The sequence below is a fragment of the Mesocricetus auratus genome, unplaced genomic scaffold (assembly GCF_017639785.1).
Source record: "Mesocricetus auratus isolate SY011 unplaced genomic scaffold, BCM_Maur_2.0 Super-Scaffold_100020, whole genome shotgun sequence".
Taxonomy (NCBI): Eukaryota; Metazoa; Chordata; class Mammalia; order Rodentia; family Cricetidae; genus Mesocricetus; species Mesocricetus auratus.
In genome coordinates, this window is record NW_024429201.1 from 34,048,680 (window position 1) to 34,120,768 (window position 72,089).

General features: G+C 42.0%; 2 long non-coding RNA genes across 4 annotated transcripts; one reads left to right on the plus strand and one right to left on the minus strand.

Moving 5' to 3' along the window:
• Positions 1–25,689: 25,689 nt before the first annotated feature.
• LOC106022534 lies at positions 25,690–45,201 on the minus strand. Of its 3 annotated transcripts, none has more exons than XR_005869862.1 (4): positions 45,058–45,201; positions 33,950–34,077; positions 32,068–32,117; positions 25,690–28,751 (listed from the first exon to the last, which is right to left on the minus strand). It is a non-coding gene; the product is annotated as an uncharacterized LOC106022534 (long non-coding RNA). The 3 variants fall into 3 exon arrangements; XR_005869863.1 differs by lacking the exon at positions 45,058–45,201 and adding an exon at positions 39,415–42,271; XR_005869864.1 differs by lacking the exon at positions 45,058–45,201 and adding an exon at positions 39,199–39,297.
• On the plus strand, positions 28,725–32,694 carry LOC121133125. Its single transcript, XR_005869865.1, has 3 exons — positions 28,725–28,850; positions 31,183–31,263; positions 32,400–32,694. It is a non-coding gene; the product is annotated as an uncharacterized LOC121133125 (long non-coding RNA).
• Positions 45,202–72,089: the final 26,888 nt, after the last annotated feature.

The following is a 72,089-nucleotide window of genomic DNA, read 5'->3' on the forward strand; positions in this document are numbered from 1 at the left end:
AGTGAGTGATACAGTAGATACTACTTGTAATGCTACTTCATGATGTGGATTACTCCCTTCTCATATTTTGTTGGCACAGAGTTCAGCATTTTATTTAAGTTCCAGAACAAGCCTATGTCAACACCTAAATCTCATCTTTGTCAATATATCAGTGACCATTCTGTTCTACCTAGATTTTATTTGATATGTATCCAAATTATTTTATGCCCAACTGTGTAGGGAAGGATAAACTGATATTAAATCACAAAAATAATTTTGAAACATCATAAACTCTTCTGTCAATCACTTGAAAGGTGACTTCTTTGCATTGTAATAAATCTATCAAAGTGATTAGGTGTTTATTGCTCTAGTTGGCAGCATGAACCTGGGAGAGCAGAGCCTAAAAATGAGGCAGACTAAAGTCTCATGCACTAGCCAACTTTATTCAGAGCATCAGACAATTTGTACTGCAAGGGTTAAGAAGAACCACACAGCAGCATGTGTTTCCCATAGAGGCATATAAATAACAATGGCTGAAGCAAACTCATTCCTATCACTACATCTGGGAGGAGCATGGAACCGAACAACTCTGTGTTTTGAAGAAACTGAGGTCACAATGCTATTGTCTTCTTTTCTTAGAGTCTCTTCACAGGCACTCAGAATCCTCACAAGACTCCATTCCTGGAATGTGTTCCAATTTGGAACTGTCCTATAGGCAATAACCAAGAGTTGAGTGATATCTCTCAAGGAATTTCTAGGTAGCAAAGCTACAGATTTGCTTAATTTGAATTTTAGATGTGTTAAAGATAACTTTGTGAGCCGGGCAGCGGTGGCGCACACCTTTAATCCCAGCACTCAGGAGGCAGAAGCAGGCGGATCTCTGTGAGTTCGAGGCCAGGCTGGACCGATAGCCTCCAAAACAATACAGAGAAACCCTGTCTCATAAAAACCAAAAAAAAGATAACTTTGTGATTTATTTTCCAAACTTCTTTAGGAAAAGAGACCATTATTTCAAGCTTGCTTTTGTATAAATTATTTTAAATGCTCTAAATTTATAGCAAGCATACACTGAGGGATGTGGTGTCCTTGTGTGCTCGTTCAGAGTCCAGAGTCAACACTAGACATCTTGCATCACTCTCCACTGTGTTTTTTGAGACAAGATCTTTAAGTAAGCCTCAAGCTTACCATCATAGTTGACTAACTAGTCCATGAGCCTCTGGGATCTCTTGTCTCCATTATTTATTTCCCAGCACCGGGGTAAAAGATGCTCTGTGACCAGCTTTTACATAAGTTCTGGGGATCTCAACTCCAGTCCTTATTCTTGTACAGCAAGCATTTTTATCTCTGAGCCATCTCCTTGGCCGCTAATTTGGAGCTACATTAGAAGAAGTAAATGGGCCTATAAGCTTTTTCTAACTACCAACTTACAATAAGAGGTTTTTAAGTTTTGTTTTTCTTATCCATGATGTTTCATAGTAAGTGGGGCTAAAGGAGAGAAGTAAATAGAATTTGACTTTTGTCAAATAGTAAGCTGGTAAGCATCAGCGTAGTAAAATAGAGTGCCAAAACTAGACCTAGAAATGGCAAAGTGAGGTAGCAGGACAGATGGAGGTATTTCTGAGTCTAAACCATGTTCAGGGGAGAAGCTGAAGTCAGCTTTGTAGAATATGTTCTGGAATCTATACCTGTTCTAGGTTCAGATGGCTATCAGACATTAATGTCGTAACACAAACAAATTAATAAAATGTTTCCTTGAATATGATTAAGTTGTTTAAGTTAATAAAGACAGGTTGAGTTGCACAATATTTTAAGTCTGACTTATTTTAATTATTACTAGAGTAAAAAGCAATGGCTAACCTTTAATTTAGAAATTCACTTTCATTGTATAAAGTTATGTGCTTTAACAAGTTTAGTGTAATACATTTTATGAAGCATTTTAATTTTAAGTATGTTGAATCAAACACAGATTTACTACAACATCCAAGTTTAAACTTTATGACACTTTAAACTTTTAATGTCTACGGGCAGAAAACCCATTTAGAAAACAGAATTGTGTGGTAGAAATAGTAGTATGAACATTTTCTAGTTAACGGTTGGATTAGTCAGCTGTTGGTTGAACATCTTATACACAGATGTTTTACATATGAGTTTGGTTTTCTTTACTTCACTTTGTTTTTTATTGCCTAGGCCCCATCTAAATCAGAAACTGTAGGGCATGAACTCAAATGCTGATTTGTAATATGAAAAATAAATGACTGACATTGGGGTTCAAGCTTCAAGCTGAAGGTCAGTAAAACAAAGCAGCCAAGCCAGTAGATCTCACCTCTACCAAGCTGAAATTGCAATCCTGTCTCCACAAATCCTCAGAGGCAAAAGCTCTGAATTCTTGTCTCCTCCTCCTTATATTCCTTTCTCTACCCAGCCATATTACTCCACCTCCCTAGTGCTGGAATTAAAGGTCTGTGATCTCCACCCCCCTCCAAAAAAAGTAAAACAAGGTGTTGGTGGCATACACAGGACTCAGGAGGCAGAGGCAGGAGGATCTCTGTGAGTTCTAGGCCAGTATGGTCTACAGAGCAAGTTCCAGGACAGGCTCCAAAGCAATACAGAGAAACCCTCTCTCGAAAAACAAACAACAAACAACAACAACAAAACACAAAACCAAAAGGCCGTGATCCCAAGTGCTGCGTTCAAATTCATGAGCTCTGTTACTCCTCACTCTTGTGTAAGCCAGGGTGGCCGTGAACTCACAGAGATCCATCTGCTTGTCTCCTGAGTCCTGGGATTAAAAGGGTTTGCACCACTGCCTGGCTAGCTGGTATGAGTGCTGTGATTGAAAGTGTGTATCACCGCTGCCTGGCTTCTATAGCTTGTGTCTGATTTTGCTTTCTGAATCCTCAGTCGAACTTTAATAAATCATAAATAATATATTGCCACACTGATTATTTTTAGAAGTTTCTTAACTGATTCTAATGCAGATCCAGTGCTGAGAATTACTCTTTTAGGCCTATCTCTACTGCTAGGATTTAAAAAAAAGAGTGAAACCATTTGCTGAGGCTTCTTTGAGAAATCAGCTGACAGTTTGAGTTCTTGCATAATAAGAAGCTTCAGAGTTGCCATATTTCTTGTCAGTCAATATGTCCTGTGAGATTTGGGAAATGTAAACAATTGTTGCAATTTACATTCAAATTTGACACTTTCTAATTAAAATTAGTCTACTCTTGTTACCACCTTCCCCTCCTTGTTGCTTTCACTACTTGCATTTTTTCTTAGTAATTCTCTTACATGCTGTAAGAAAATTTGATTGAAATTTTATGAAATTATGTACTATGTAAATTATAGCCCTCCAATTCTTCTATATATTTACAAGTGTTTTTAGAGATTCTGAAAACTTTATGACTCAGAAGTCATAAAGATAATGTATTTCACATCTAAGTATTACCACATATTCAAAAATTAAATATAAAATAAAAAACAATTCATGATATCCTTGAAATATATTCTCACTGCTTCATAGCACCATTAAAAAGAATGAACACAGTTTGTTTTTATTCTTAGAGAAAAAGCACTTCTCTAAAAAGCATTGTTTACAATGGAAAGGATCACCCATTAAAGGAGACTTTAAAAATGGCGTCACACTGTGTACTTTCAAAAATAAGAAAACATATTTAAAAGTTAGATATAAAACTTTTGTCATTTCTAATAACAGGAATAATAATATTTCAACTACAGGAGTAATATTTCAACTACAAAAACTCAAGAATTTCACATTTCTTCACACTTAGATGTAAGCATTTCTACTTGAATATGTCAGCTAAACTCCTGTTGTGAGGGTCTAACTGAATCATGCTATCAACTGTCCTGAAATTCCACAATTGTAAGCCTACCTCATAGGTTACTGAGGATTAAACTGGTTAGTGTCTATAGAGGCTACATAAAAATGAGTCAATATTTGTTAAATGAAGCAATTCTATTCTTTGAAGCTACATTGTATTTTAAGAAATAAGATACTGCTATGGTTACAATGAGCAGGCCTCTAAAATTCAGGATGGAATTTAATCCCCAGTGCAACAGTGTAAGGCTCACTGAGGGGAACTAGTAAATTGTAAGAGCTCTGCCAACATGAGTGAGAACAATGCCCTTACAGAAGAGGATTCCTAGAGCTGCACTCCACAAGGACTCCAGAGACATCCCACACCTGGAATAGGCCCTCATCACACAGTGGATCTGATGCCCTTTAAACTCGGACTTTTCCCCTTCCGTAACTTTGGGTGGGGGAATTGTTACTCATAACATCCGATGTAAAGTATTTGGTAACAGCAATGGGAATAAACCACAACAGACACTGAACCATCATAGAACCAGTTTCACCTTGGGAATTAGTTGCCTTCAATTCTGTCCCCGGAACCAGGATCAACAGAGCCAAACAGTAGAGGACAAGAAGAAATTGCTCAAGAAGGAAGGAATGTGGAAAGAAAAGCAGCTGTGAAGGTGGAAAGCTCAGGAGGGCGGAGGATTTATTACCTAAGTACAAGATAGAAGCATCCCTTCATTCACACTCTTCCCAGAGTCAATCTGCCTTCTGTGCAATTAGGCAATGTCAAGCTGCAGCAACACAGCCTCCTCAGTTATTCTGCAGAGCATGCAGAACCAATAATTTATTTTTGTGTTTAAATTCAGAGGCTTAAAGGGGGAAAATGGTAATGTATATTTGATTGAAGTAATGCTTGCATACCAAACATGGGTTATGTTAATTTTAACTTTCTTTTTATCATCAAAGACACTTCTCCACACACACACTTAAACATAAGGTAAAGAAAATTGTCACTTATTTACGCTAGAATTAATATGTTTAGATAGCCATAATATCCGACAGTAAACATTATTTCAATGCATTTTTCCTTTCCATGCAGTTAGAGATAAAATGTGACATATAAAAATGATTCTTTTTGTTAAGATATTCAAGTGAGTCTTGAAATAGTTATAAATGTAGATTTCTAAATATGTAAATTTGAAATATCAAATGTGTGCTTATAAATTATACCTAAATATACCACAGCATGTGATCCTAAAAGGAAATGCTCTGTTTATTTTATAGACATTAATTTCTCTTCATACCTTCCCATTCAATGATATCCTGTTTTCTCCTTAAATGATCTGCTAACTTGATAATGTGTGATTTAAAAGGCTGGGGTTTTACTGGCTTGAAGGTTTTCTTAGATAACCAAATAAGCCATAATATTCTTGTTTGTTGACTTGGACATAAGCTTGCTCTAAACCGGATTCTATGTCTAAGCGTTTCTCTGTCGTCCTTTCTTTTGTTGGCTTCACTATGCCTGTGTTGCCTCTCCTTGCCTCTGTTTCCACCTCTGAGAAATGAGGCCAAGATAAAACACAAAACTTTCACTGGGATTGAGTGAAACTCCTTGTCAGCTCTAGAACAGCCCCAGGAGTTAGCATTTTTGAGGAAGGAATGTCTGGCTATCACGTGTGTGATCAAATTTCTCTCTCTCTCTCTCTCTCCCTCCCTCTCTCTCTCTCTCTCTCTCTCTCTCTCTCTCTCTCTCTCTCTCTCTCTCTCTCTCTCTCTCTCTCTCTCATTCTCTATTTCTCCCTCATTCTCTCTCTCACACATGCACCTCCTTGTGGATCAGATGTAAACTCTTAGCTATTGCCCTCCCCCCAACCCCACCCCCAGACACACACACTGCCTTGTGAATCAGATGTGGATCATCTCTATCTATTGTCCCAGGGCCAGACCTTCTTGCCTTCTGACATGCTCAGCATTGATGAACGCTCTGTTTGATGTTCAGAGTTTTAAAAATAATGTTTTTATGAAAACCCAAGACATTTAACCACTTACCTAACTTCACAGTGCCCCACCTACATTCTACCATGCTAAGCTTCGTAAGATGTATCATGCAGGATCTCTCTGTACAGTCCTGGCTGTCCTGGAACTCACTATCCAGCCCAGGCTGACCTGGAACTCACAGAATCTCTGCGTCCAGAGTGCTGGGATTAAAGGCATGCACCACACCCTACTATTCTGAACTTCTTACTGATCATAGTGTTTACAAGTTTGGTTTGGTTGTTTTGTTTTGCTTTTAAGGTTGTTGACTATAGGAGAAGCTAAGATTTGGATGTCACCTAATTTAGGGTGGTAAACAGCTAATTACCTTGACATTTTAAAAGTTGGTGAAGTACATAAGGTTTTCAGAGGGAAAAAAGCTTTTGAGCTAACCCATAATTATGAGTTCTCCATGAGAAAAACCACTCAAAACTTTCCTTTAAGTCTCCTACTATGACTTTCGCACAAACTAACAATATTAACTTGTGCCTAGTTTTCATCAAAGGTAGATCCCGAGATTCTGAAGTATCATGGCTTATGTTTGAATCTGTTCTTGGTGTGCCTTTGACATCATAGGTGCGTAAAGATTTGAAACAGCTGAAAAATGTTTCAAAGCCCAATACAGCTATAAATTGAGAACCTTTCATATAAGCAAAGCGATTTCAACTTCAACATTAGAACTGTTTCCAAAGCTCAGGAAAATGTAGTTGTTCCTGAAGAGGGGAATTGTGAGAGCTGGTAAAAAAAAAAAATGCAGTTCTGCCTCCTGGTGATTTGAATGAAAACAGCCCCCATAGGGTCATACATTTGCATGTTTAGTAACTGGTTTGTGGACTGCTTGAGAAAGGATTAGGAGGTGTGGCCTTACTTGAGGAAGTGTATCACTGAGGGTGTGTTTTAAGGTTTCAAAAGCCCAAGCCAGTAAGCAAGCCCCCAATTAAATACTTTTTTATAAGTTGCCTTGGTCATGGTGTCTCTTCACGGAATCGACAGTAACTAAGACATCCCTGGAAAGAGAAGCTAAAGGAACTGGCAAGTTTATTTTTTGTTATATTATCTCTGCCCAACTTTGAGCTTCAAGCGGCATTTTTTGTGTGTCCTTCTTAACTGATGAATTCAATTTGTTAAACAATAGTTTTAAGCCTGAATGTCAATCTTAAAAACTACAATGAGAACATGTGATCATGAAAAAAGTAGTATTTCTGGAAACTATGACAATTAAGAAAAGTCTAGAAAAGCAAAATGTACTTGATAGAATAAGATTTTCATAACCATCAACATACAAATATCAACATTAAGTAGTTATAGAAAAGAACAATCTCTGTCAATTTTTATAACTAGATATAAACTGTTGTCACCAAAAATATCCCTAATCTTTTGGTTTCTGATTTATTACTTTCAAAATAGTGAACCTAATTTTTTTATTTTTGATACCAATTATTGCTTGCCAATAACTCTACTGCCTATCAATATCAAACTAAGTTTTTGAGGTTGACAAAATGGCTCAAAGGAGAAGTACTTTCTCCACAACCCTAACAGTGTGAGTTTAATCTGCAGAGCCCACTCAAGGGTGAAAGGAGAGAACAGTCTCCAAAGAGTTGTCTTCTGACCTCCGCAGTTACACTACGGCACGAACACAGCCGCCCATACGTACTATTACCACACAACAATTTGCAATTTTTTAAAATAGGTTAATATATCTCTCTGAATAACTACCTAACATTAATGGTAGTTTTGTTTTCTTAACTATTTTATCATAGTACAACACAAAAGCATTTTACCAAGCTATCATCCTACTTTTAAAATCCTTTGAAAAAACTGGATGCTAAGATGAGAGATAGGCTCCTGTATTTTTTTCTGTGAACTTGAATGCAAAGCTATAGAAGTGAAGCACAAGGATAAAGAGTTGAATTTCTGTCATGGTTCCCTCTGCATCCTTCTGTCTTGCATGGACCTTCCTAGGGAATCAAAAGTGACAGAAACTTTTGCTTCTATTAAACCCAAAGGGTTCAGTACACTCACGTAAGTATATGCACCTCCTATAACTTTCAAACATATAAGTAATCGCTGGGCAAAGCCGTACGTGTTAGTAATTCTGGGACTCGGGGCTGAGGCCAGCATGAGCTACATGATGAAACAAACCAAAGCAATTCTTTTGAGTTCATGTGCTGAGGTACCACTGGGAAACCTAGCTACCCAAGTAAGTCCTGTCTGGTTATTCTCTAGTGTCATAATTCCTATGTGTGTTTTATTTGTCCTAACAAACTATCTTAATGCTTTCTTTTATCCATTTGTCTAATGACAATTTTTCCTCTTTTTAATATAATAAATCCCTAATCAGGACTAAAAGTTATAGACCCAAACAAGTGCCAAATGTGTGTGTTCTGGAGAAATTCCCTGAATATTCATAGGGTGCAAATATTAGCTTCTTTTGTTTTTTTCCTGAGAGAAATTTATATGCATTTGAGCATGTTTGGATTACTTGATAATCATTTTAAGTGTTATGCATGGAGCATTGTTTTGCTTCTAATTGTTTTTGGAATTATATGAACTCGTGCCTAATCTTTTCTCACTTTCTATTTTGGGGACATAAGCTCACCATGTGGTCCAGGATGTTCTCAAACTTGCAGTCTTCCTGTCTTGGCTTTGAGAGCTCCATTTATTGACTTCGTACATGGTGCTCTGCTCATTACAAAGTCTAAGTGTGGGAAACTATAGCCATTTTATTTTTCTAGGACGTTACTTGTTTCAGTAAGTGAAAGAAAGCTGCCAAAATGAAAGTCGCCTTCAAGAGGGAGTTACTGAGAATGACTTGGCATCCACGTGTAAGTTAGTTCAAGGGTGACACCGCTATTCCTTCCATAAATTCCTTTCTCAGATGTTTGTAGCAGTTCGCTATCTTCTATGCTTCCTTGGCGAAACCCCCACACTTTATTACATGCATCCAATCACTAGTCCCTATGTATAGCCACCCAAACAGCCACTTTCCTGTCAGCGTTTTGCCTTCAAGTGTTGGTGTTTTGTGTGGTTTATGCGTGTAGTATGTGTGCACATATTGACAGGTGTGCACATGTTTACACAAATGTGCATACATGTGTACACGTGTGTATAGATCCTGGAGGTTAGCCTGGGTGTCTTCCATAGTTGCTTCTCTGCTTCATTTGTATGTGGGGGAGTGTATGTGCATGGTACACGCATGTGAGTATGGACTGCCTGTGTGAGCGTGCAGAGGCCAGAGAAGGGTATCGGGTACCTTCTTCTATGGCTCCCTATCTTGTTGCCCCAAGACAAAGTCTCACACTAAACCCGGAAACAATAGATTTAGTGAGACCATCTGGCCACTAAATACTGGGGATCCTCCTGTCTCTGCCTCCTCAGTGCTGTAGTTATAAGCACGTATGTTCTGGGGATCTGAATTCAGGTCCTCAGCCTTGCACAGCAAGCACTTGACTGGCAGAACTATCTCTCCATATCTCTCTTATTAAATACTGAAAGGTCAAAACTTCTGAAATGAGCCAGTTTTCCTCTCTAGTCTACTTACTTCTGGTAGCCACTAAAGTAACGAAGTGCTGTGATTCAGATTTGACATGTTCTCCCAAGGCCCGTGTGTTATAGGTATTTATAGCCCTCGTGGCGCTATTGTAAGGCAGTGGAAACCTTACAATGTGGAAATCTTAGGAAATGTGGCATATTGAGAGGCCTTAGGCTATGGGGGAGTGTCCTTAAGGGGGTCGTGAGTCGTGAGTTTCCTCTCACTCTGTAACATCTGCATCACCAAGTAGATTGCTCTACTGCCCAGTGCTGCCTTGCCACAGACGCAGAAGGAATACGTCCTCCTGAGCAGACGGAACCCTCCAAAACCATCAGCTACCCAATCTTTCCTGTTTCTGCATTTGTGAATCTCAAGTGTCTGCTGCAGTGCTGACACGCTAACACACAGGCGAAACACTCTCAGTAGCTCTTTAAATTACTGTATAAAATAATAGGATTCAGTGTGGCACGTTTTTTGTTGGTCCTCTCGCCCCTTCCTCTCTTTTGCTCCCCTGTTCCCTCCTGCTACTCTTACCCTTTGGGATGCAGCGCTTCCTTTCGTGTCCCTGCTATATGTATTCTATTTGCCTACTTTTTCCTTCCCCAACCTTCTCTTTAAGCTTCTTTTTCTCTTATCATGGACTCCATTCTAGTTTCATTATGTGTGTGTGTGCGTGTGTGTATGTGTGTGTGTACATATATATACATATATATGTACATATATATGTGTGTGTACATACACACATTGAAATCTAAAAGACCTTCATATGATACAAAAATCTGCATTTTCAATAAAACATTTGGTCAAAACAGTCTGTGCTGTCCTCTTTAAATGTATTTAACACATATGTTTTCTTCTACTCCGTTTCAGATTCCATCTTCTGTTCAGTATGTTGTATCTCCAACTGGGGGCTCACTTTGATCCGCCGACAAAAGGAGCCTTCTTTTAAAAAAATGCCAGCTTTCTCATTTTGTGTAGTGTGTTGTATTTCGCTTCATTAAACTCTCTCAGACATGTCTGCCTTTCTTCATTCTCACACAAACTTCTCTAGCTCAGACCATAGTTCCCTCTTAATTGTGCCACAGCTTCCTGAGTTTCTACCTCACCTCCTTCATAAGATAGAAATCCTTGGAAATGTAAATCCAAATATACCTGTCTTAATTTTAACTTCAAACCATTCAGTGCTTGTTGGGGAAGTCCTGTGTATATGTCAATAAAGCACTGTTGGCCAATAGGGAAGCAAGATAGGTGGGACTAGGAGTCGAAGAGGATTCTGGGTAGGAGAAACACAGGAAGTCAAGATGTAACTGCCATAGGGATAAGAAGCCCAGAAACTTCTCCGGAAAGAGAAATACTTAGATTAACAATTATGGGATAAATACTTAAGTCAGAGCTAGCCAGTAAGAAACAAGCAAGGCCAACAGCTTCATAATTAATACAGCATCTTGTGTGTTTATTTGGGACCGATGTGGCTCTGGAACCAGGCTGATGGGAAGGCTTCTCTTTACAAGCGCTATCTACCACACATCTGTCAAAGGCAAAAATTACCAACAACATCTGTCTTTAACACCAAAGCTTTCATATGGTGTCTTACTGTGATTCCTGTATGTTTCTTTAACCTAGTCACCCTAACCTTGGATTCTCTCAAACATGTACGAATCCTCATGCTTGGGGACCTTGACATGTGTTGTTTACCTTTCTGTCAATTATGTATGACCTCCTCTTTTTCACTAAGTCATCTTCTACACCTCCTTCAATGTAACATGTCAATCATTATTTCTAAAGGGAAGCTTTCTGATCACACCTCTCATCCCAGACTTGGCTCTGTACTTCTCCATTGTAGAACTGACCTAAACAGTTAAGTCAGTTGAACAATTACTTAAGGCTAACTTCCCCACTGTAATACATACTTCATAATGTTAGCCAGGAATTAATTTGGTCTGATTGTATTTCCAGTGCTAGCTAAGTATTTTACATATACTATGTCCTCAATAAATATTTGTCAAATATATCAAACAGGCAGACAACCCACTGGGAACAGGTGTGGAGAGGGATGGTAGAATAGCCGAGGCCACGGATTCAGTCTCCAACACCGAATAAGAGAAAAAATAATTTGAAATAGAAAAACATAATTTCTATCATGTCTATCTCCAATGAGACGTTTCAAGAATCTAAATAATTTTGCTTATCCCACCTGTCTACAAATATTAATCACCATTACTGAATATAAAGCCATTCTCCCTTTTCACTCTTAAAAACATGCCTTGCTTATTCATGCATCTAGGTCATCATCAATCATTTTTCCTGGCCCATAGTGCTCCTATTTCTATCTCTCTTAATTCTATAACTCTTTCACAACTCCAACCCAAAGCTGTTGGCATCACATTTCTATATTGATTTATATTTACTATGAACTTCTACAATACTAGTAATAAGTGTTTAGTAATTTTAAGCATGCTTATTATTTTTCTTGTTTATTAATCTACTTTCTTCAACCAGAACTGAAATTATTATAGCTCATTTATTCTATTCACTTCTTGGACTTTTCCTGTGGTCCCCCACATTCAAGGCTTTCTGTCTTCCAGTCCTATATTCACAACCACATAAACACTCTGCAGCATTCTATATGCTTAAAAATTACTCCATAAATACTTGCCAGTTAATACATTTAGCTTTACCTTTAGCATAGGAAGGAGCTATATGGCCACCTGTACACTGGAGATTTTTTGTCATTAAAAGTCAAAAACATCGACCAGGTGTTGGTGGTGCACACTTTTAATCCCAGCTCTCGGGAGGCAGAGACAAGAATATCTCTGTGAGTTTGAAGCCAGCCTGGTCTACAGAGTGAGTCCAGGACAGGCTCCAAAGCTATACAGAGAAACCCTGTCTCGGGGAAAAAAAAAGTCAAAAACATCAAGAGGCAGTGGGTGGCAGCAGATCTCTATAAGTTGGAGACCAGCCTGGTTTACATAGTGAATTTCAGGCTAGCAAGGACTATATGATGAGACCATGTCTATAAATAAATAAAAAGTACAATTTAAATATAAACCCAAATCATGAAGCAGTACAGACTGAACACCTCGTTTGAATTTTCTTCTCTGCTGTATGATAAAGTCTAATGACAATATTAGTTCAAATTTTACCAGAGTTCAAAGTTAGTCCTGATGGTCAAAACAGATAAATTAGAAATCCCATTATGTCCTCCAGCTATCATCTGCTTTCCTTTAGCACAAAAGCAGAAATGATTGCATTCGAAAAAATGTCATTAATGGGCTAAAATAGTATGGTAAAGCATTGAAAATATTAGCAGTTAAATTTAACCCAAGTCAAAAACATTCATTCTTTGTGGTATACAAATGAGAATGGGCTGTACTTTCTGAGTCTTGTGAACATACAAGGGTGTTGCTTCTTTTTAAAACCATTTTTAGATTATTTTCTTATTTTATTGGTGTTTTGCTTATATGTATATCTGTGTGAGAGTCTCGGATTTCCTGAAACTAGAGTTAGAGACAGCTGTGAGCTGCCACTGGAGAGCTGGGACTTGAGCCCAGTCCTCTGGAAGAGCAGCCAGTGCTCTTCAATACTGAGCCATATCTCCAGCCCCCTAGGTGTTGCTTCTTAACACAACAAAACAAGGCTTGTTTTCTAAGAGCCCTAGAATCTTGTTGGTGGAGCATAAGCCTGACTAACATTTCACATGTGTCTGGTTCCTTCGAGGACCAGAAGAAGCCTCCTGGAATTTCTGGAAGATCCCCTGGAAATGGGTTTACAAATGGGTTTTAACCACCACATGTTCATTCGGACTTGAATCCTGGTCGTCTGGAAGACCAGTCAGAACTCTAAACTGCGGAGCCATCTCTCCAGCTTGTCTCTGGTTATTTTGAAGCCCTGTCCTGTAAAAATGTGAAAAGTCAGCCTTTGCTGTCTCTATAAAAAATATTTCTGCATGAGAACATGATCAGTGGCTTAAACTCTCCATGTAACTCTTTCACTGCAGGTGAGGTACTCGGGAAGACCAATGGTGACATCACAGGAGTATTTGCTAGTGAGTCTTTGATCACAAACCCTAAGTCCAAGATAACCAATGAGCCTTTCAAAACTGGTCCTAGGGAATTGGGGCACAGCTCAGTGGACACAGCATTTGTCACACAACTGCGGGACAGGAGTTCACATCAGACCTTCAGAGGCTGAGTGAAGCTGGGTGGCCATGCAGACCCACCTGTAATCTCAAAGCTTGAGAAAGAGACTTACCAAGCAATCTGCTTAGCTCCACCAGCTGAATTTGTGAGACTGGTGTTGAAAGGCCTCACCTCAGTTATGAGGTGAAGAGTGTCAGAGGAAGTGTCAGATTCAGGCCTCCACATGCACCACGGCACATGAACCCATACCTGAGAACACACACACACACACACACACACACACACACACACACACACACACACACACACACTCAGTCCTAGAGCCTGGAAGACTAACTCATTGGTAAGGCAACTTGGCCAGTATGTGAAAAGGTCCTGAATTTGATTCTAGCACTACTAAAACAAAATACTAATTTAGTCAAGGAAGTTAGATCTTGAGAGAGACTGACCTTCGTTTATAAGCATTAAAGTCATTTTCATGAGAGGTGCACTTCGATGAATTAGATATCTTAATCAAAGTGAAATAAATCAAAATTACCTCCAAAGTATTTTGTTTGAAATGTGTTCATATAATTGTTTTAGTTTTTTGTTTTTTGTTTCCTGAGACACGGTTTCTCTGCGTATCCCTGGCTATCCTCAAACTGACTCTGTAGACCAGGCTGGCCTCCTACTCAGATCCTCCTGACTCTGCCTCCAGGGAGCTGGCTTGAAGGGTGTGTGTATCCTCACCTGGCTTGTTTGGGGATTTTTAGGATTCAGTCCCAAGGTGTCCAGTTAACTAGGCTGTCCTCTGAGCCTCATCTGCAACAAGGGATCTCAAAACATGTTGTACAAAAAGATTTGAAAGTTGACTTGGGAGTTATTTCCAAAGAACCATCTTCAGTCTAGGAAATACAATCTCAGTACCTGGGCAGCTTCCTGAGAACCCTTCCTGTTAGAGGAACCATTCTCTCCAAACCAACCCTTAACCAATGTGGCAAGAGCTATTTCAGCAAGAGTAGTTTCTTATTAAAATTAAATTCATTAATAAAAACAGGCACTATTGCCAGGCGTTGGTGGCGCACACCTTTAATCCCAGCACTTGGGAGGCAGAGGCAGGCGGATCTCTGTGAGTTCGAAGCCAGCCTGGTCTACAGAGTGAGTCCAGGACAGCCTCCAAAGCCACAGAGAAACCCTGTCTCGAAAAACCCAAAAAAAAAAAACCAAACAAACAAACAAACAAAAAAAAACAGGCACTATTTGTCGTTGCTGTTCCAGGTATAAATATTTGGCACTGTGCACGTCAAGTAGGTTCCACACCCTTACAAGTTTACGTTTACTCTGAGCACTTGTATTTTGGGAGGGACTGCAGGGAGAATAAGCAGGAAGTAAAAGACAAGGCTGCTTTAAGCTGGGCGTGGTGGTACTCTTGAGAGACTCAGCTAGGACAACTGAAAGCTTAATGTAACTCTGGGGTACATAGTAAATCCCAAGCTAGCCTGGGAGGCCTTGTCTCAGAAAAGGTGGGTGCTGGTTTTGAGGAGGATACAATACATAATTGAAGTGAAATAAAACTTAACAGCATGCTAGATAAATTTATATTCGTGTATTTAACATAATCAATCTTTCTAAGTTCATACATCCCATGGTATTCATTGGCCCGAGAGCAAGCATAAGAAATAGTGTCACATCTGCAAAAGAACAAATTACCCATAAAAGTAAAATTTTGCATGCATAATAAATAAGTGATTTTTAAATTGTAAATGTGCTTACAATTTAATTATGAAAGACAATTAACAAACAAGATCAGTGAAACACACTTTTAAAGTTCACTTAAGAATGTATGCATAAGACCTGGTATATTGTCATAAGCCCTCATCTCCAGCACTCAGAAGGGAGAGGCAAGTGGATGTCTGTAAGTTCAAGGTCACCCTGGTATACATAGTGAAGTTCCAGCAAGGCTACATAGTGAGATACTATCTTTAAAAAAAAAAAACTATGTGTACACCACTCATTAATCATCTCTGAATTGAATTGTACCTATACAAATTCAACTGAATTTTTCATACAAAATAATATATATATAAACCTAAGTAGTCCAATGACTATAACTATAAATGCTTACAATAAAACAAAATTTACATAAATGTGCATTCTTATTTTATACATGGTTTATTTAGAATTGTTTCCTTTTTCTGGCTGATTGTCTGTGTCTGAAAAAAATTGTGGTAAATAATGCAAAAATCTAAAGCAAATAATTTATTATGGTAATATTAAATATAAATTTGCATTCAAAAGAGAGTGCCATCTTCCAAAACGACTGAAGAAAGCTCGTCTTGTTATTAATGCATCCTTGCACATTTGTATATGGGCCTTCATAAATACCCCACTGTATTAGAAAAACATGCTCTCTTAAAGGCATCTAAGTTGGCAGAAACGATTTTAAAGAAGCATCCAATTAGTTTGTGATAATGACAGGTACACGAAGATTCTGGAATTAATGAAAAGCATCTTAAACACACAGGCTGTTAGTGTTATCGGTTTGATTTTGCAGGAAATGTGTGTCATTTATTTTCAAATGGAATAATAAAAAAATACTTTCCAGAGTTTATCACCAATATTTAAAATAAGATACTCATAACTCTCAAATACTGCTTTTACTAGTCATTATTTGTCATTAAACATAACAGTATATTTGAGAGCATTCCAATAACAGCCTTTAATTAAACCAAGGACTGACTCTTAGAGGCTTTCTGTTGCCCTTTGAAGTTCTTAATTATTACTTGTATCCAGCCTTTTATGGTACACTTAAGGTTAAGTAATTTAAATATATCTTGAAAAGAAATATGAAGACTTTTGCCTTTTTTAATTAAATATCTGAATTTCAGGATTTGAAAATAATCACGTATGTTTTGATTTTTTTTCATGGCCGAATGGTAAAATGCTCGCAATATTAAACAACAACAAAAAAATGGTGGCTTTTTATGGGACTAATCGCTAAGCAGATGCATGTAAATGAGCTATTTTCTATGCATGGCTTCCAAAAGTGCTAATTAAATAGTTGGTATTCAAGGCTATGCTCGCTCATTGTTTAGTGACACACAAATCCAGCGATGTGTGCCAGCAGACATTTTAAGTTGAATGTTTTCTCCTCTACGGCCTTTGTCATGAAATGGTGGCACCATGATGAGAACACTAGTGTAAGCAAAACATTGAAATATGCTTTAATAATGTTTTAACCATGTAGTGACACTAGTCTAGTTTTCTAATGAATTTTTAATTTCTTTTTTCTTATAAGGGTGGTATGAGTTATCGCTGATGCATATTAAATCATATACATGAGTCATTTTCTCTAAATTTGCATAAAATGGCTAAATGCTAATGCACCAAATGGAGCTTACTATATGTGCTACAGCAAATATTCCCTTGAAGATTTTCTGCAATCAATCTCCTGTATTTCATTAGCAACCGGATAAGGTGTGGTCTGCAGAATAAAAAGGAAAAGTGTGTAGCTCATGAACTTAAGGCTTCAGATGATTTCTACATGGTGATTAGAGTAGACTCTGCAATTAGGATTTATGTAGGTAACACACACACACACACACACACACACACACATACACACATGCTTCCTTTAAAGACACAGTGCACCCGGAGCTCTGAAAACAGCCTAGCAATGTTGAACAATGAAAAGACACCGTTCAATTACTGTGATTTTCTGTATCCAAAATTAAATGAAAGAAAGTCATACTTGAAATTTAGTACCTTTTGATTGATAGAATACTTACTTAAATTTTACAATTTCCTCATAATGATTATAAGAGAACATTCAGGAATAATCATGGGTAAAAAATACTTTATTTCCTAACTTCACCCCTTTTTTGTCATATAATGATGAGAAATTTTTTGGTACTCCCATTTAAAAATGTTTTTCTTCTTATCACCGAAAATACCTTTATTAAAATGACATTAGAGTCACATGCTATAAAAATAGCATCAAGATAAGAGTATTATTGGGCAAGCCAAGCATATCTCCTTGAAGAATGAAGTTATCTACTCATCAACCTTTTTCTCATCCCCCATGTTCTCACCATCTGGTATACCTTTTAATCTGAAAAACTTGGGGAAAGGGATGGCTATTTAAAAATAAATGTATGCTTTGCCCTACAGTTATTTTGAATTAGTCTTGATAAATAATTAAGGAATGCATAATATATTATTTAGAATCCATGGTCTTAAGAATTTGAGTGGTATTTCAAGTACAATTATAGTCATTTATTTATCAGTAGAAAATTTACATAATCACACTTCAAAATCCAGTGGACTGGAGAGATATCAGAAAGACACCCATGAATGTGGTAATGACTCTGAGCATTACATTAAGTTAATAAAGTAGTGGCACACACGGGATAGTCTAATATCTAGCACTGCAGCATTTGATCACTTGTAACAATAAAAGCATAAATATTTTCCCGTTTCAAGTTGCATTTTCTGCAGAAGAGCTTTTTATTATATAAAATGCAATTTGAAAAATCAAAATTGAATTAGACAATCTGTAATGAAATAGAGCTAGTTGAGTATTAACTTTTAATAAACAAAGTCAAATTTCTATTTCCAGTGGTAAGAAAATAATTTAGTCGCTAGTAATTGGTTAATACAAGTATTTTTCACTTCACATATTCTAACAGGATAATATAGATCATGAGACTAAAGTCTTGAAGGACAGAAATTCAAGTCTTCCTTCTTTCTTACCCATGCACAGCATGCTAATGGAGACAGGGTTACCTATTGGAGAGGAAGCACACTTTCAGTTAACTGAGCCCTGATACGGAGGCTTCCTTAGCAGTCAGCTCATCTGAGACAAACTGGTAGAAGTAGACACGGTATTTGTACCCTGAGGTTTGAGTCACTCAAATCCCACGTCATATCTACAAGCTGAGACTTCAGGCTACAATTGAGTATAAGTCTTCGGTAGGAAAACTTCAGCTACACAGCAGTTTCTAATATGATTCTGGAATAAACTGAGCTATTTATTTCTTGTATTAACTTAAATGTGCACAAATAGTGCAGAGTCATTTTATAAAGCAATACAAATGTTAATTTGTTGACTCCTATTTCCTTGCTGTTTAGATATTTTCACTATTAAAGTCATTCAAGAGGCATCAACCACAAACACTGAGGATAAAGACTTGTCTTTTGTCTGCTTTTATTTGGGAACGGTGGCTGACACACATAATTCCATCACTTCAGGCTGAGACAGGAAGATTTCTGTTTGAGGCCAAGATAGGTTCCATATTGAATTGCAGGCCATCATGAGCTACAAAGTGAGATAGTGATTCAAAAAGATATTTTTTCTTACTCTTTTCAAACCAACTTTCCATCATTTAGTCATGGCTATAGCTTCATATTTAAAGCTCTTGAACAGTTTTCAAGCTATCCCACATACTACTCTACACTGTCAACTTCAGATGACTAGTGCCAGTCAGTGATAATTTAACATTGCATGTACAGCATGCATTTAAGGATAATATAATAAGCTAAAGTATTTTAAACAACTAGTGTCTATAAAATACTTGCTTTTGAAAATATAAGGCCTAAGACCTATCATGCGGCTTCTCCTCAGTACAGTTATAATTATGCAACTGTTTCATGTTCCTTCATAATACTCACTGAATTAAAAATAAGAACTAAGTACATCTTTATTATTACTATACAAGAAATTTAGCCTTCACAAGAAGCTAGTTGGTTGAATCTGAATTTCAATGATATTAAATCTGTTATTGTCTCCATGGAGGCATTAATTCCAAATAGATTATAGACTTTTTCCCATTAGAATGGGCTTGATAAACATATAAACTGTTTGAGATATTTATTTAGTGAAAATATTTCTTATCATGTATGTCATTAATTCATATATTCTAATAAATTTTATTCACATACATTTGGTGGAATTTTTTCTCTAAAAGACAAAGATTTAAGAAGCATATGATTCATATTCTGCATTTTGTTTCTTGTAACCTAATTAGTAGAAAGTATTGTTAGTTTGCTGTTTTGATCCCTTTTCCACACAACCCTCATTCATCTCGAGTGAGTTCTTAGCCATCAATTTGCAGGTTTTCACCAGTTTTTACAGTGATCAGTAAGTAAAGTTATTTTCGATCTCACACTAGCTGTTAATGATAAAAGACATAAACATTTAACCTTGTCATATATGGGTTTAAATACAAAAAAAAGTTCAGAACTAAGCTACAGTTAACATTATCCTGATAACTTGTTTTCCCAAGGCAGATGACTATTAAAAGAAACCCATAAACACAAGAAATCTGCCAGACAGCTACTTAATAACAGAACCAGATCGGTATCATTAGGTGTTTTAATAACGCAGCATTTGTGAAACATTTTCCCAGGGTTATTTCTAATTGGCCCTGTCACAAAGTAGTCACAAACTCCTTTAAAACAGCAATCAGTTTGAAGCTTATGACAAGAGGTTGTTAGTAATGCTCTGAGAAATTTACCTGTGAAATACTGAGCTGAACTACTTTTTCAAAGTAGACCAGAAAGCAATTGGCCTTGGCAATACAAATAGACCAGTAACTAGAAAGTCACCAACTTTGGAAACTAGAAAACTCGCCTGACCAACCAACAGCCTTACACACCTGTGGTTAATAAAGTAAAAAAATAGTCTACATGTTGGCCAATACCCTTCAGAGAGTGTCATTATTATCGCATGTATGCGCAACCCCGGGATAGCAAGGACGTTCTCCTGGTGATCATGTCCATTCCAGCAGCAAGACCCAGCATAGCCTCCCTGAGTAATTGACTGTCACCTGAAGTAAGAACTAAAGATGCTACTAAGGTTTCTGCCCAGTTCTCTCATCGGAGGGCTCCCTCTTTTCTAGGCTCATTGAAGGGCCTAAGACCCGGACATGAGCCAGAGGTGGTGGATTTAGGCCAGTTAGAGTTAAGATGGTATCATTAGCTGCGCACAGCGTGACTTCCCCTTAATCCCGTCTGCAACTTACAACAAGTTTAAATGTCCATGCATGATGTTATTAACTGGCTTTAGTAAGTGCTTAAGACCCAGATCTTTTTTTTAAAGTAATCTCTGAGCAAGTTCTACTGTATCCACCCAACAAGAAGATTAATAATTCCAGCAAATCTGTTGGAGTGAAGATGCCCCGAGCTGCCGGTGGACCATAGGAGGATAGGTGGGTCCGATTCCTAGAGACCAAGTGAATGTCCCCTTGGACTCAAGTTCAAGAACACCCCGCACCAGGAGTTTTCATGTGGGGGGATGGGGAAATCCTTTTCTGTTAGCAGCAACTCATTGGCTTAAAAAGAAAAAAACAAACAGTATAAAGAGGAGGGAGAGGGAACATCATCATTAAACCTGAACTATTTCCGAAAGAAAGAAGAAGGAAGGAAGGAAGAAAAGAAAGAAAGAAAGAAAGAAAGAAAGAAAGAAAGAAAGAAAGAAAGAAAGAAAGAAAGAAAGAAAGAAAGAAAGAAAGAAACCAATAAAACCTGGGCGGAGCTAGAAAAGCTCAGAAGAGAACCCCTAAACCACTGATAACGGTAAAGACCAGTTAAGGAAGGGTCTCTGAGACAGTGAGGTAGAAAACACCTGGCTGACAGAGACCAAACCAGACTAACCCTCAACGCCACCCCATCCGCAAACTCAGGATTCCTAAGCAAATGCCGACTGGAGAGGCACCGGCAGGCCAGGACGCTGGTACCCAGCCAAGGGACAGGCAAATCACATTCCACAGCCCTCCGGGATGCACTCAGCGCGCGCCAGGCAGAGGAGGGGCGGCCTGGGCGACACAGCCCCGCAGAGTCCTCAGCCTCCCACCCCGCCGCCCGCGCCGCGGCGCGCGCCCAGCCTCCCGGGCGCGCGCCAGTCGGGAGCGCGCGCGCCGGCGCACCAGCTCTCCCAGCTCGGGCAGCCGGTCTCCCGGGAAACACCAATCAGACGCCCGCTTTCTGTCGCCCGCCGCGAGCCGCGGCAGCTGAGCCAGGACTCCGGCTGTTGGCCTGCGCTGAGGGCCTTGTGATGCCCAGCGGCAGACCCGCAGCCTCAGCCACTGCCACCGCCTGGCCCAGCCACTTGGGCAGCCAGTCACAGCCTGCCGTCTGCTCTGCAGACCGCCCACACCGAGCACCTTGCGGAAAGAAGCCTGGCTATTTTTAGATCTCTAGACTGCGTTGTGCAGACGTCTCGCTAGGACCAAGTCAAACCACCAAGCACAGGGATGTGCTTCCCTTTGAACAGATATGGCTCAGAAGTCCCTATTTCTATGTATAAAGTCGATTATCTGCACTTTTTAAACTCTACCCCCCGTGGTCTGGCACTTGGCTGCAAAGCAGAAAGCCACATGTTTCTACCTCAAAAGATGGCTATCACCTTTCTAAAGAAGCACACTAACTCCCGCCTGAGGCCCGATTGAGAGCAGGCAGATATATTCCTTAGCAGAAATGACAACTATATACTTGCATTTCCATTCACCATTTTAGGATTAATCCCACAGGAAAGTCGAACAATCCCCAGAAGAGGTGAAATGGGTTCTCTAGGCAAAAGGGAGTGAATTTCTGCAGTAGCTTGTTTAACTTGGCAGGGGTGGGGGTGCAGAGTAACAGGATAACAAAGCCATCCATTAATCCAGAGACACTGAAGAACTGTCTTACATGCTCCAATGCTGTAAGGTCTATTTAAGAGTCTCAAGCTACTGTGCTGGTAAGACAATTGGCTCAGTATTACAAACATCTTTCACTCAACAACTCTGCTCCCGGTTCTTAATCGAAAGGAAGACTTGCTCTTTGTTGCAGGTCTCAGCATCACCGCCCAGAGTCCACCTACCCGGAAGCAACACAACACTGTGTGTTTACTTTAGCAAATTTAAGTAAATGTAGGTCACAGAGATATACGTAATGAACTCCATGGATGGTAGTGCATGCCTTTGATGCCAGAAGTCAGGAGGCAGAAGCAGGGGGATCTCTAAATTGCAGGTCAACCTACTCTGCTGAATAAGTTACAGGGCAACCAGAACTACACAGAGAACCTCTCTCTCTCTCTCTCTCTCTCTCTCTCTATATATATATATATATATATATATATATATATATATATAGTGTGTGTGTGTGTGTGTATCAATATATTCTTAAGTCACAATGGCATTTTCCACAGACATGTTACCCATAGGAAAATCCCTAGATGTCTTTCATTCATTGTCCATTGTCTAGTCACTTCATTTACTTTTATTTTATGTTATGTGTATGACTGTTTTGCTTGTGTGCTTGTTTGCAAGCATGCTTGTCTGAGAACCACATCTGTGCTTGGTGCCCAAAGAAATCAGAAGAAAACATCAGGTTTCCTGGAGCTGGAATTACAGAAGGTTGTGAACTGTCATGTGGGTGCTTAAAATTGAACCTGGGTCCTCTGGAAGAGCAACAAGTGCTCTTAACCAATGAGTCATATCTCCATACCCCTGTTTAGACACAGTAACAAAAGAAGACTTTTTTAAAAGCAACATTCTTAAAATGATGAGCTACTCTAAAATGTTTATGTAGTCTATGAATAGGAAGGGTTTTGATCTTGAAATGTATTCATTCATCTCATTATTTAAATGATTTTTATATTTTCATCAAACAACACAAAATCAAATTAGAATTTTACATATTTCCAAGTAAGAAAATCATTTTAATTTTAAAAATAAACATGAAGAGTAAAAATAATACAAAATGCAATGCTTTAAGAAGACTTGAGCTATTTTGAAAAATATTGTATTTTGAAAGTAAATAATGTAGCTATCTCATTATATCCATGCATATTCCTAGTTACTTCAGTGAGGGAAAGACACTAATATTATACCCATGCATATTCCTAGTTACTTCAGTGAGGGAAGGACACTAATATTATACCCATGCATATTCCTAGTTACTTCAGTGAGGGAAGGACACTAATATTATACCCATGCATATCCATAGTTACTTCAGTGAGGGAAAGACACTAATATTATACCCATGCATATCCATAGTTACTTCAGTGAGGGAAAGACACTAATATTATACCCATGCATATCCATAGTTACTTCAGTGAGGGAAAGACACTAATATTATACCCATGCATATTCCTAGTTACTTCAATGAGGGAAAGACACTAATATTATACCCATGCATATCCATAGTTACTTCAGTGAAGGAAAGACACTAATATTATACCCATGCATATCCATAGTTACTTCAGTGAGGGAAAGACACTAATATTATACCCATGCATATTCATAGTTACTTCAGTGAGGGAAAGACACTAATATTATACCCATGCATATTCATAGTTACTTCAGTGAGGGAAAGACACTAATATTATACCCATGCATATTTTGCCAAGGTATTATAGAAGTCTTCCTATGTATCTGTGTTTTAACTTCTATTCAATTTCCATTTTTGTTTCTGTGTTGGATTTTTATCTGTGTTTAATGTTATATGCTCTATAATTTGATTATTGAATGACTGACTTTTCATTGCTAATTTCTAGTATCACAAAATAAGACAAGGAAAATAAGTTGCTTGTAGCTTTACATTTACTTTTAAAGGTATTATTTTATCATTCTCTTTCTCAGAATTTCCTGAAAAGGTTCTAAGTGTCAAAAACAGCAGCTAATGTTCCTGTTTGGGAATACACAAAACAATACCTTTGACATTGGCAACTCAGATGTATTATTCAGCAAAACAGCAATTACTCATTGTTTTGCACTTACACATTAAGAACTATGTGACACTTAGTGACACAATAACAAAATTGCAAAGTCAATTGTATTTAAAATAGACATCTTAATAAAATATACACAATTGGCTTCTCTTACTCTTTCTGAATTGTTTTGTTACCCTTTTCTAACTGTTTATAATCAAATAGAACATGTGAACATTAACCTTGAAGATAACTGATTGATATCCATATGTAAAAACAAATTAGAAACTATAGATAGAAAACATATTTTGAGGGCACTATAATCCACCAGTCTACTCCTGTGTGTATTGGCAAATATATTTCTACAGTGTTCATTTACAATGTCAATCATAGTGGCAAACTCTGAAAGAGTAGGATGCTAAAACTTAAAGCAAAATTTAAGTTAGAGTCACACTAACAATACTAAGCAGAACTATAGCAATGAAATCCAAGTGGAGTCCATTTATGCATAATTAGTTTCAGGTAGAGGTGAGAATTTGTTCTTAATCTATTTTAATTGCACAAGAAGCATTTTTGTAACTTCAGCATCCAAGTAATGAACTCCATTCCTCAACTAGGCCTGCACCATAAACTTCAAATCAGAAAATTAAAATGTTTATATAGATAAAATAAGTTCGTAATGAACTCTTTTATTTCTTCTCATCTCTTTTCGTATTTTCTGCAATGTAGCCCCTTGCAATGATATTAGTTCTAGTGTGGGAAAATATTATAATTGAGATCTGGTAAGTTATTTGCAGACTTCAAGTTTTTCTTTACACTGTGCTGACATTTAGTACAGTCCTGGTGAGGAAAACAATACAACCATTCATAGCTCTAGACGTAGATTTCAATCGACTTAGACGGGCACAATGGAACTTGGCCATTCACTGGTTACCCATATTGTGTTCTCAAATTTTCTCTCAGCAAAAGTATAATGACTCAGTATTGTATGGTTGCATAGACAAGGGCTCGGAACAAGAGACACTAGTTTTGTCTGACGGTGTGAGAAAGTCGTGAAGGGATCTTTTCTTCCAGATGGTGTTAAATTCAGCTGCCTTTTTAACATTGGCCTTGCACAGAAATCTGCTGCTTCCCTGTCACAAAGACTGCCTTGGTTCCCACTAGTTAACATGCATACTCACGCAACCTGCAACTTCACTCCAACTGTTTTACAATGCAGGGGTATGCTAAATAAACTCGATCCGGTTTCTGCCAATGCTAAAACTAGCTTTCAAAGAACTACTTAACTGATATTTACACTTCTTTTGACTTAAATGTGCATGCCTTAGGAATATTTCAGATTTCAAAAAAAATCACCTTATAATAAGGTCACTGTAGAGATTATCTTGACTCATGCTCAGATATGGTACCTCTTTCAACACACACAAATAAAACAAAATGTCAGAAGTTTGATGTGTAATAGAAAAAAGAAAATTTGGGACATGTTGTAGCAAGAGCAGTGGAACAGCAAAAAATAAAATGAAAATAACATTGAAATGTATTTTTATTGATCGATAAGTTATGTAACATTAGTGTGATACAAAGCAAGTTTGATATGACAATGGCAAACACATAATTTTAATATTGTTTATTTTCCTTAGGTGTTAGAGTTAACATATTTACATAAACGACCAAGATGTAGGCAAAAACTTGAGTAACTTGACTCCATTGAGGGCTTTGAGTAAACAATAGGTTTCCCCAGCAAACATCTTATTGCCTTAATTGAACCTCCTTGAGAAAGAAAACCACACACTTTGTAATGTAAATGTTAATTGTAGTAGACAATGGTTCTAGGTAAATAGCACCCCTGGACTTGGGGCAAATGAAAGAAACACAGGCACTTTACAATGAGAGCTTGTTTGCACAAACAGTGCTTCAAAGGTAAACAAACACGGGTCTTCTCAACAGTCACTACAGTAGTAAAACTTTGGCACGTGTTCAGCAGCCAAATAGAGAATTTGTGTTATTAAAGTCTCTCAGCATTTTTTATGTGAAGCTAACAGTGGCTTTCCAGGCCTTCCCAGTCTCAACCTTATAAGAAGTTGAAGTGATAAAGAAAAATGCACTGTATATCCCTGCAGAAAAAATGTGTATTTGGGAGTGTCAGTAATTTAGGCTTTGTGGAAGATAACGGGCAATTTTGGACAATTTTTTATTGCAATGGTTGTGTTTATGTGCAAATGCCCACACAAATGTTTGCCTGATAGCATGGAACAAAATGTAAGGAATTTCAGAAAAGCCTTACAATGGATTTCTCCAAAACCTCAAAGTTTATGCTAGGACTAGATACTTTTAGATAAAAGAAGAAAAAGAAGAAGGTGTAGCACACATCCTGCGGAGACTATCCTAAAAACAAGTTTTAAACACATTGTGATTTTAACCAACTTTCTACTGATGACTTTATAGCTTTATTTCCAGAATGCAGATTAGCATAAGTAGGCCAAGTTCCTGTGTCACATAAAGAAGTAAACAGCCCTATGAACTAAGCTGGAATGAGTGTTACCACGCACGACTTTAAAATATAGCACAGCCAAAACAAAAGCCAAAAGGTGATCAAAAAGCCCTACCCTTCGGCTGAGAGTTTCTCGGAGGGATGCCCTTGACATCCCTTTCCACTTGCTTTCCTTAAATAATGAAATTTTCAACCAAAGAAGAAAGCCAAATTTAATGATGGCCAGGTTAAACAGTGGCTTAAAAATTAACAGAAACAGTACGCGGTAGCTACCAACCAGTTGGTGTTGCCATTTGGGAGGCTGCAGATGGCTGTGGGTGGGAAAAGCCTTTACTTTCTTAAGCGATGGAGATGAGTATGGTGTGTGTGCTTGATGGTTTTTTTCATGCCCCTGCCCCCCAACAGGGCTGTCTGTCATAGGCTGCGGGCCAGGCTTCACCACTTGCCCCCGAGCGTGGGAATCGGAGCGTCCTGCGGTTCACATCTCCCGCTTTCCGTTCAGCGGAATCAATTAGGCAAGACAGACCCTCGGGTTCCCCACCCCCTTTCCATTTTTGTCAGGTCTATATACGTCCTAATTATTTCAGTTTGGGATGCCAGAGCTGTTTCCTGGATAGACCTGATCATCCTTAAACAAAAAGAGAGGAGGCGCACACGTGGGTTGTGGCGTAAATGTCACTTTCATTTCCAATGCTAGGCACAGAGTAAGACAGAACATTTTTTTAACACTTTGACAAGAGGGGAGGCGATCTCGTCTCCATCATGTCTTTCTGCTTCAGTAACTTCCTCAAGGAAACCCTCTTGGAACAGAGAAGCATCTGTCCTTGTATTTTGAATAGAAGAATAAAAATCAGACGCCCCCCCCCATTTTCCCTGCTAGCTCTAAGTCCTCGGGAGATATAAATTATTAACCTTCCAAAATAAGCTTTACTGAAAGTCTAACTTCATAGAATTTAATGTACAGCCTCCAAATACAGAGAAAGTTTCCAAGCACAAGCTTCAAACTTGAGGGAGGGACCTCAGAAGGGAACTGCCCAAATCTACATAATTATGGAATCATTTTTAAACGAGGTATCAGGCATCACTAAAACAGCTTTCTAAGAAAAACATTTCTCATATGCAAACGTTTGCTCCAAAATAGAACAATATAGGCAGTCCATGCATCTTCACCCATAAAAGCCACACAATTCTCCTCTCCAGTTGTACAGCCCCTCTCAAAACCTGGCCCCTTTAGATGTCATTATGTGTGTCACTAAATTCCCTTGCATCCCACTGTTAATCATAAGAAAAAAAGTTAGATTCAATAAGCATTCCTGACCTTTCTGGCCTTTACTGTCTCTTGGATGTAGGCTTTCATTCTGGGCCGCTCCTCGGTGATCTTGAAGGAGTTTTTACTTTCGGTTATCTAGCTTTATGAAGACCAATACACTCATACAGCTAGATAACCAAAGATAACAACTCGCTTCCCTCACAGGAAGTCTTCCTCTGGCTGCACTCCAGATCCGGCTCCACTCTGGGATCTACACAAGTGTAGTCCTCCAGGATATTTGCCGAGTTTAAGAATTCCTCTTTTCATGCAAACATGACCTGGTTTCTGTCTGAGTGAGTGCGGCTAAAACATCCAAATAAGATCTGTTGCGTTCAGAGTTTATTCCAAACTTTTTTCCCCTTCCAGGAAGTAATCTCCAGCAGCGTTAGCCAACAATTCATCTATTAATATCAGAAAATGAGAACCAGCGACTAAGGTGCAGCAAGCTGTTCCTCTGAGCTGCAGCGTCCGTCCCTTCACCGGCCTCTATTTGCATTGTAAATTGCTTCGTTCTCACGTTAAGATTCTTTAGCCTTCCTCTACTGAGACGTTTAAAGCCTTGGCAGTTTCCAGAGCTGGTTAGAGAGGAAGAGAGGGAAAATCCCATTCTATAGAAGTGACAGCTGATTCAAAAATCTGCGCCGGATCGTCATGAGCTTTTTACCAAGTGCTGGCAGCTTGATTGCCCATATCTTGTATGTGAATGTTTTAGGGGGAGATCCTCGATTTCTCAGGACTTCTAGGCTGGGGAGAAGATGCTGTCTTGCGGAGTACTGCCGCCCCCGGTCTGAAAGAAGGAGAAAAGGGCCATCATTGGAGGGGCTTTCACTGCCAAATTGTGGACCAGCCCGGCAAGGTCAAAGGTTTGAGACCGCGGGAGACCAAGGTAATGATGATGTCATGAGAAATCTCAAGTACACGGTTATTGATATGCATCAGTGATCAGCCAACTGCCCCCACCACGCCTGCTGTCAGGAGGAGCAGAGGCTGCGGCGGTGGCTGCAGCAGCGGTGGTGGAGGCGCAGCAGCTCTGCCCTATTTTCTCCATCCACATTTCATCTACCGACTGTTCCTGGAAAAGCAACCCGCGGCCTTTTACCTCCTCGGCGCTAGTGTAGATCGCTCTAATATCCAAAGACTGGAGGAAATCTCTCTCTAAGGACAGATAAAAGCATTTCAGGTCTGGGGAACATCTTTGCCTGCATTTCTCTTCTGGCAGATTGCATAGGCAGGCAGATGGAAGGCACTTTACTATTGCTTAAAGCAGGGCCTAGCTTTCTGGGGCTGGGAATCAGATCTGTATGATTACGCAGTGAGTCGATGTGTGATTACATTGACAATTTGGTTTGGTGTTGTGTCTTTAATGGCTTCACAGATCAGTCATGTTTTGTATCTGTGTGCCATGGTGATAGGGCAACGCATTTTGTTCTGTAAATTCAAACTGATCTAAGCAGACGAGCTTCATCTTTTTTTTTTAATGATTGCATATAAAGGGTATGTGAGTTAGAATGCAGCACAGGTAAACATTGCAGCAATAGTTCCTAATGTTGTACACAACTCTGCTGTGGTAAAAATGCTGAGCCTTTGTCTACTGTTTTAAACATCAGTTTTCATACCCGAAAAAAATGTTCTAGACTTGCTTATAAAATGATGACAAAATTATAGTCTCCTGAAAATGCAAATAAAACATCTGGATGTGAAATGTGGTACCACCTCACCTTCCCTGGCCCCACCCACTCATATTTCTTTTCTATCTAGAAGAAGAATGTAATAAATTAACTATCTCCATTATTGTCTTAGAAGTTTTTAAAGTGTGACTTTAAAATCACTTCCAAGAGTCCTTTTCTTTTCTATCCTTTATAATAGATGATCTGCCTGGCACATCTATTAATATCAAAGCCTCTCAACAAAACACCCATGGTAATCTACATGAGAGACATTTTTCTCCCTGGGTAAACTTTATGAAGTATTATTCAAAATTACGAATTGTTTTTGGTGGTGTTACTATTCTTTAAGTTACATGCTAAAAGAGAATTAATAGTTCTTAATATCCATTGCACACACCACCAGGGTATTCTCAATTCCATAATGTGTCTATTTTCCCCAATGACTAAACAATTTCATATTTGGAATTCACTAATTTGTTCATTTAAGACATGAATGAGAACAGGCTTACTCAAGCACATACAGAGCACACAAATATATACCCTGTAAAAGAGACTGACAAGTTTGTTTTTTTTTAATAGTAGGAAAATCTCCAGTGAAGAGTTTAAACACAATATCACACCAACTAAGATATGGCAGAGTAACAGAGATGCCAATCTGTCCTTGTATTAACTTGTTTACTTTTGTGGTATGCATTCTTTTACTGGCTATATAGAAAAGACTAAGAGATGGAAAGAACTCATCTATATTCCTTATTAAATCATGAACAACAAGCCAGATATAAAATGCACATTTAAACTACAATCCAATTTTAAAAACACATTCTTGGAATTTTTGTTCCATATTTTCACAACATGAACAACTCACTGAGGCACACGCCACTTCTGACATCACCTAAAACCCTGATGAGCTTTGGAGCTTGGAAGATTAAAGAGCACTGTGGCATTGCTTTCCAAGAACTAGCAGCAGAGCAATTAGTGAACTGGCAGGTATTACACAAATCGAACAAATGATCAAATGTACTCAACTCTGTAAGTCAAAGCCCAAGAAATCAAGAATATTTTTAGAATACCGTTTGCTTCGTTTGTTTCTAGGTGTGAGAGAGCAAGCTATATATTTATCTGTGGGTGGGTGTCTATTATCCTCACATTTTTTTGAACTTGAAAATTATTATGACTATATTCCCATACTTAACAATAAGTGCATTTTTAGAAACAGCATCTACAATGAGAGTTAACACATTGAATGTTTGAATGCTTCTGCCATAGGAACTACAGAAGATGCTGTCTGCTCTAAGACTGGTCGCCATGCTTGGTATTAACAACAGATTCATCATGGGAACTCCAATAAGTGAAATGAGCCAAGATGAGGATTATGGGCAGTCTGCTCATTAGTCATGTAGCCAATTAAATATTTTATTTTTCTATCAACCTCTCAGGCTCACGGAAGAAAATGAGATGCACTAAGATTTAACATTGAGTCCCTGATTGTTTGTACTATTGCCGAGGTTTGCAGCATGGCTTATTATATGTATTATTGTATACACCCCACAGTATGCTGCAATTACACAGCTCCAAGGAATCGACAATGGCACGTGTGAAGAGCAGCCCTCGACAACCACACTTTTAAGTCAGGTATTTTTGCTTTTAAAAAGCTGTCTGGATGAGATACAGAGTCAGAGAACTGAAGGATGTCTTCAGTTCAAACAGCCTGCCTGCTTGTTCTCCACTAAATTCTCCTTAGTGCCTGGGAGGCTAGGATGGGGTTGCCATGCTTATTTTGGATGTTGTTATAGGTCCCCAGATTTCTGAAACATGATTCAAACAACCTGGTTCACTTGTGAATACAAAATCTCTGCTGTTTAAAAGTAAAAAGTTATGAATTCCACTATGTTTGGGTCAGAATTATGCTATTTAATTAATTCAAATACATTTGGCTTATTACATCTCTAAATCATATTTACATTAACGTAGAATACATAAAGAACTGGCCTAACACCAACTCTTTTTAAATATTTGACTTGTAAGAATTACAGGTGTACAAACTGTAGTTTATTAATACGGTCACTAACACTATTGTCTCTATGAAAAGCCATTTTTTATAGCAATGTCCATGGTTCAAGTAATGTACTTAACTGGCTTACATTATAATAAAAGTATATTACTCTTTCTTCTGAAAATGAACTTCTTTCTTATAGGCCATTGCATGTTATATTTATATTATGCCTTATGAATATACATATATGTATATACTAATACATATTCACAAAGGCTCCTACAGGAGAAACAACCAAACACACTGAAACTTAGATGTTTCTGGAATTCTATTTGTTGCAAGGGGAAATATGCAATACACTGCAGGCCTGTCCACCAGTAAACAATACACTATTTTGGATTTATAAATAAGTCATATTTTTCAAATAAAAAATTTTAAGTTACCTTTGTTTGATTGAATAGTCTATTCATTTTATGCTTCTTTGAAGTGTCATCTGAAAAATAGGCAATAAAACAAATGACCACAGTTTATATATACTTATGTACATATATCAGAATATATAGATTACATTTAAAATATTACAATTACTGTGATTCCTTAAAATACCAAAAGATTCTATAAAACACCAGTACTGTGTATCTTGGGCCTTAGCACCCACAGGGTTAAATATGCTAATTTGCATTTAAATGGAGACATGCATGATAATGGGAATGCAAAATATGCAGGATCTAGAGGGGTTTGGGAAATTAATTTTTCTTTCTCCTTTTATTTTTAGCTTGGAAAGAAGAGAGACTTAAGAAACATTAGGGATTTGAACCTTGTAACCTGCCATACAAAAGAGAAGAGAGAACCCCACCATGCAAGGATTTTAAGTCTGGAACAAAGTCTTATTTTCTAAATGTTTAAGGGACTGGATTTCCTGGCCTTTCAAACAATGGGAATCCCAGGATAAATGTCTAATCCATTAGAAAGATGCAAATAGTTTACTGTAAGGCCACACAGCTCAGTGAGATGTGCATTCATATCTAAGGCTCCTGATTGGCTCTTTCCTTCAGTAAATCAATGAATAATGTAAACCCTGATTGCTGCAAAGTGGTGGATTTTTATACCCTTCCCCCATCCCCACCCCCACAACCCAATATTAGGAAGCCTTACATACTCCCGAAAATAGGTTGGGTTTTTTAAAATGATTTTTTGATGCTTACTATTATTTAGGACTGGAGGGGTGGAGCTGTTGTTTTTACAAAATGAAAGTACTGCACAGGTTCAATTATGCTGACTACAGTGGTTCTTTCTTGCCATCGCCCTAGTTACTGGTACCAAGGTGTAAATAGAGGTGGTGGACAGGTGCGGGCACCGAGAGAGGAAGAAAAAGGTCTGACTTCATCCTTGTGGGCCCAAAGCAGCCACAGCTCTAAACCCCCACCCCCACCCCACGGCCGTGGCCGTGACTTGACAGGGCTTAGGGTCTAACTTCTGATCAATAACACTCAATTGCCCTGACCCCTTCAGACAGTACTCCATTCAAGCACCGCCGGCACATTTGCAAGAGAAAAACGCCGCAGACCCTAATGCAAAAATACATTGCTATGGTTCTCCTCGCCCAGCATTTTCTGCAGATAGTCCCTCACCACCGAAAGAAGGTCTTGCCTTCACTTGAATTTGGGCTCTAAGCAAACGAAGAACAAGCTTTGCTCCAATTCCAGAGGTGTCTGAAGCTGAATAGCTCCAAGGCCCAGTAACTAACCGTGAAGGTTGCGGTTTGGCTAAAGCTAAACTCCGGATAGCTCTGTAAAGTAGCCTCTGCTCTCCAAAATCCAGAAAGCAGAGAAGAGAAAAAAAAAAAAAAATACGAGATGCAGTTACCTAGTGTACAAGTTTTCCACCAGGATATAATCAGACAGTGGCTTCAGTGCCAAGTAACTGAAACTTTGGGGTGATCCAAAATAGGCAAATTATTAAAATAAGAGCCCAGAATTCAAAAACGCAAAGCACGTTGTATTTAGCACTACATGTAAGAGAGGTCCCGCTACCAACACCACAAATTTACATACAAAATTTCTTTCTGCGCGAATTTTTCCTGGCATTTCTCTGCGTTTAGGGGTCAGTCCGAAGGATAATTAACCGTCCTGGCTCGGACAACTCACTAGATCAACAGGTCTGGCTTTGGAGATACACAATCAATTAGTTGAAGCAAAGCCCCGGACTGGCCCTCGGAGCGGCCCTTGCCCGGCTCTTGGTGTGGGTACCGGACAACTACCAGCACTTGCGGGCCTGGCGCAGCCTTGCAGAGCTTGCAAGCCTTCACGCACTCAATATACTCACTTGATGTCCCTGCGCCAGGCAGTGTTGTCCCCCAAATCCAGCCGAACCGAAATCGAAGCTCCGGGTAGAAGACAAGATCCAGTCACAGCAGAACGTGGAACAGCACACGAACAGGCTCCTTTAGGCGTCTCCAAAAAAGAAGGGAAAAATAATTTTTTTTCCAGATCAGTCTTCTCTTAGTACATTTAAAACTGCCGCTCAATTCCGCTTGGTGGGCAATTCTTCCTTGATTGTGTCTAAAATAGTTTGCACTGCCCTTCTCTTCTGAGGGAGAGAGAAGGGCGCAAAAGACCAAAGAGGGGGAAAAAGCCAACTTTCCCCCCACTCAAGCACTTGCTCCCTGAGCCTCGGAGAGCAGAGTGAAGTGGTGTGTGCTAGGCTCGGCAAGTTTTTGGGGGGGCTGTCCAAGGTCTAGTCCAGCCCCCTCTGCCGAGGAGGACGTGCTCTGAAACTCAACCGATTTCCCCACTGCTTTTGTTACTGATGAACTGAGGCCCCATTGTTCATCCATTGCCACGGTCTTTTTCAGTCCCCACACTACGTTCTGCGTTGCCAGAGATAATGAATTTGCACCCAAACCTCTCATAGTCCCCTCCTGACAGACGGAACAAATTAGAAATGTCTCGTCTGAAGGAGGGCAATGGCTACATTTTCCTATTGTAGGTTGCAAAGCACACATTTCTTTGGAAACTTATTTTGCCTTTCCTACCTTTTATTTCTTCTTTTTTCTCTTTCCCCCAGCTTTTCTCCTCTTAATTTCTTAGACACATTTTAAAAAGAATCTCCCTGTCTTGTTTTCCCTGTGCACCATTTTTATTAACTTGTGGGCATTTCTGGTTCCTTTCCTCCTTTCCTTTCCTTTCTTTCGGGGTTCCCTTTTGCAATTTTATTTACAAACTTGGAGGATGACCTTTTGACTTACATAGTTTCTTTTTTTTTTTTCAAGAAAGGTCTTTTGGTTCAAGCCCCCTTCCCCCTTCTGATTGTTAGTGTGTTCGCTAAAGACAAGGAATACATTATGAGGATTTTTCTTCTCTAAACTCCAGTTTTATTCAAAGGGTACCAGGCAAGCGTGATAATGGTTGCGAAGGAAGAAAAGGTGTGTGTGTGTGTGTGTGTGTGTGTGTGTGTGTGTGTGTGTGTGCGTGCGCGCGCGCATGCCAGAGAGGCTGAGATGCAGGAGGAGGGGCTGGGGTGTGTAGAGGGAAAGGTGGGAGCTTCCAGGGAAGGTGGGTTTCCTGCAGTACCAGCAGGAGGCGGTCAGGGGTGCGGGCGCATGGGAGGAGGGGGAGGCGGTGCAGGAATCTGTCCCGGTGAGGGCAGTCTGCTCCCTTGGGCCTATTTGCTCGACCGGAGCTGGAGGCAGCCTTGGCGGGGGATACCTAGGAGCCCCGGGGCGGTAGTTGGAGGCTGCACGACCCAGGGCGAGGAGTGCGTGGTGCTCTGTAAAAATTCGACGGCCGCCCGTCTGTAAATGTGGCCGGGGAAGGAGTAGAGGCTGTCCTGAGAGCTGCGGGTGCCCGGCCCCGCCGCCGGCCCCCAGCTTTCCCGCCAAATGCAGCCTGAGGACAGTCAGCCAAGCTTGTCCTTGGCGGGAGGGTCCCCGCCCGCCGCGCGCGCACGCAGCCTCCGCGCACACGCACGGCCCCGCGCACACGCACACGCTCCCCTCTCAGGCACGCGGCCGAGTGGCCGCCAGCAGGTCAGGAAAACAAAGCTGGGCTGCGAGGCGGAATCAGAAAAGGCAGCCTTGGGAAGCTGACACCGCGGCCTCTAGCGCCTCTTCCTAGCCTGCTGGCAGGTTTGTGCCCTTAGCTCAGCTGGGATCGAGGACCAAACCCTCGCGGCTCGGAGGCGAGTGTGCCCTGGGAGGTGCCAGCGGTCCCCGCCCGGTGCGCGGGCACACGCGAGCCCAGCCTGAAGACCTCGCGATCTCCCAGGGCCGCTGCCTCCACGCAGAAGCAGCTGAGCTCTTAGAAGAACACACCAGGCCTAATCCAAGCTGCAACCAAGAGGATGGTTCCCACCTCAAGTCCCCTTCTTCAGACAATGCGATCGCAAGGGCCTGGCTGTCCAGGGGAAGGCCTTTTAGGCTTATCTCTTCTAAGTGGGGAACTCGAGCCCCAGCCCCGCAGCCTTAGCGGGACAACTGGCCAGCTAAGTCACCAGACTTGGCCATGCAAAGACTGGTTGGTCTCTGTCCCAAGTCGTCTCTCTGTGCTCACCAGTCTAAGCACCCTCCAACACACACGCGCGCGCGCGCACGCGCACACACAGGCACACACACACACACACACACACACACACGAGCGCGCGTATGCACGCATGTCATTCCCACTACAGCAAAATGCTCGCTCCTGGCATTGTTGTCAATGAAGCTAACACGCACAATCTGTTGACAGGTAAACAGGTACCAAAAAGAGAAACCCTCACCATTTGCCTGAGCAATTTACCTCTCCCTACTGGGAACATGTGTAGCAGATCGTGTTTTAGGAACACCTTCCTGGCATCTGTTGTCTCCCTCTCCTCTTCTGGTGGAGAGGGAAAAAAATAACCATGTTCCATTCTCAATCTTCTTTCTGACAAGCGACCCGAGCGTTGTTCTAAAACAACTTGGGATTCCTTCTGTTTGTTATCTGTTGGTTTTGGTTTGCTGTTTTAGGTGTGTGCGTCTGTTTGTTTGTTTCTTTCTTTTTCCTGGGGAAAGACAAGAACTTGTGTTTGGTGGGGCTGGAGGTGCAGAAATAGAGTCTGCGTACGCGGCGGGAAGAGTGGCGAGGCTGGCAACCGCCGCGGGCAGAAACGAGGCAGTGGCTTGTCCTCCCCTGGGACTGGCAAGGGCGCCCTTGGCACCTCGGGCTCGGGCTCGGCCACCGAGAGATACAGCTACACAGGCTTTCGGGCTCCACCGGCTGCCGCTCCGTGTTTTCCCCCATCCCGGCTTCACGTTCAAGGTTTAGCTGCGAGGTCACGTCCATTGACGTCAGCTCCCTGTCTCCCTCTACGTCCGGCTACATTTACATACATCAAGGAAATTAGGGCATTAAAAAATATGCAAATCCTGCGCGAAGAGGAGAGGGTGCATTCCTGGAGCGATCGCCTTTTATTGAAGCTTTTAATTAAAGGGGCCAGTTGGCTAGCCCCTGAAACAACCGCCAAAATCCCCCAAAAGAGAAAAATAAACGCTGTAGCCTTCGGGAACGGTTGTTTCGGCTCCTGTTCTGTGGGCGGCTGAGGACCGCCGCTGCCCTGCTCCGAGAACAGGTTAGAGGAGGCAGCTCCGGCCCATGCATAATCAGGGCTCCGCGGCGCCTCCATACTTTCCTCCTCCTCCTCCTCCTCCTCCTCCTCCACCTTTCCTCGTCCTCTTCCTCCTCCTCCTGCTCCAGCTCCCCTTGGGTCCAGCGTGTAGTATTTTTAATACTGATGCATATGTAAAGATATATTTGCATTTTTAAAAAATTCCTTGAAAATTTCTGGTTCTACGGTTTTTGTTATTTCCCCTCCCCCTCCTTTTTTTCTTCCTGTTTTATATGTCTATCTGCCTCTGTTGTCCTTTCTGTCAGTCTTTTTTTTTTTGCTAATGTCTGCTGCTATCTCTAGCTAGATTATGTTCACAGTTGCCTCCCTTCTTTTGTTTACTTAAGATTAGAAATATGCATATGTATTAGAAATATGTTATGTATACAATGCCAACTGGAGAATATCCTAGTTTGATCATAAAAGAACACGTTTATTTATTTTTCTTTCTTTACGTACCCCTCCCTTGACTATAATGCCTACCGTTCTGAGGCTCAAAGTTTGATTCTCTGATTAAGTTCCTATTAGTAGAAACACAGGTTGGAGCCAATACATTTGAGAAAAGTACTCGTGAGTGAAGGGATCCCAGATCACTAAAGAACTGTGCTGATTAACTGAGGGAATGTGGTATTCACCACCCATTGCTTGCTAGCATTTCTTGCAAAAAAGAAAATCTATTTTGAAATGTGTAGACACAGCAATGGACAGCCTTCTGCAAGGAAGACATTTTTAACCATGTTGTATGTTGTATCGTGTCTGCTGCATTTAAAATGTACTGAGCTTTATTTTATCTCAATCTGGATGGAAACACGTTATCTTGATTGAAAAGCATCCTTAATTCCATACTTTGAAGTGAAAACACACAAACAAAACAGCTAACTCTATTAACCCAGTTGATGTCCCTTAAAATATACAGGCCTTGAGTTGGATTTCAAGCTATACTAATCCTGTTTATACGATAGAATTTTTCCTTCTTGGCAGTATGGCTACTCAGCACAATGACTATTGAATATATGTATATTTAAATTATATATTAACATCCCCTAATACTATCGTGCAAAAAAAGGACCCAATCCATAATCGCATAACCACAAGGAACAGAAAATGTGCACACATGCAGCGTTTTCAATTAAACAAGTCCGAGTACATGCACAGGTAATTAGTTTTCTTATGAATGACTTACCTGCACAGATACTCAAGGCAGGACTCAGCCCTCCCCAATGGCCTTTGTGTATAAATATTCACATTCATCCCCTGGCTTCTCAAGCCTACATATGCCATCTTTCATGTTGCACTCTCTAGCATCCATTTTCAGTACCCTTAATTCTTATGGCATTTTCCAGCCTTACCTCTGGCTACAGTTTTTCCAAGCTTACATGAAAGTGCTCATATGCTATGTCACCCAATAAAAAGTGGTCAGATGGCTATGCGTAAAACATTAAAAAATGGAAACACATCCATCCACCAGGTTCACCCTTACCTTGCCATATATAGCAAGTTTCCTGAGGTAAAATTTCAGCACATTTTATGAATAATTGCAGAATTCCATAACTGGTTACAGAATTCCGGTTGGGGTGGGGGGGCACCGGGCCGAATGAATCAATTCAGCAGGCTGAATGTCTGAGTTTGACTGCAATTCAATTGTGTGTGGCTGTTTATTCATGCCTGGACACCAGCACATACCTGCCCGCTTTTATGCAGGAGCAGGACAAACACACTGGCCACGTTGCAGGGCAGTGTCGGTGCCTGTATTTAGGTGGAAGTAGCAGGGACTGTGGAGTGTCTCGCTGTCCGAACATGCATGTGGGTACAGATGCATGTGCACGCGCTCTGTGTGACAAGGGACAGAGAGAGGTACACCTCTTATCTCTGATCTCTCTGTAATCTTTTCTGTTTCTAATCTCCCTCATTGACTTCACCATCGCTGCGGTGTGCGCGCTGTGGCTTACCCCGAGGGCCCGTGGCTTGGTGGCTTCCTGGCTTGATGGGTGTTGCAGTAGAGGGTGCCTAGCGCCGCTGTCGCCGCTGCCGCGGGTCCGGGTGCTCTGTCCCAGCACGGCAGCAGAGCGCGCGGTGTCGGAGCCCCCTCCCTCCCGCCCTCACCCCCATCCTCTCCTCCCCTCCCCTCTGCGCCTCCCTCTACCCCACCCCCCGCCCCGCATTACCATATGGAGGCCGAGTCCCTGCGAATCACAGCAGCAGCGGGCGGTATTTGAATAAGCCCCGGACCCCAACTCTTTCACCAGCAGAGTGCTCTGCACCTAGGACCAGCCACGTGATCCATAACCCGACAGCGACCGACAGCTCCCTAAAGTCGCATAAGCGCTCCGGGGAGAGGGCCAGATAAGGCTGGTGGGCCTCCCTCTTGCTAGTTTCATATTAACTTGACTGATAGAATCAGACAATAAATTATACAAGAAAGGGGGCGAGCGGGAAAGAGAAAGAAAAGGGACGAGAAAGAGAAGACTGAAAGGGAAGGGCGAGAGGCGCTGTAGAGAGGAGAAGGAAGACAGAGGCAAAAAAAAAAAAAAAAAAGAGCGGAAAATGAGAGAAAGGGTTGAGTGGATCAGGGGGAAAACAGAAAGGGTGAGGCGGGAAGAAACATCCAAATATATGAATTTGAGCATTAGAAGCTAAAAATACCACCTCACTGAACTTCACAACCTACAATTAGACACGTGTTCGTCCTACCCCACCCCCAGAGATAAATCTGCTGTCTCGACCAGAAATGATTATTTAAAATTGTATAGCAGATAGAAGACTTTAAAGGAAGGAGTCAATTTTATGAAACAGCAAAGGGCGTGACATTTAATGAAGATATTTGCCAACTCTGGCTAAAAAGTCAGCCTCTCTTTGAATAGGCAGCCTCTTGCGCTGCCGGTCCTGAGAGGGAAATGCCTCAGCCTAGACATTACAGAAAATTATCCCAATATACTTGGCACTTTAAGTGAGAAGTTTCCCCCTGCCTTCTAGTTTTATATTTGCTATGGTTTTCCACTTTGCGAGTGTTTTACTTTTACACAAAACCCAGCAGTAAGGGTCTCTACAAAATTACAGCCAACTCTTGACCGCAGATATTATTTTTAGACTCGCATTCAATACAAAGCTAATTCCACCTCCCCAGCACCTCTTGCGACTGCCCAAGACTGAATGTAGGGTGTTTCATACCGGCTCCCCCAGCTACCTTCTCCTCCAGAGAAGTGGGGTCCCTATGCAAAGAAACCCGGATCGTAATAAAATCTCCAGCCATCTATAGGATGTAACCATTGTTAAGTGTTTCTCTTGGAATCTGCAAGCCAAATGCCCCCTCCCCCGACACAAAAAGAACGCTTATGGTATACTGAGCCAGAGCCAGGGGCCCGCAGGACGCCAAATAAAGGAGCAGAATTCTCAATACCTAGAATTTTAATACAGATTGCAAAGATGGGCTAGCCCTATCCAACGGATATTAATGCTCAGTAAGCAATGCTTTAGGGAGGGCGGTGGGGGAGACTAGGGTACTTCAGATCTTCCTTTCAGGGCCAGAGCAAAGGTTGGCCAGTGTCTTCACCCGACACTGCGCACAGGCATGTGGGCAAAAACATAGGCAGCTCGTGGTCCAGGCCTAGCGTTCTGCGCGGCCCCACACACCTCCTTCCTTGTCTTTTGAGACAAGGACATGAAAACTCTTTCTGTGACTAAGTCCCGCGAAGCTAGTTTTGAACCTCTTGTTATTTTCAGGCAAAGTAAAACCGTGTCTGAATTCTTCAAATTTGGGGTTTTACCAGGGTGCTCCCCATAGACCCTTGCCACCCTCGGTCTGTGAGGAGAAAGGAGCACGGGTGGCAGATGAAGCAGGTTTTTAGCCTATTCCGTAGGGGCTGCCTTTTGGCCCCTCCAAATTCGCCTCTCCTTTTTCTCTCCATAGATTTTCCCTTAGGCCAACCACTGTCGCTGCGGCCTTGGCCAGGTGAGCCAGGGTAGGGTTTAGGGGGAAACACAATTTGGGAGCGGCCACAACCCTAGAGCTCAGAGGAGTCTGGGAAAGCACCCGGGGCAGAAAACTGAGTGGTGCTAGGGGCCAACGTCGGGCTCCAGGCTTCTGCCAGCAGGGAAACAGCGACACCTACTGGCCCCAGGAGCACCTCGCTTGGGCCGTCGGGGCGGCCCTGACCTGAAGAACCTGAATTCGCTGCACTTGGGGAGCTTCAAGGGCTTTGTTTTTAAGGCTCCTGGGACCTCTATAGCCATTTCTGCACCAGGGAAGGCAGAGCTATAGTTTCTAGGGGGCTCTAGGGGCTGCAGAAGGGGCCTGAGCACACAGGCAACACACATAACCTTCCAGTCAAACACCCTTTCTTCTGGGAACCCTAGGGAGGACCTACCAATGCAGTTGATCACAATCCTTTGGTTTTATGAGCCGCAAACAAATGTCGAAATCCTAATTTACTTGGGCTTATACTACAGTCCTCTTCACCACCACACCTACTTCAGCGCCAATTGAAGACTGTGTCTTTAAAAATGCCTGGCACCTCCTTAGGCCTGTAAATTGGTTGAGCCCTTCTGGATGCTGGATGGCTTTACCTCATTGCACTGCATCCAGAAAACATTTGGTATCTTTCTTTTCTTTAAGGATTATAATCTTATTCATTCCTCAAGCAAAGACAAACTTGAAATGATGGCGATGTTTCTGAGACCTAAATTGCCCCCCACATGACTGCGTGTGTATCAAAGTAGATATGTTAAAGTATATATATGTATATGTGTGTGTATGTATGTATATGTATTTTATATAGTGTGTCTGCATACAATTTGCATATTCTAGATTTTGTCTCGCGAGCCTTTTCTGTAAAAACCAAACAGCCATTTCATATGAAAGCATGTGATGTAAGGTGTCCAGCCTTGAGTGGAGGAGGGAGGGGACCCAGCATCCCCTCTTACCCTACACATTTCCCCTTCTTGTGCCAGGTTCTGAGCAGGCAGGGGCCTCTGAAATCTTACTGTGATTTGGGACTGACCTATCCAAATATTAAGGCAGATTCCTTCCCTTTAACACCGCAGCATTTGAACTAGTTGGAGTCTTTGAGGCTTCAGTTTAAAATGTCGTTTGTTGTCAAACCCCAGGTTGTTTTTTTTAAAAAAAAAACACAATAAATTCGCCTTTTAATTCAAAGGCCATGAGTTCATATTGGAAATTCTTGTTGTTAGCTTTAGAACACTGGTTGGAACCAGGGCCTAACATGTTTAGATCAGAAAAGGGGAGGAGGAGAAATGTTGGTTGGGCTAAATGATTTGTCTTCATTCTTTAGAATTGTAAAAGTTTGCTAATTTCTTTTTTCTTTAAATAACACAGGATGCTCTTAGTATTCCTAAAAGCAGGTTTCGAAACAGTTGTCTTTCTATTTCTTTTTTATTAAAAAAAACTCTCAAAAGTTCAAGAAGACCTAGCTCATTTTTATAATTGCAGTTTTCTTGTTCTAATTTTCCTGCAAGTGGATAGGAGCAGGTTTGGTAATATATGGACTCACGCCTTAGAACAGACCCTTAGTAATTTGTATGATGTGTGAGTAAATTCATATTACTAATTCTGAATAAAAGACAGCACTAGTCTTATATTTTTCTCAATGAGCCTTATAGCTTGTTGTATATTAAAATTTCTCCTTGGAAAATGAAAACCCTCCTAAGAAAGGCAAATGATTGCAGAACAATTAAATTACATGGTGCATGTAAGTAACCAGTTAGAGAAACCCAGTTCATAGGGTTCTTCAGGCAATGAGAGCATCTTGGAAAATGGCAGTGTGGTTTTGTTTTTTTGTTTTGTTTTGTTTTGTTTTCCCCTTTCTGTGTGTGAGTTTTAGAATGTGTCTTATTTGTGACCTCCAAACCAAAACTAGAACGGATTCTTGTTTCATTGTCTTTGGTAGAACTCTAAACATTATTTGGCCTTAATATGAAAAATACAAAAAAAAGTAGAATTCTCCAAAATGGTGAAATTTCTCTGCAGCTACATACCAACCATCCCAACAAGTAAGCATAGTATACCCCGGGCAGAGGAAATTTCCTTGACTTATGACAGAGAATTAGGTCAGCATAATAATTCACCTCCCAAGAAACATGAAAACGTTTGCTCTAAAACATAGATGCCTGTGATTCCAGTGACTTGTGTGGAGCAGGGGTAGAGACAGGGTCCTGCTGTGTTCTGGTGTTTGGTGCATAACTCTGTCTCCACTCTGGGCTTCAGGGGAGAATTAAACAATTGGAAACAGACTGAGCTTCATGGACTACGGGCGCTCTTGCTCTTTGTCGCATCTGCCCGTGCTCTGCTGACACCAGGGAGGGTGTGCTTACTTCTTTCCCTGCTTGCCGAGCAACATGAAGAGAAGGATGCAGGATGAGAATACTGATCAGAAAGGAATGGCACTCTGTGAAAATGAGATAGATGCATTCGAAGGCTGCTGAAATCGCAGCTAGCCGGCTGTCTGGGGAGGGGTCTTTCTGTGTGAGTTCGCAGTCTCAGTGAAGAGAAGGGACTTCCTGAGTTTTGAGTGGCATTCCCTTCAGCTCCAAGGACACCTGTGTGCCTCTAAGAACGTGCGTGTGTGCGTGTGCGTGTGTGTGTGTGTGTGTGTGTGTGTGTGTAGAAAACATTTGATCAAAAATATATTAGTAAAATTCTGCCGTGGTTTCTGTTGGGACTAGGCATCAAGGTCACTAACTGCCCAGAATGACTCAGGGGAGGGGACAGTATTGTTGCTTTTGATGGCATGGACGTGGGGCTTCTTTCATTTCTCTGGCTCTTTACGGTACTTCTTTTGAGTGGGGCGAGGCTGAATCTCCTCCTCCTCCCTTCTTGATCCTGGCAAACAAAACCTCTCTGCCACTTGAACCATCTGCCGCAGGTGTAATAGATGGCAGGGGGCCGACCTAACTACACTCCAGCCTCTTCCAGGTCCTCACCGCTCTGCACCAAACAAATGAGTCCTGTTCTGCCGCTAGGGTGCCGAGGTGGATGGTGGATGCTGGCCCCAGCCTTTGGCAACACTCAGTGCTTAGAAACCAGAGCCAGCTGACAACACGCACAACACACAGGCACGGAGAAAATGCCCAGCCAACGAATGCTCCTTCAGTGCCCTCCCCCGAATCTGCACTCAAATGGAGCATATGCGCATAGCATTTTAAAAGCTCTTCAGATTCCCTCTTAATTCTTGGTAACTTAGAGCTGTCTGACTCATTACTCATAGCCCCCCGAGTGTGTTTGCGTGTAGGGGGCACGCATGAATGTACGTGTGTATTTAAAAACGCTTATTGGTAGGTCAGCAGCAGCTGATCAGTCATAGTGATCCAATAATCTTTTTGACTACATACGAATTTTCGTTAAAGTCATTCCTTTTAAAAGGGAAAATAACAATATTCTGCCTACCTGGGCATCCCAGGTTAGGTTCGAGGGAACGGTAGCACTAGAGAGTGCCCGCCTGGCCAAACTTTCCCTTTTCAGGGTCCCAGAGGCTGACTTTCTTACTTCCTGACGCCAAAGCCTCCCTTGAACGCGGGTTTGTTAGGAGGGGAGCTGCGGGAAGGTCGGCGCTGGAAGGCGCAGCCGTCGTGGATTCCCCAGGCAGGCTGGGAAGCAGCCCTGGGCAAGAGCCCGAGCTAGGAGCTGCGAGGCAGGCTAGGGCACCCACTTGGCCGGGGACACTTAGGGTGTAGTCCTTCTCCGACCCTCACACCAGCCCAGATTTAACCGCTGTTTGACTACCGCGGGTCTCTCAGATTTGGGCGGGGTTTGGAGCCTTCCAAGTGGGAACTCCTCGGGCACCCAGAGTACTCACCTTCAGCGAGGCCTTGGCAAATCTTGGCCCAGAAGCATCAAGTTTCCACTCCCAGATGTACCAGATTCCCTCCTGTCTTCCAGTCTTCGCAGGCCTCTCTCTCTCTCTCTCTCTCTCTCTCTCTCTCTCTCTCTCTCTCTCTCTCTCTCTCTCTCTCTCTCTCTCTCTCTCTCTCTCTCTCTCTCTCTCTCTCTCTCTCTCTCTCTCTCCCTCGTGACTTTTAGAGGCAAAAGCTTGGTTATTCGGAGGAGGCGGAGGGACATGTAAGAGTGGGGGAGGGGAAAGGGAGAGCGGAAAAGAAAGGGAGAGAGGGAGAACAGAGGGTGAGGAGAAAGGGAATCAGAAGATAGTGCGGGCGTTGGTGGAAGAGGAGGAGGAAGAGGTGGAGGGATGGGAGGGGTAGGGTGGAGTAACAGAAGATGGGGTGGGATGTGACCGCCAGGAATAAATTGCTCCCCACCCAGCTGCAGTGCGACGCCCCCAGCGTCTCTGGGGAGCGGGTGCGTCAGCTCCCGACTGGCCTAGGCGGGGCGGTACAAAAGCTCGCACCGCAGGACCCCCTGCGAGGGCTTCATCCCAGTTCTGCCGGCCCCGGAGGCCGCTGCACCGGCCAGCGTCTCGCTCGGGCAAGGTGGCTACTCAGGGCCTTCAAGCATCCGGAACTTTTACTTCGTTCCCGGAGCCTAGTCTGCCTGATTTGTGTCAGACAAGTGCAGGGGCCCGCGGGGCATCCTCGCGTCCCCACCCGGGCCGCCGGCTCCCAGGCCAAAGCGGCTGCGGTCGGTGGGCTGCTGCCCCCGCCCACCCCGACTCTCGCTCCCCCACGCGGGGGATGAGCCTGAGCCCCAAGTCTCTGCTATTTGCGAGGCATCCCTGCCTCTTCTCTCTTCTTTTTTCTTTCTTGCTGAGTTCTCTCTCTCTCTCTCTCTCTCTCTCTCTCTCTCTCTCTCTCTCTCTCTCTCTCTCTCTCTCTCTCTCTCTCTCTCTCTCTCTCTCCTTCCTCCCTCCCTCCCTTCCTGTGTGTGTGTGTGTGTGTGAGTGTGTGCACGCGCGCGCGAGAGAGCAAGAGAGCGCGCGCGCGCGTGTGTTTGTGTTCACGCACGAGCGCATGTGTATATTCGCGCACAACGCACGTTCTGGGCAAGAAAGAAGGCAAAACCCAGCACAAAAGTAGCTTTGGTCTCCTGCAGCTTGGAGAGCAGAGCTAATAAAATATGTTGAGTAGTTGAGATTACATTTCAAAGCAAGAAACAAGGCAGGAGCTCACCGGATCGTTTCAACTGAGGTCTTAACACTGCAAGGATCAGTTATTATTATTAAGTATGACGAAAACAGACCGAAAATGAGGAGCCAGGAAGCAGGACATTTTGGCTGCGGTCAGAAGCTGGAAGCGCTTGGAAAGGTTTTCCTGAGTAGGGGCATACGGGATGGATAAAGGTGAAAGACACAGATTCGCACAAAACCGCTTCAGTACGTGACGGGATTAGAAATGGGAGCACGCTCTCTGCCACAGACAACCCATTAGTTCTCTGTTAAACGCATTAAACCAGTCCCATGCGATGATTTCTTGGCCGCCTTTAGTTCCCAAACACGGGGGTATCACAGAGGGTGAACGCGCTCGGTTTGAAAAATCGTGACCCGTTCATAAAAGAGGGAAAGTTTCAACATCGATCTCAAAACACGTGGACGCGTTTTCTCAGTCATCCCTAAGTATAGTGAGGTCACCCCCATCTTCGCTTCCTTGCTGACCTGTAGATGCGACCTTAGACAGTAGGCCGCTAAGTCCCACGTAACTCTACTTACAATTCATCCCAATGACACACCATAAAATGTCAGAGCGGAAAAGGAAACCAAGCTTTGGCATGAGGGGTATGGAGAAAAGCCTTTTTTTTTTTTAAACCAATTATCTTCTCCCAAAGCTGTTTAATATCAAGAATAGCTATGGTGTTTCGGCAACCATTTCCTTTCTCCCAATGCAGCTAGACTACCAAATGGTTGGTTCCCAGCACTGAGGATTTTTGCGTACGTAGTTGAGAAACTCCTATTTCTGTACTGTTACACACCTTTCCTGTGGCAGGAAGAATTTCCTGGACATTAGTTTGTTTAATATAAGGACTCGTCTATCTGCCAGATCTTATTTCAGGATAACAATGATAAAAGGTTCCTAATTTATGACTACCATGGGTTTGAAGTAAAATGGAAAATGAGCTTGTTCTTTGACAGCCTATGTTAGTTAAAGGCAAACAAAATCATTTTCCTTGAGCAGAACGGGCTGCCTATGAACTATGTTAAAGTATTTCACCCTGATTGGGATTTTCAGGATTCTTCCGGACAGCAGCAATAGGAAACCAAATGAAAAGCACAAAAATCGGAGACCAGTCTGTACCATTGGAGCACTGTACCAAGAGCAAATGTCTTGGCCAGGACTGTGCTTCTAGACTCACAGAGCTGCACGGGTAGGGGCTGTCTGGGGATGAAAGTTCTCTACCTCCCTGTAGTGCCCGCACATTTTGAAGTGAGTGTTTGTATAAGGGCAAACTCAGACTACAGTACAATGACATGGTGGAGACAGAGCCTTATTATTTCCACCATTTAACAGTTGTACAACAATTAAGCAGCCTTGCTTGTTGGGTACTATATTTAGATGTCCGGCTATCTTTGTTTGAAAATAGGAGACACTGTCAGAAGAGGCAGAAGGGTGTGACAATCGCAGTTTTAGCTTTCAGTTGTCTGATGCATAGAGAAAGCGCAGTGCTATCTGTGGCTGGGTTTTAAGATCTCAGCAGCTAACAAAACTTCTCTTTATACTTGAGACAGATAACTTTGCAAATTGCACTCCAGATTTTCCTTTTAAATTTATCTACAATGTCAGATTTGTGCACGCCGATTTGCAAAATGAGCCCAGGAATCTTTAAGTAGATAACAGACAGCCACTGACGTCCCAAGGTGTGGAACTTCTCATGAGGCAGTCAGTAAAGCCCCAAGCCACAACTGGCTTTGTGCTGTGGGCACTGTGAATGTGGCTTTAATGAGAGACCTGGAAACGTGACCTGCTTCTGGGGAGAAGAGAAAGAGGAGGAAGAGGAGGGGAGAGTTTCTCTTTCCAAGTTCAGTCAGAGAGGAGACAGTTTCATGCTATGTTGGACTGTGTCCCCACTAGTATGGCTGGCCTAGGAGACCTTCAATGGGGATTCTTGTACAAACTCATACATGTCCCCCAAACAGGGGTAGCTGTGGAGTGCTGTTGCTTGATTCTTTTCAAGTGAATTTCCTGAAGAAAAAAAAATAAACAAAAACCACCACTAACAACAACAGCTTTGGCAATAGCCAGGAAGGCAAGAATATTCACCATCAAATAACATGAATTATGACATATTTATTTAGTGGGGCCATTTGAATCCCCCCCACACACAGATGGTAGTCTTTTTCTTGTCTATCTCTCCTAGACTTGTAAAACTGTTGTTTACAGGTAGTCATCGCTGTCAGTTCTTTCTGTAATTAACACAGCCGCTCAAGGGCATGCTGGGGTCATGTAAATATCAGTATAGAGAGGCTGCCAGTTTTCTCTGCAGCCACGGAGAAGCAGCTTCTTTTGTGTGTCTTGGACTCAAGTGTTTCTAGCCTGTAAGTTTATGTCTGCGTTCACCAATCTGAATTAAGGAGCCAGGAGCCAGAGCTCATCTGTGATCTCCTGACCAGTGTGCACCCCACCTCTGTGCCTGGCCACTGTGGAGAGCTGCTGCTATATTCTCTGTGTCTTCATTTTTAACCTTTCATTTTGGAGAGGGAGCTTCAAATTTAGACTTCATAGTCAACTTTTAAAAGCTATTCTGTTTTATCATTAAAAAATTAAGACCACTCCCTAAAGTCAGCATGTGACTTTTTAAGGCTCAAACGATTCACTTCATTCAGCGATCTAGGACTTCAGATATCGGTGGCTGTCACATTTCAGGATGGCAACAACGTGGTGTCGGAAAGGACACTGACAATTCTTGAGATCATTATTCCTAGTGTTTTTCCTTCCTGCCAAAGGAAACGCAGGTTGGCGCTGTTTGAAATTCCCCTTCTACAGTTATCAAAATTGGCCCGAAATGAATTCCACTTAGGGAGTGCTCCTGTGGCCTTCTCTCTTAGAAAAGGCCTCGAATGAGCTATTGGGTTTAAATTTAGAGACCTGCCTCTGCATTGTTTGTCTAATATTCTCTTAAAGGAGGGGCTCCCTGTCATTGAGTACTAGCCATATGCATATATATGTATATATGTATATGTATATGATTTTGCATCTATACTCACACTCAATTCCGCTCATGAGGGGATCAAAAGACTAACAGAAGGCATCAGGGTTGAACCCCCACAGCTTCTACAAGAGGGAGGGCAGCCTGGCTTTGGCCTCACTACCTTGGAATCCAGGCCACCTGCGCTGTGAGCCATCCTCAGGTGAGCGGTTGAGGAGGAGATGCCAGGCTCTCGTGGCAGCTTTCCGAAACACTGTGACCTTGGCCACCATTTCGCTTGTTCTTTCCCTTCAAATCACACCTGCTGCCTCAGATCCCGTACACCTGATACCAGATGTAGTCAAAAGGAAAAGAAAAGAGAAAGCCTCGCGCTCCCTAATTCCCTTTGGTAGGAGCCCAGGCCGCCAAGTCCATTACATAATTCCTACTCAGGCTGACACCTGTGCCAGCACCGGAGCGGGTCGGGTTGCAGAGCCTGTGCTGGGACACTCCTAATAGCATCGTCGCCAAAAGCAATGGTGGCTTAACAAAGTTTGCACTGTAGGTAGGTGGGTTCGCTTTCCTGATTCAGGTTGCACTAGATCCTGGAGGGGGTGTTTCCAGGACCCTCCTCCAAATTTAGGGTTGTGAAACAAAATGTTTCGAAGCCCCGGAATTGACTCAGGTGGTGTTCGAAGTCGCTGGGTGTTCCGGCTTCGGGGAGCGCCCCCTCCCATTTTCAAGAAGTGGACTTTGCATCGACTGTGGGATTTCTCCCAAGACCTGTAATCTGCCTCCTCCTGCCCACCCCTCGACAGTATCGATGTGCACTTCGTTGGTGCTCACGGCCTAGCGCATAGTCAGTAGCCCAACGGGGCTCCGGTTGTCCCTGGAGGACGGACGATGCTTCATTAACCTACCGGTCACTGAGTCCTACGGAAGCCTTATTCCCACCACAAAAGCGTCTTGCTTCTTGCCTTAGCACGAAAGGCAGTTTAGTGAGTGACCGCTCGCGATCCCATTCTCTCACAGGTCGAACGTCCAGGTCTTTGGGGGACCAGATAAAGAGCGCCCAGTCCCTAAGCTAAGGGATCTCCCCAAACCTTCTACCCATCACCGCAAAAGATGTCAAGTGAGACAAATATTTAGATCTGAATTAAGATTTCCAATATTTTCCCCCCAAGGAATTAAGAACACTAGAAGTGACCCACCTACTAGAACAACAGCCAAAGGAGCATGCCATGGCGATTTACTAACGCGACCAAGTTGGACAGTTATGCGGGAATACACCCGGGCTTCGTTCCACGCAGTTCTTAAGATTTCGTTGAGGCCTGGAGCCAAGGCTTAGTCTGTCCCCGGCCATAAGAGGAAATCCTTTGGGATTTTGGTTGAAAATACTGTAAGATTAAAGCTAGACCTCAGATTTCCCGAGGATTTCAGAAAGTAAAAATGTGCACGCAGCAAGAGCCAGAGATTCCCCAGGACCCTCTCACTCACACACTGAAACCAGGTTCGATTCGTGGCGCGCCATCCCCGTCATTACCAGCCTCTTTCCCGTTCTCTCTCTGTCAAAAGACACGAGAAACGCCGCCGCCACGTAACTTTCTCTCTTCTACCAATTTCAAAGACTTCTGGGAATGTCTCTGTACTCTACGCCCTAAATAAACACCTTCCCTGTACACTTGCATGCGCCTAGAACAGTGTAGACCAGCAACCGGCCACCTTTCTGCAATAGCCACAGGCGCTGGAGAAAGTCTCCGTAAGTACTAGGATGCTGGCAGGGCCAGCAAGCATGCTCCCAACCTTCGGGAGCCGGGGAGTAAAGCGGCCCGCAGAACCTGAGTTCTCGAGGAAAGCGGTCTTCACCACAGCAACTTAGCAAGCCCCACCCAACAAAAGTTAAAAGCATGATGGCACGATACCTTGCCCCTGGTAACTCTGGCGCCTGTCTCCCAGTTTGGACATGCTGGAAGAGTTGGGTTTGGGGAAGTTTGCTTTGGCTGGGTGTGGGTTGTCTATATAAGCCCTGCTGCAAGTACTGTACGGAGGAACCCGCCTCGATGGACTCGGGTGTTAATTAACGGGAGGCTAATTTGAGCTCTTAGAAACCAGAGGCAGCAGGTCGAGAGGCGAGCCGCGAGGGGCCAGTGACCTCTAGTGGACAAGAAGGGATATGCACTGCGAGTGAGCCTGCGGTGCCAGCCTGAACAGAAGAAAAAACTGAGTTGCTGCTATGAATTCTTCCCAATCTAACGTCAGCGTCAGCGGGCAACATAAGTGCACGATTTAAGGGCAAAGAGATGTCAGCAGGGGTGAGGAACAAGGATGCTCTTCTGAAGCATCTAAAACTTAAGTGAATGCATTACACACACACACACACACACACACACACACACACGCCTTCACTGTTCTTTAAGGCAAATGATAGAATGTATGCAGAAAGGGTTTGCAAAGTGAGTATAAAAAAATCTTTGGTTGCTGAACTCAGAGAAAAACAGAGCTTTAAAAGCTCCTGTTAGAGAAAGTTCACCACATCTGTTCCTGCTTCCAGAGAGTTCTCCGAAAAGCTTAACCGGTTCAGCAAGAGAAAGCAAAAGAAAGAACCAAGAACCACGTTTTTCCTAAGTTCGTATCCCTAAATCAGGCAAGGCTAGACAAAATGTGACCAACTGAAACACCAAACAGCCTCTTGATTCAAAAAAGTTTTTCAGAATGATCTGTTTCTCTCTCTCCCCCTTATGTCTGTCATCAGTTAGTCAACTAGTGCCGAAGTGAAGTTATTTTGGAAAATATTGTGCTGGCTCTATACAAGTTAAAAACAAACTATGAACCTTGACAATTTAGGCTGAACTCTTGTTTTTTTTAAACAAACAAAAACTAATCTAAATAAATGAACTTTCTTTTTTGGCTTTCTCATTCCTCAGCCTGCAACAGAACGCTGATGGTGGCTTGCCACCCGTCCTCCCCAGCCCTAGCCCCAGATAAACTAGCCGGGATCTCCCAGCCGTAGAGCTCAGAGTCCCCTAGGCAGACTGGTGTTCTGTCCTCAATTGAGAGGTCTTCGGTTGAGTTAGTCTCTCTTCCCCGCTTAGCAAGTTTTTGAGGATGTCCAGGTTTTCTTCCTTGGCTCTTCTTCCTCCCCCAGACTGAAGTATGAATTAGTGATCATTCCAAGGCACCAGGAGCCTGGAAAGTCCCGTGGGTAACCGAGTCCTGTTCAATAGGACTAGGACACCAGGGTGTGAAGTTTACTCTTTCTAGGCGCTAACACACGGTTCTTGGGAACGTTTCTCACACCTCAGGGACTACGGATCCTGCTGAGCTTGGATCTACCTCCGAAGTCTTGTTTAGGGCCCTGTTTGGGGACGATCATGAGCCCGGGGGTGGGGTGAGAGCATCTCTGGTAGAGAACCCACAGTTTGGTAGGAGAAGGAGGAGAGTAAGCCAGGCTTGGGAGAGGCTGGACACCATTGCTTCCCTCTAAACTTTTCTTTGCTTGAACTGAGTTGCATAGGCCAGAGGAGTGGAACTTCACCCCTCCAGGTTGCTGGTATTCCCAGCATCTCCAACGAAAAGGGTGGAGGTGGCCCTGAACTCTGGAGATCATGCATTCCCACAGCCTAGAAGAAGGGAGCTCCAGCGGAAGGCCAGAGAGTAGCTTACCCTAGGGACCAGGTGTCACATCTCAGTGAGGGCGAAACTTTACCCCCGACAAGACAAGAAAGGCGGGATAAACATGAACTCACCGACCGAATATTTTAAAGAGCTGTATTTCTTTGAGGGCCAACGAGGGATTGAGAGTTGTTGAAGCAGAACACGGCGTGAAAATCCCACGGTTAAATCTACTTCACAACAAAACTCAGTGCCAACAGATTAAACTGAATTACTGAATTGTAAAAAAAAAAAGATTTCATCAGGAAATTAACGAATAAAAAACTCCATAGTAACAACAGTACCCAGAAGTCCTACGCTGCCCCAGAGTAAAGAAAACAAAATCCGGAGGCTCTCAAGCAGGGATAGATAGGAGTTCCTGCCACAGGTTTCAGCCTTTGTCCAAAGAAGGAAGGGATTGAATCGCTCTTGGCACAACTAGGGGCACACAGGGAGGGTCTCCCTGGATTGGAAACAGCCTACTTAAGGCAGAGAAAATCAACTATGCCCAGGTCCTATTTGTTAGCCTGCAAAATGAAGTCCCCTGGGCCTTGGGCCCTCAAGACCTGGAGGATTTATCAAGCCAGGTTGCCTTTTCTATGCCTCCACCGGAGACTAAGTGAGTGTCCCTTTCTCTAGAAGCTAGAACTTGGTAAGGGTGGACTTGAGTCAGTCGATCCCAAAACCCCTTTGAAACTGGAACAGGCCGCTTGTTCTGACTCCACTTCCAGTCTCTCTTGAGACATTTTCGGTGGCACCAATAATGGCCCAAAGCAGTCAGCTACCACTATTTGTTCTCAGTGACCCTCTGTTCCGGGCTGCAATACCCTGGCGCTAGTGACTTGCGCCAGAGTAGAGCTCCTGCGGCTTACCTATCGATTTGCAACACGTAGCAACGCGGCACTGCAGGTTAAGGGACTGCCTTCCCAAACAGTTGTGCTGAGAATCCCTCCAGCCTAGAAAGATTTAGAAAGACTTGCATATTTAACTTTCAAAGCCTCACGACAGGGCACCCCCCCCCCCCCCGCCCATCCTACCTATTTCCAGAGGTCCTCCATCTGTGAATAGAACTCAGTAATTCCCAAACACGTTTGTTGCAAATTTTTGAAAAAAAAAATCTGAAGTCCAGAATAGTGAATGATGAACTTCCCTGGGGACCTGTGGCAGCCGCAGGGTCACCAAACCTTGGGAAAGGGTATAGGCTACCCCTAGCCAGCTGCTGACAGCTGCGCCTGGTTCTGAAGGGTGGCACTGCCCTATTCTGGCTTTCAGCTATTGATTTCTTTCAATAACTATCTTGGGCTTGAGTTACAGATTTTATGTGCGGGGAGATGCAGAAAAACACATCTGGATTACTTGAGTTAATGCATACATGTATACGCATATAAATACATATTTTCTCGGGACTTTTACTCCCTCCACCCCTCCAGCCCTCCACGCATTCCGGGAGTGTCTCAAACTGTAGCTGGATGGAGGGGGCGGGTCCTCCACTCAAGCCGGACGATAGTGAAAATTGCAGCTAGTTTTATCCTTTACTCTAGTTCACCTTAACAGGCGACGAGGATCTTAGCAAAATAGTTTCTTTGGTTGCTCCCTAGTGGCTACGATTCTGGTTTTCAAACTTTTGACTGAGGGAGAGGATGTCTAATACTTTGTACAGTCTTTTGGGACTTTAATAATCAGAAGAAAGGGGAAGAGAGAGAAAGGCAACGGGAGAGGGACAGGGGGGTGAAGGACAAGAAGAGGGGGAGCAAGCGAGAGGGAGGGAGGGAAGAAGAGAGAGAGGGGGGCTATATTCCAGTCTTTGACAGCCAGCCAGCCCATCTCTGGGGTCACTCCGAGGGGAACTTGAAGAGTGGTTGCTCCCACGTGAGGTTCCAAGGCATATTAAGAATGCCCCGCCCTAAGTGGGTGGGGACCTCAGTTTGGGTTGAGTTCCGGAAGAGCAAAGAGCTGGGTCACCTGGGTTTTCCCTCTTCCTGGTGCTCCGGGCCAAAAAGAGGTCTCCAGTGAAGGTGAGAATCTGAGACCATCGCACACCACTCCTGTGAGCTTGAGGGAGTGGCAATGTCCTGCTGGCCATCTGATCTGGGTAATTTTCCCTCACTTATATCGTGTTCCCAATCTCTACAGCACACCGTAATTGTTTTCATTTAGCCATTAATTTTTCTAAGCATTATTTTTAAACAAGCACAGAACAGTGTATGTGACAGAATCCACCTGCCTGTATACTACTGCTGCTAGGACACAGACTTTCTGAACTTTATTTTTGTTTCAGTTAATACACAGAAATCATCGGAAAGGTGTCTGTGTCTTGAACTAAGCAAAGCATTCGTTATTTATTCAATACCTTTTAAGCACTAGGCATTGGACTAGATGAGTCTTTTTCTCCACTAAGTTTCACAATGATTTACGAGCCTCTCCTTTTCTGTCCTCATTTCTTTGTGTAGCAGTGAGTCTTGAACTCTTGATCTTCCTGCCTCTATTCCTGAGTGGTATAGGTGTACATTACCATGGCTCCTACAATCCCTCCAACTTTAAATCCCAGGCACAGTAGAGAGCTAGTCAGTGGACTTTTCTACGGCTCCTCTACATGGAAGCTCAAGCAAGGACAGATACTTGTAATGAACCGGAAGCTCATGGCTGTCCATTAAAAAAAAAAGCTTCAGTTAATAAACTAGACCAGATGCTGTGAGTACACTAGATAGAGCCCTGTGGAAGCCTTGGCACAGATTTGTATTTGCACCGAAGCCAAAGACCTTGACAGGGGTCAAGTGGTTCCCGAGATACTGTTAACAATGGCTGTTTCATGCTTTTATGCCTTTAGAAGAAACCCAGGCTGGGTGTGTGGTGTACACCTTTAATCCTAGCACTCAGGAGGCAGCTGGAATTCAAGGCCAACTTTGTCTACACAGGGAGTTTCATGTTATTGAGAGCTACATAGTGAGAGTCCACCCAGCCCCTCCCCCAAAAGAAAAGCAATTCAAACTAACAGTTTGTCATGTTCATTGCCTTTTTTTTCCTTTTAAATCAAATTTTAGGATTATGGAAAACATTAGAATGGTGTTAAAAGTCAAGTCAAATACCAGGACTAAATATTATAGGGAAATTCTTTACAAAATTATTGATTCTGCCAAACACACACATTTAAAACATCGGCACACCGATTATGCTGAGTCAACACACACACATAGAATAAAATAATAATAATATTATTAAAACAACAGCAGCTGGGTGTGGTGGTATGTACTTATAAATCCGAGTCAGGAAGCTGCAGAAGCAAACACAGTAGAACAGCTTGAAGTTGAAGGACAATCTGGGCTGCATGGACAAGTTCTAAGCCAGCCTGGACTAAGAGTAAGACAAGTCTTAAAAAATATTTTAGTGAGATTTCCTTTTGAAAATGAATCTGGTTAGTTTTTATATGGAGATTTTAAAATTTAAGACAAAAGGGATAACATTAAAAAGAAAAATCTATCCTCTAGTCATACATCATGACAGGATAATAAAGTAAAATTTTAAATTTTAAGTAAATGTGTTGAAATATGCAAAGTATTCATCTGGACGACTATGTACTTAATTTGAATAAAGTCATTTCCAACAATATATTTGGATTCTTTCTCCATGCCTTCCTTTTTTTTCACTTTCTCATACTTTTTACTTTTCTTTCTTTTTTTATTGTGTTTTCTTCCAAGACAGGATGTCTCTATGTGTAATAGCTCTGACTGTCCTGGAGATCAGGCTGGCCTTGAACTCATAGACATCTGCTGCTTCTACCTCCTGAGTGCTGGGACTAAAGGTATGCTCCATCGCTGTCCAGCAAGAGATATTTTCAATTGAGAACAGTATGTCAACTTGAACACCACTTCCTTGAAATCTATGTTTTTGTTCCATTTTTAAGATTATTTTTATAGTAACAGTAGATTTATTATTAAGTTATCATCAAGTTAAAGTAGATGATAGCATAATATTCAAAATCAGCATTCTGAGGACACCACTGTGATGTGTTTATCATGGCACATGTGTGTGTGTGTGTGCATGTGTGTGTGTGTTTGTTCATGTGTGTATGTGTGGGGGTGTGGGGTGCTCCCACATGCCTGAGTTCAAGAGGTGCACATAGGTCTGTGGAAACCAGAAGGCGACTTGGGTGTCTTCATCTGTCTCTCTCCACTTTGGTTTTTGAGGACAAGATGAATATGGAGCTCACTTATTTAGTAACTGGCTGGTTTGTCATTAAGCCCATGGGATCTACTTGTTTTCATACAACAAGAACTAATATTAAGGTGTATTTTGCTTTGCTACCTGGCATTTCTGTGGATGCTTGGGGATCTGGGTTCAGGTCCTTATCTGTAGGAACCTGGCTTTGTTGGCCTGTAGTCGGATCTAACTGACTTGTTGGTCCATACCTGAGAGGGGGAGTGTGGACTGGGAAGGGGTAGGTTAAGACATTAAGAGAAAGACAGAGACACAGGATAGAGTCTGTAGGGCAATCCAGTGAACACTGAAAGCCCTGAGTTTATTCTTTAACATACTTAAGTACCCTACCAAAGTGGGGGGGGGATGGCAGAAGACATCTATTATCATGTATAAGGGGCAAACAGACTTGCTTCCCTTAATCCTCCAGGCATTTGGTAGCCACACCTGTTATCTGGCCTTCAGGGTCAAGAGTGAACACTCGTAAGTCCACGTCTGTTCTTATTTGGATAAGACATCTGCTACCAAGGCCTAAACATCCTGCAGTAGCCAAGCCTTGGAACTTTAGGTCTTTTGACTTGTTAAGGACAGTTTTGAATTCTCTGATCTTGAGGCAAGAACAGCCGTTTTTATGGGCCCCGGCACTTATCATGTACAGAAAGCACTTTACTCACAAGTCATCTCTCAGTAATCACTTAATTTTTAAAAAATTTTATGTGTTTTGTGTGCATGTTTATCTGTGCATTGATTCATGCCTGGTGGTAACTAAGGCCAGAAAAAGGAGTCAATTTACCTGGAATTAGAGTTATAGACAGTTATGAGCCACCATGTGTGCACTGGAATTGAACCTAGATCCTTTAGAAGAGCAGCAGGGCTTAATGCTAAGGTATCTTTCCAGCGCCTCTACAATCATATTTAAATCAAGCAAAACACAGTCAGCAATAAGACAACCAACAATTGCTTTTGCTATCTCATATTCTACTGTAGTACGGACATATCTATTCCTATGTGAAAATGCACCAGAAAGACTGTTTAAGATGGTCACACTGAGCATGGTGGTGTGCATGACTTTAGTCTCAGCACCTGGGAGACAGAGGCAGATGGTTTTCCCAGACTGAGGCCAGCTGCTCTACATAGCGAGTTCTAGGACAGTCACAGTTATGTAGAGTCCACATCTCAAACGAACAAACAAAAAAACAATAAAAGGTGGTCAGACTCTTAAGAATAAAAACAAAATTAACTTATAGGTTAGTGGGTTCACAATCTTTAGTTATGGTTAGCAAACCCCTGCCTCATTTCCCCCACATGCCACTAATCCTGTCTCCACTTAAACTTTTAGCTCCTAGCATCCCCACCCCATCCTTTCATATGACACGTGTTTTATTGTCTCCTCTTCTTTCAAATTTTTTTCTTACTTAGATCACTCCATCGTACTTCCTCATGCACACTTCATTTTGGTTAACCCTGCCCTTGTCCCTTTGTGTTCCCGTCCCTACGACTCCACTAATTATTTGAACCTTGTGTCCCCAACATTCTCCCTCTCTACTTTTTCCTATGTTCTTGTTATCTCTTTTGCTTAGTGCATTCCTACAATGGCCTCTTTCTAGTTTCTTGGCTTCCACATTCCAGATTAAACACACAAAAGTTCTGAGGGTAAGGGTAGCATAGAAAGAGGCCTGTGTATCTATAGACTTGTGCTACTCCCAATCAGAGTCAGAGAAATTGCTTATTGTGGGCAGAGGTTACTAGAGGGACTCCTAACTGCTCAACTTGCCCAATATAAGCAGCTGTGAGTTCTCTGCCCTACATGTGACGTCTACATCAACCACACTTTCCAAGGCTCAGAGAACATAGTGGAGGAGGGAAAAGAAATAATGTAAGAGCCGGAGGAAGGGGAAAGTTCTATGAAATGCTGTTTCCCTGGACATGACATGCCTGTTGCACACATGAAAGCACATCAGCTGTGGTTATCTGCTCAAGGCCTGCCTGCATAAGATCATGACAGTTAAGCATTACAGAATGGCAGGGAGTAGCTCCTGAGGCCCCATAACGAGCTGAAGAGTGATTGGCAGTTGATAGCTGGCTACCAGGGAGACTCACTTTTCTTTTTAGGGGGGTATAGCGGACAGTGCTGGAAAGTGGCCCTGTCCCAGTAGATGAACCTTGTGCATATCCGAGACAGCACTATTTGGACTCAGTGGATTAGTTTTTTAAAAAGAGGACAGGAAGAGCAGAGGGAGATGTGTTCAGATGTCATGGGAGGGCTTTAGGTTGGAGTTAGGGGCGGGTATGATCAATATAAATTGAATACATGTTTGAGATTCCCAAAGAATAATTAAAAATACTTCTGCATCTAGGGAAAATTAACTGTAGTGCCTTGAGTCCCTTCTCTGTTTCTTTTAACTATCTTCTCATTTCCTCATCTTCCTTGTATCTGCGTTTTCTTGATTCTTCAGTACCGTGAGGAAAAGTATATGACATGACTGAAAATATGGCTCCGTGGTAAAGTACATGCTTAGCATTCAAAACCCTGCATTCAGCCCTCAGTACTCAGTGCTATTTGACATAGTATCATACTAAAAAATAAGAGTTATCTTGGCTGCCTCCTAAAGAAATTTGCCAAAGTGCCAAGCAAAGGGAAGGTTTTATATAGCATTGCCAAACCAAATGGAGAAGATAGAATTATTTTTGAAGTCAGCTAGAGCACTCCACGCTTTCAGAGGACCTAGGTTCAGTTCCCAGCATGGGAGTTCACAACCATCCCTCCGTAAATCCTGTTCTAGCGAATGTGACCTCGGTAAGCTCTTGCACAAGCTCAGGCAAACACATACACATCAAATTTAAACTTAAAAGCGAATTATTATTTCCGAAGTCAATGTTCCCTTAATTACATTGTCTAAGTACTCTTGATTTGCTCATTTATTTCACAAACTTTGAGAACTTAACATTGAGCACCTAAAAGGATTTTATGTTCTAATTAGTGAAACTCCATAGTGACTTCTAAAATTGAGTAAAAATTCCTTTAGGACACTTAGCATTTGGAAAGGGGCCACTTTATTATATGTTGACCTCTCTCTTATTCTTTTCCTCTCTTTCATGTCCCTTTCTCTTTGTCTTGATACCCCCGCCTTTTATGTGTTCATTCTTGGGGTTTCTTGTGTTGTTGGAAATCAAGGAGCTATCAAGAAATGAAGGCAACGGGAAGAGAAGGAAATCTGGTTTCAGGCCTCAGTAAGGCACTGAAGAAATGCCTTGTAAGGAGGGACAGGTCAGTCTGGGGTAGCTCAATAGCTACCCTGTCTCTTTATTCTGACTTAGGGAATAGTGACAACTGAGTTGGCCCTAAGGTTGTGAATTTGAATTATTCATTAGTCACTAGAACTAAATTGTCATTCAGAGGCAAGTGACACATGTGTTTTCTTGAACAATTATTATCACATCATTTTCTACAGTAATTTATGTGTTTTCATTATTAGCCCTTGATTTCTATGTAAATCCTTTTCATAAAACAGCCACAAGATGGAAGTTTTTAAGCTTGAATCTCTTTACCTCTTGCTCTGTCCCTTGGCAGTTTGGACTCTTCATCTGCCAGTTTGTGGTTTGGTTTTCAGATTATGCTGACTGTGGCATGCCCACATGATTAGAACATTTGCAGGGGAGGTCACCTTACCCCACCTCTGCCATATTGAATCCAATCTTTTTTTAAATATCAATTGTCCAAACATTGACTCTCACGCTTTCCCCCCTTTAATTTTTGTCAGAAAACTGTTGAACCATGACACTTTGGTCAGAAAAATGTAATGGTAGTTGTCCCAAGTCTTCAGTAAGCAAGAAATGCAGGCTCAAGATTAATTTTCTTAACCTCTGAGCCATCTCTCCAGCCCGCAAGATTGATCTTTATCAAGATGATAAAGAAGATAATTGAACATTGAGATAAAAAGCACTCATCTTTCTGTGTCATCATTTATGCCCACATGAACATATATTGACTTCAGAAACAATGTCAGAGAAAAAACACAGGACATTTTTCTACATTGTTATGAGTTCGGGAAACCTGAAGCCAAGGGACTTGCTATGGCATCATACTACACTTTCCCACCTTCCTTGTGACATTTTTGCAGGAAAGAAGGGTATCCCGATATTTATTTTGAGCTGAAAGGATACAGCAGGTGGCCCACATGGTTTCAGACTGAAAACTGCATTTTAAATAACCTGTACGTCTCAATTTGATAAATTCCATCTGTCAGGCTAGGTGTGGTAGTGAAGGCCTTTAATGCCAGCACTCAGGAAGCAGAGGCAGAGGCAGAGGCAGAGGCAGAGGCAGAGGCAGAGGCAGAGGCAGAGGCAGAGGCAGAGGCAGAGGCAGAGGCAGAGGCAGAGGCAGAGGCAGAGGCAGAGGCAGAGGCAGAGGCAGAGGCAGAGGCAGAGGCAGAGGCAGAGGCAGAGGCAGAGGCAGAGGCAGAGGCAGAGGCAGGTCTCTCAGTTCAATGTCAGTCTGGTCTACATAGCAAGATCCAGGACAACAAATCTACATGGAGAGTTCCTGTCTCAAACAAACAACAACAAAAACTTCCCAGGTAAACACAGTAGAAATACATTCCATTTTAGAAATATACTGCTTTATTAATGGCTAAGTCAATACTGTCACAAATAAAATGCATTTATAACATGCTAAATTAAAAAGGAAACCAGTTAAAAGGGAATCTAAATATAAAATTCTAAAATGTAAAAAGCAACAGTCACATAGCCATTAGTAAATAGATGGTAGGTAAGATTTCCCTGGTCTTATATAACTTTCTCTAACACTGTACATTTAATTGAAGTAAGTAACAGCGTGTAGTGGTTTACATAAAACCCCTCAATTTTTTGTGGCTTTGATCTTTCTTTTCATTTGTTTGCAGTACACTTTCTTTTTACCTAGCATACCACTTTGACGATATTATTTATGATAATGTTGCTAATATTGCCACCACACTGATTTCTGGGTTCAGATAGCAGGAGAGAGAAGTAGGCCAGCAGCAGTGTCTGGTTGGATCAGTCCCGTGGGAACTGGCAACTTCTTTACCACAGCAGATGGTATTTGTATGTCTTCATGACATTTTAATTTCAAAATGCCTTGACAACAATGACTACACTTTAGAAAAATTATTTTATTTTCCAAAGCACATAAAATGCTGTTGTTCTGCTTTCGGGGCTTAAAACTACTTATTTGGTGCAGAGACAAAGACAAGCACCAGCTAGCCTTCAGTCACGGCTTCTGGTCACATTGACTAAGAGCACCATTTTCTTTCTTTTATTTTTTAAAATTGAATTAGAAACAATCTTATTCTACATATCAATCCCAGTTACCTCTCCGCCCATCCTCCCATGTCCCCCTGTCTGGACCACCCCCCCATTCCACCTCCCATCCACTCCCCAGGGAGGGTGAAGCCTCCTATGGGGATCATCAAAGTCTGTCACATCATTTGAGGCAGGGCCTAGGACCTCCCCCATGTATCTTGGATGAGAGAGTATCCCTCTTTGGGGGAATGGGCTAGCAAAGTCCATTCATGCACTAGGGATAAATAATGGTTCCACCACCAGAGGCCCCATAAACTGCCCAGGCCTCCTAACTGACACCCTGGTGCGGTCCTATGCTGATTCCCCAGCTATCTGTCTGGGGTCCATAAGCTCCCACTTGCTCAGATAATCTGTTTCTGTGGGTTTCCCTAGCATGGTCTTGACCCTATTGCTCATCACTCCTCCCTCTCTACAACTGGATTCCAGGAGTTTGGCTCAGTGTGTAGCTGTGGATCTCTGCTTCTGCTTCCATCGGCATTTAAGGTAGTCATCAATCTCATTATAGGGGAAGGGCATCTAAGGTAGCCTCTCCACTATTGCTTAGATTGTTAGTTGGAGTCATCCTTGTGGATCTCTGAACATTTCCCTAGTGCCAGATTTCTCTTTAAACCTATAATGGCTCCCTTTATTAAGGTGAATCTTTTCTTGTTCTCCTCTATTCTTCCTTGGACTCAATATTCCTGGTCCCTCATGCCCTCCTCCCTGCTCCTCTTCTTTCTCCTCCCCAACCCCTCTGCCGTGCTCCCAATTTGCTCAGGAGATCTTATCCCTTTCCACTTCTTCGGGGGACCACATATATCTCTCGTAGGGTCCTCCTTGTTTCCTAGCTTCCCTGGAGGTGTGGATTGTAGGCTGGTAATCCTTTGAGAGCACCATCTTCTACAGTGCAGCCATCATCTTCTCCAGGGAAGAAAAACACACATTCAAAGTCTAAAGACATTTGCAGACTCAGTTACCCGAGAAAGCTGTAAGTGCTTCCTTTAAGTTCGGACCTCTATCTTGAATGTATTTATTTTGTGTTGAAAAAAAATAAGGAACTTATTTAAAATCCTTAAATTCTCCATTGGAAGATAGTGGTCTACAGATACAAATGAAAACTACAAATGAACACACAAGGTTACACATTTACATCTTCCCTGTTCTCATTTAATCTTTATATGTATGTACATGTAGTCACAATTATAATTGTGCAAGCTAGGTAGCTAGTACCTGGCTTTCCATTTCAGACACTTGAACATGTTAGCTATTTTCAAAAGCCAGCTTAAAAACTCTGGCTGCATTCTGCTTGTGTAGTTGAATTCTTCCAGACAAGGTAGACAAACATTATTAGAATAGCAGAGATTCCCTTGGAGAAGACACAGAGGGGACTACATGAAATAAGATGTAACACACATGAACTTGGATTGTTAAATAAAATCGAACCTCTGATACCTAATAATCTGAGTTATGTGCAAAGCATTAGTGAGGAGGATCGTGGTTTCCAAGTATTCGTTTATTGTGCAAAGAGTGAGAGATATATGACTGGGAAATACACTTGTTCCTGCAGAGAACCCGGCTTCACTTCCCAGCACCTACATGGTGTCCCTCAACCATACATAACTGACATCCAATGACACCAGCGTTCACAAACTCTGTGTGTGTACATGCCACTCCAACACTCATAAAATAAAGTGAATAATATAAACACGAATACAAAAATCTCTGACATATGGGTAAACCCTAACATATAGGTTAAACTTAAGTGTATTGATATTTATGGGCCTACTTTGAAATATTACAAAATTAATGGAATTGGGCCATTATTAGCTTCTCAAAGAATGGAGATGAGAATTTCTAACCTAATATGTCCAAATGCTTACCAGTAGAAGAGCAAAATTTGATCATTTCAACTTCATTTTATTTGAGCACATATAAACATGAATACTATGATATTTGAAATTATTAAATTTGAGTATAAATGGAAACAATACTAGTTTGCTAATTAGGTTGAACTGAAATTTTATTTTCCATTGGAAGTCAAGGAGCTTGCTCAAATCCAATAATATTATCATAATTTAAAACTAGTCTTCAGTTTTGAGTATAAAACTTTAAATTATGCAAAAAGTAAAGAAAGTAACAAAAATCCTTATAATCACCATTCATATTCAAAGTATATTACTTGCTTCTCTTTTTAAAAAGAAATGTCAAAAATTATCTGTTTTTTCAGAAATTACAAATTTTCAAAGATGTAAACCTGTTTATTTTGCTACATATTTATGAATTTGCTACATATTCATGTATCTAAGTATTTTAATTTTATATATTTATTATTTATAATTAAAGTTTATTCATGTGTGTATGAGACACACACACAGAGAGACAGAGAGAGAGAGAGAGAGAGAGACAGAGACAGAGAGAGAGACAGAGAGAGAGAGAGAGGATAGGGGTAGCGGAGTAGGGGGGAGGGGGGAGCTGGGCTTGCACAGGTCCTAGTGTCTGTATCTCACATCTTACTTTCCTCTTGAGGCAGGTCCCCCCGCCCCCCCCACCCCCCTCCCAGCCCCGATTTTGGGCTGCTGCTGCCTCGGAGATATGTGAACTTTGAGCTTCCAGGGAACTTGCCTGGCCTGGCCTGCCAACTCACTGTAGGTGTGCTCTCCATGAGAGCTCTTTGTTTGGCTGTGTTTTGTTTTTCAGGATGGGGTTTCTCTGTGTAGCCCTGGCTGAACTGGAGGTTGGTCTGTGTATCAGGCTGGCTTCGAAATCACAGAGATCCGCCTTCCTCTGCCTCCTGAGCGCTGGGATTAAAGGCATGCATCACCACCATCAGGGAGTTTTTACATGTTGTCCTATTCAAACTGACTATTTATTGTAGATGAAATGAAAATATATTTGTTCCTTTGATGAGTCATTTCAGGTGTTAATGTGAATAAATAGACAGAAATACAGCAACACATTTCAAAACCACTCAAAAGACCACAAATGCTGCAGTACACTCAGTTCACTCTGATCACCCACCAATTGAAGGCGTTCCTTGGTGAACATTTATTCTGTTCCATTCTAGCAGCTTAGGATGCAGCAGGAAACAAAGCAGAGGAAGCTTGGTTTTGCGTAGCTTCTCTGGGACCTGTGCCCCTTAGGGAAAGGAAAGGAGTGCCTTACTCAGGACCAGCAGGGGCAGATTCTCAAGTTGCAGACTAGGTGTCTATGATCCCTCATCTGTTCCTTATCACTAACCAAGATGACACTGACCAACTCTTGTTGGCAGCTGTGGCATCTGATTCAATCCTGTGTTACCTCAGTACATGTGATGGGCATGGTGCCTTGCCAGGTGCTGTATCTCTGGAGATGCCAACCTTCTTCTTTTTCAGTTTGCTGCCCTTAAGTAGTGCTATCTTTATTCTTGCCAGCCTGGTTGGTGTCTCTCAAGACGGCCACATGCTTAGGCCCTTGACTAACGACCAAGAATCAGTAAAAACACATCCCGCCTGGTATTCAAAACTGTTGTCTGAAGAAAGAACAATGGTTTCCAGTGCGGCTCACCCTGGTGATGGTTCCTGAACAGGATCTGCCAGCCTTTCATCGAGTATAAACAACTGCTACTACTTCCCAGTGTGTACTATCTTCTTCAAATGTGGCTAAATCACCAGCAAGCTAGGCCCATACATTTAGGAAAGGCCGTGTGAGGAAGATCCTGTTGACTTACTAATTTTGCTTTGAGTGGTAGAGTTCAAGATAGCAAGGCATCCAAAAGGTGGTTGTTACATTTCTCATGTGAAGTCAAAACATTTTTTACTCCTTGAAAGTTTAATACATCTATGTAATACATAGTGATCATGTTCATCTACCGATATCTCCTTCTTCCTAGTGCTCCTGTCCCATCTCCTCATAAACTTCATTTTTTTCTGAAACAGGATCTCACTATGTTACACTTAGTAGCCTGGAACTTACTTTGTAGACCAGGTTGGCCTCTAAATAATAGAGATCCATCTGCCTCTCTTTCCTAAGTGATGGAATTAAGTTTTCATAGCCTCTTTTAAAAACATTTTTATTAATAACCCCAAGTTCAATTAATGCTGCCCCTACACATGTGGGTGTGTATCATCTCTTAGGGCATGAGCAACCCACCAATGTCCATGTTCCAAAGAGAGTGACACCGTATCCCACATTCTAGCATCCCACAGCACTTCCGATACGGATGGGGTCTCTGGGGCTCCTTGTGGGTTCATTCTGGAATTTTGACTGGTTTTATCTTGCTCAGGTCTGGTGCACGTAAGAGCATGCCATGTCTAGAAGTCAGCATTTCACAGCTCTCTTCTCATTTGTTGTCTCTTATACTCTTTCTGCTCCCTTTCTTTCATGTAAGGCATACATTCTCCTAACTGAGCACTATCTCCAGTACACAGATTTCAAGTGCTAATCTTTTGATGGTATCAGGTTTCTATTTTACAATTGTTCATATCCTGCATGAGACCTTAAGACATTTCTTTCTTTTTTTTTTATTTAGGTTAGAAACAATCTTGTTTCACATGTCAATCCCAGCTCTCTCTCCCTCCCCTCCTCCCCCTCCCTCCCCACCAGATCCCCTGGGTCCCTCATCCAATCTCCACTCCGATCCCCAAGGAGGGTGAGGCACTCCAATAACTGTCATTTCATCCTGGGCAGGGCCTAGGCCCTCCCCCAAGAGCCCCGGCTGAGAGACAGTCTCCCATATTGTGGGATGGGCACTCAAAGTCTATTTGCATGCCAGGGATAAATACTACCCAAGGCCCCATAGATTACCTAGGCCTCCTCACTGACACCCACATTCAGAGGGTCTGGGTTAGTCCCATGCTTTCCACACAGCCATCAATCTGGAGTCCAATAGCTCCCCCTTGTTCAGGTCAGCTGTTTCTGTGGGTTAAACCAGCCCAGTCTAGACTCCTTTGCCCATCCGTTCTCTCTTTCTGACACTGGGTTCCAGGAGTTCTGTTCAGTGTTTGTCTGTGTGTATCTGCCTATGCTTTCATCAATCACTGGATGAAGGTTCTGTTTCCCAGATTCTCTGGCAATGGGATTTATGCTGGCACTCCCCTAATTCATGTCTAAAATCCATAAATGAGTGAGTACATAACCATGTTTCTCTTTTTGTGACTGGGTTACCTCACTCAGTATGGTTTCTTCTAGTTCCTTCCATTTGCCTGCAAATTTCAAGATTCCATTGTTTTTTTTCCACTGTGTAATGTACCACATTTTCTCTATCCACTCTTCAGTTGAGGGGCATCTAGGTTGCTTCCAGGTTCTAGCTATTACAAATAATGCTGTTATGAACGTAGTGGAACAGACATCCTTATTGTATGAATGTGCATCTTTTGGGTATATGCCTAAGAGTGGAATTGCTGGGTCTTGTGGTAGACTGATTCCCATTTTCGTGAGGAATCTCCATACTGATTTCCAAAGTGGCTGTTACAAGTCGCCACTCCCACCAGTAGTGTAGGAGCGTTCCCCTTTCTCCATATCCTCTCCAGCATAAACTGTCGTTGGAGTTTTTGATTTTAGCCATTCTGACAGGAGTGAGATGGTATCTCAGAGTTGTTTTGATTGGCATTTCCCAGATGGCTAGGGATGTTGAGCACTTTCTCAAGTGTCTCTCAGCCATTTTAGTCTCCTCTATTGAGAGACATTTCTTTTTCTCTCAAAAATAATAAATGGCTCAGAGGATAAGAGCACTGGTTGCTCTTCCAGAGATCCTAAGTTCTAACTTCCCTCGTCCCTACAAATTATGTCCGTTTTGTTTTGTTATTCACCGAGTTTAACCACAGTTATCTAAGTGGCCATTGGTTCTGAGTTATTTCTTGACATGTGGTGAGATCAGGAGAGACTATATAACTGGATTCAAGATTCCACTGCTTCCAGAAACTATCAATAACCACTAGTTACCAGTAAGGAGCACTGGTCTGTGAGTCTCTGCCCCTTCCATAACTAGTTGTTTCAGGGTATGTCTTGTGTGGGCTCAGCGTGGGAAACCACAGTGGTTGTAGTTCATGGTTGCAATGGTTGTTATCAAGTTAAGAGAATTTTCTTTCTTTCCTCCCCGCTTTTGTCCTGGTTGTCCTGGAACTCACTATGTAGATCAGGCAGGCCTCATACTCACAGAGATCTACTTACCTCTGTACTATCATGCTCGGCAAGTTAAGATACTTCCTTTTTTAAATTTTTTTTCCGTTATTAAATTTAAATTAGAAAAAGATACTTCTTAATGAGCAATTAAGGATTGTTGCTTTCTAAGGATTTGAGATCTTGCTCCCAATACAAACAGAAGCACAAGACTAGAGACTATTGTAATCTAGGTGATATTTTGGAATAAAGTGAATGGGTTGTTTCTTTTGTGTGTACTAGAAATAGAGGCAGTTTATATATAGAAAGAAAAGGTATTCCAGGGTTGGAGGTGGACTAGTGAACTGGGAAAGATAGCTGAACAAAAGCAAAAGCTTGAGTAAAAAGATCTTTATGAGCCCCTTTGCATGCCTTTCCTATAAACACGCATCTTTTTGTTCTCTTTTCAGCATGAAGACACCCGGAGCCATGTTACTCATCTTTTGATGTTGCTCAGAACATACAGAATGATAGTCTGAGGGCCTTAGACTTTAGGCTCAAATGCTTATTTGCAGAATGAAGGTTTCTTCTGATCTTCTGGCTGGCATCACACACTGCTTGCTTGCTTGGGTGCACGGAGCCATAAGTTGGTGAAGGACTAAGGAGGATCAGAATTCAAGGTAGGCAGTCTTCCGCTCATATTTTGCTTTCTGAGAGAGGAAAACACATCGACCTAAATCAAAGTACCATTCTGACTCATGAACGTGAGACATGTGTACTCTGTGTGTGTGTGAACACTTAGTATGAGTTAGCACTGCGAACAGATGTTAAGACTTTCTAAAATTACTGCATGCCATAATTAAAAAGTAAAAGATCTAAATGAGTCCCTGCTAACTCAAGTGTATTCTTCCCTGTTGATCATGTGTATCCCCCTCCCCACCGCACTGAAATCCATACTTTCATGAAATTCTACTGATAGTTTCAGAGAACTTAAGCAGAGATCTTGCACTTAATTTTACTAAGTGAAATTTCACTCGATATGCACCTGAGCCCTTTATTTTCATTTGTGCTGTCCTCTATTTAACCCTCATCGACAGGTGGATGGATGACCAATTTTGTAAGAAAGTCGTTTAATGTAAGTGGCTGCAATGACTCACGTTTGGTACTGCACATTTCAAAGCTTAACTTAGTTTCCCTGGGAAGAAAAATAAGTGACCCTTGTTTTGTGTGATCTATAGGCAAAGATAAGCGTTCTCATTCTCTTATTCTCTTTCGTATTTTGAAGTTTAACATTATGTTTCATAGAATTAATAAGAATGTGGTCTAAAAGCTTCAATTGAAAAACATTCAAAACTTATTGAGTGTCCTGGAGTAATAATAACATCATCCTTGAAGTAGTTGATTTATCTGATGTGTGTCATTACAATCAGTCTCAATGCAATTGTGCTAATTTACCTATACTAGTTCAGTGTTCTTGATAGTTTGACTGAGAATACTTTTCTTTATCTGTGGTAAAATAATAACACAATGTTGCATGGGAATATTTCCAAAGCATTTAAGAAAACTAGTGCTTTTTTTTTGAGAACCCTCTTCCCTCTATTGATGAATAGGAATTGTTCAAAGAGTTTCATTCATCAGCCTGGGAATCCAGCATGGGACTGATCAAGACCCCCTGAATCTGGGTGTCAGTGAGGAGGCCTAGGGAATCTATTGAACCTTGGGCAGCAGATCAGTACCCATTCCAAGTATACACACGGACTTTGGACTCCAATAGAACAATGTGAGGTGCACTCTCACCCAGAACTCTTGGGAAAGGGTCTAGGCCCTGCCCTATATGAAATGACACACTATGGACACCCCCATGGAGGGCCTCACCCTCCCTGGAGAAATGAGAGGATAACGGGGGGGGGGAGGGGAGGGCACGGGAGGAAGGGAGGGAATGGGAGAGGGACCTGGAACTGACTTGTGAAGCAACCTTGATTCTTATATAAATTTAAACTGGAAAATAAAATTTAAAAAAAATTTAAAAAAAAGAGTTTCATTACATTCCTACACATTCACATAACATACCATTATCTCAACCTCCCTGTTTATTACTCTTTCTTATGTTACTCTTTCTGCATTCTTTGTAATTCCCCTTTTAATTTCTTGCCATTCTTCTTTTTTTCTCCCTGACTTACACACACGAGAGAGAGCACGTGCTACTTTTGGGAATGGAGATGAGGCGTATGGTGGCTTATTTCACTTAACATGGTGATCTCCATTTATCCATTTGCCACCAAGTGGCATAATTCCTTGTTTTAATGTTATAAACTTTATTATTAAAAACTTGCAAAGAAACACAATTTGGGTCTTCTGGAAAAGCATCCAGTGCTCCTTTTTTTTTTTTATTTTCTTTTCCAAGACAAGGTTTCTCTGTAGCTTTGGAGGCTGTCCTGGAACTCACTCAGTAGACCAGGTTGGCTTCAAACTCACAGAGATCTGCCTGTCTCTGCCTCCGGAGTGATGGAATTAAAGGCATGCACCACTAACCAGCTCATATACATTTTTAACTAAGGAAAATCATAGAGACAAATGTCCAGATTTTAAATGTTCAATGAAGTAAATGAGAAAGTTTCTTTGTGTCCCTTCTGCCCACTCCACAGGCATCCATGTTCTGATGCTTATAAGTATAGATTGCTTTTATGTGTTCTTGAGCTCATACAAATTAAATCATGAAGTATATTCTCATAGTCTCTGGATCCCGTTCACTCACTTAGCATAGCTCTTTTTTTTTTTTTTTTTTTTGGTTTTTCGAGACAGGGTTTCTCTGTGGTTTTGGAGGCTGTCCTGGAACTCACTTTGTAGACCAGGCTGGCCTCGAACTCATAGAGATCCGCCTGCCTCTGCCTCCCGAGTGCTGGGATTAAAGGTGTGCGCTACCAACGCCCGGCTTAGCATAGTTCTTATGCAAACTAAGTGAGTGACTTAATAATCTTAATCCCAATTAGCACCCTAGTTAGGTACATTCTGACACATGTAACTAGTCATCTATAAATTTTAATTTTTAGATTCTATTTTTACACACTCATTTCTAATTTTGTGAGATTGTAAAACAGAAGCACACTAAAACATGTCTCTCATCTTTTGAATGTATGTTTCACAGTAAAAACTTCTATTAGAGTTCATAAAATATGTTATTAAAAACAAGAAAAACCTTAAATTACATGAAGTATGAGCTTGGTTGACTATATTAAAGTAGACCCTGTAGAGGGCATACTCTAGGAAGATGAAATCATTTTTATGAGTCATTTTTTAATGATCACACTGAAAACAAAGGCTATCATGAGCTGATGATTTCAGGGAAGAGAAGGCAGATATATTATTTATTCATTGTTTGTAGAATTCTGAAGTAAATAAAGTATGTTTTGGCTTGCTCAAGTGAGTTCTTTAGTATGTTTTAAAGGTCAAAATGTGTACACACAAAGTGCAGAAACCAGGACATAATATGTGGAGGGCAGGACAGTGAGAAGGAAAAAAACACAATTTTAACCCTTCTAAATTTACTTTGGAAGTGCAATGGACGAATTGTGAAGCATC